The 60,211-nt window shown below is 32.5% G+C and overlaps 2 protein-coding genes across 3 annotated transcripts; both read right to left on the bottom strand.

Moving 5' to 3' along the window:
- Nucleotides 1-1,246: 1,246 nt before the first annotated feature.
- Nucleotides 1,247-23,846, bottom strand: LOC132731304 (activating transcription factor 7-interacting protein 1-like). 2 transcript variants are annotated; one of them, XM_060717460.1, is made up of 11 exons: nt 23,697-23,846; nt 15,148-16,103; nt 13,288-14,861; nt 9,804-10,016; nt 9,601-9,645; nt 7,363-7,464; nt 5,584-5,739; nt 4,738-5,400; nt 4,310-4,424; nt 3,813-3,928; nt 1,247-3,523 (listed from the first exon to the last, which is right to left on the bottom strand). In XM_060717460.1, exons 2-11 carry the CDS (start codon nt 16,043-16,045, stop codon nt 3,356-3,358), a joined length of 4,050 nt encoding a protein of 1,349 aa, XP_060573443.1. In that variant the 5' UTR covers nt 16,046-16,103; nt 23,697-23,846; the 3' UTR covers nt 1,247-3,355. The 2 variants fall into 2 exon arrangements, with proteins under 2 accessions (XP_060573443.1, XP_060573444.1); XM_060717461.1 differs by lacking the exon at nt 7,363-7,464.
- A 7,816-nt stretch (nt 23,847-31,662) lies between these two features.
- LOC132731301 (phosphatidylinositol N-acetylglucosaminyltransferase subunit Q-like) lies at nt 31,663-52,055 on the bottom strand. Its single transcript, XM_060717457.1, has 10 exons — nt 52,026-52,055; nt 47,121-47,710; nt 45,274-45,402; nt 44,028-44,148; nt 42,148-42,274; nt 36,567-36,720; nt 34,228-34,420; nt 33,827-33,941; nt 33,005-33,075; nt 31,663-32,020 (listed from the first exon to the last, which is right to left on the bottom strand). Exons 2-10 carry the CDS (start codon nt 47,699-47,701, stop codon nt 31,874-31,876), a joined length of 1,638 nt encoding a protein of 545 aa, XP_060573440.1. The 5' UTR covers nt 47,702-47,710; nt 52,026-52,055; the 3' UTR covers nt 31,663-31,873.
- Nucleotides 52,056-60,211: the final 8,156 nt, after the last annotated feature.

Here is a 60,211-nt window from a genome sequence, read left to right as displayed (position 1 = left end):
TTTTTAAAACACAATGGGCCATTTTTAAGAAAAAAATGCACAGGTTAAGAGAAGAAGTGGGGAAAAACTTATCCACTCTTAATTCGTTCTTGAAATTTAGCATATTTACTAAAACGAAGGTAAGCTTCACGAAAATAACAAAATAAGGTATTATTTCCTTTCATTTTTATCTGCCCATTTTTTTCTCGCTTAAAATATTCTAACAAAATGCAAAGTTTAAAGAAATCTAAATGTCTATATGAAAACTCCCGAAAACGTCCTTAATTTAATTCTTAAAAGTACAACTATATAACCTTCCAAAATAAAGTACATGGTGAAATGTTTAAGTGAAAATAAATATGTTTTATACATGGGGTTACGTATTACGCTATTAATTTAAATTAATTGCGCAATTTTTTCTACGCCTGTAGCAGGACTATTTCGATGAATACGAAACATGGAAATTCCCGATTTAAAGTAGCGCACTTTCGTTTTGAATGTTGGTAGGAAGAGTCGTTGGTCTAACGCTGCGCTGATGTTGCAAAATGAGGAGCTTATTGAGGCGTTTCAGTGATTAAATATATTTGGAATGCCCCAAGAAGTTTCTTATTTTGGGCATTAAATTCTAAACAGAAAATACAGGGTTAACCGTTTAGAGTGAATAAATATTTGACTTTTGTATATATGCGAGTTTGAACATGCGTGCGAGATTGACGAAACTTACAGTAAATGTTTGGAAGTGGAACAATTAAGAATGAAAATGGATTAGAACCAAAGACTACGGATATCGGTGTTATAAAGTCACAGCTAATTATAATTTAATACAAGTTACTCGAGAAGTCCATCAAGGATTTAAGTTGAAATAAGTTCGGCAACATCCCGTGATTATAGAGAATAGGATGCGGTTAAGTAGCTTACTATTTTGAAGATCATTAATATTGTACCTGTGTTTTTGCCGTTTATATTTGATAACACAAGTTCATTCAACATTATAACCAATGTCGTTTTCCAGCAGATTCTATAAACAGAACTTCTACACGAACATAAGAAGTGAAAGGTAGTAAATTGTCGATTTTGCCGGAATTACAATAAAATTTAGACTTCCATCAAATGATGACGAGTATCGGACTATTTTTTTTTTAGAAGAACCTTCTTTATTAAGTGTGATTCAAGGTATTACACGAGTATTTCAGATATCTAAACGAGGATTGGTATGGTGATCGGTCTAACAATAAGGAAAATGGAAATGAAAAAACAACAGACAGGATAAAATTTAGGAAATTTATTTTAAGTATCAAGTTCACTGTGAAACAAGGATGACCTTGGACACACAATCTAAAATCATGATTTGTTTATAAACAGAAAACAACAAACAAAATCATACATAGCTGTACATACCTAGTAATACCATTTTGTATTAAGTTTGAATCTCATCAGATAATAAACTTTTAATGAGATATGTAACAATCTTAATTTGCAATGCTTACAATAGCTAGTGGTTTATTTGTGTTATTATAAAGTAAGTGTTGCAGGTTTCAGAACTAAAAGGTGTCAATTACCAAACTATCCAAAAACAGAGTGCCGGGTCAAAGGTCATTCTTGACAGTTTCTCAATACAGAATTAAAATTTGTTATTATTTGTAGTACAACATTGTAAAAATGCAGTAATATTTACAACTGACAACATAAAATGCCTGACTATGTAAAAATGAGACCAGCACAATAGTGCGGTATTTATTTAGACACATACAGAGATAAATCACATACACACGAACGGACATTACACATTCTACTCTCTACTCAAACATCAAAAATTAAAACCCAGTGTCCGACATATTTTGGCAGAAATGCGAAAGAGAAAATAACAAGAGCTGTCCGTAAGACAGCGCGCTCGACTTTTTTAGTGCTTGCCTATAATACAAAACATTGACAGTTAAGGGCCATAATTCAAATAAAATCTTTGACAGAATTACCTTCTCCTGGACATGTTTGGGAATCATGATTGTAAACAAGTATTCCAACTTTCAAATTAATATCTCAAACAGTTCAGTCAAAAAGTGGACTGGTACTAAAAACTTAACCAAGATTCTAAGTCGATAAAAGGCCTTAATTTTTAAAACAAATCCTTGACAGAGTTACCTTCTCTTGCGTACAGATGGGGGTAATGATGTGAAATAGCATTAAAAGTTTCAAAGCAATATCTCAAAGGGTTAAGGCAATAAGTGGATTTTACCCATATTCAATGTATTTTCTAAGTCAAAAGGGGGCATAATTCTGTCAAAAACCTTGACAGAGTTATGTCCTCTTGTCTGTTGATGAAGGTCGTGATGGTAAACAAGTATGGTCAGTTTCAAAGCAATACCTCCAATGGTTTTGAAATAAAGTGAGGTGGTACAAAAAACTTAACCAAGCTCAATACACTTTCTAAGTCAAAAAAGGGCCATAATTCTGTCAAAAACCTTGACAGAGTTATGTACTCTTGTCTGTAGATGGAGGTTATGATGGTGAACAAGTATGGTAAGTTTCAAAGCCATACTTGTAATACTTCTGAAATAAAGTGGGGTGGTACGAAAAACTTAACCAAGGGTGTGACGCCGACGCCGACGCCGAGGCGAGTAGGATAGCTCCCCTTTTCATAGAAAAGTCGAGCTAAAAAAATGCCCCTAGTTTTCCACGTTTACAAATTCATTATTTTACATTTTAAAACTTCCTTCTTTTGAAAATTCGTATCAAAACTAAGTTGTCGAGTGTAAAACATCATGTGATATACTTCATAAAACACTTTACACCACTTGAAGTTATTCAAACAAAAAAATATTTCCCTATGTCCTTCAAATGGTTTTCTTCAAATAAAATTGTATTCAATATATTGAATAGTTAAAGAATTTCTTTGCTGTCATAACAAATAAAGCACGTAAGTGGTAAAACAACTGACTTGTGTTCGCTATTTTCCCCCAATAAAATATATAATAATTAAAACGCAAACAAATAATGTACATAATGACTACGGCCTTTAAGTTCATGTAGCTGCCAATAAATATTTCTAAATACAAAACCTTGTCAAGCTTTGCATATCTTTATCTTATTTTGGGGATTGTGTCAATACTTGAAACTTGAGTAACTTATCTGTTCGGTATTATGTAACTTACAAATTTAAAATCTTTATGGAAGAACTGAAGCGACAAGGCCACAGTAATCAACAAAGAAAAATGTTTTAATGTTTTTTCTTTGTCCGTGGCGTGACATTAGTAAACATAATACGAGATTTGTTACATAATTTGTGTTCACTTCCTTGCAGTTAATATTTGTATAGAAATTTTCATTCAGATTTTTTTTCCATTTGTTGTTCAGTGAGCAAGGCGTGGATTATGGACTATTATTTTGTAGGTGTGCTTGGTGTAAGATGTATTGACCCTGGGTCACTAAAGTCACCAACTCTGTTGTGTGCATCCATTGCTCTTACAGCAAAATGATATTTGTTCCCCACTTGGAATTGTGTTAAAGTACAGGCCATTGGCAGTGGAAGGGCTTTTACATCGCCAACCTACAAGAAAATGAAAAACGTACATCAATGACAATTTCTTTGCTTCATAAGATAAATTATTATTTTCTAACACCAAAATACACTGTCACATATGTAATCACTACCTTTAACAAAATAACAAGATTCAGCAGTTAATATATGCACATTTGTAGTTGGAGTCATTTCCCTCAACTTATAGATAGGCAGAATCACCTGATTATAATGGTGACACAGGTAAATTATTATGCTCACCTGCATTCAGACAGTCAACGAAAAGACATAGTTTACATATAAAAGATTCATAATTTACCTTTTTCCATAGAGATGGGACTGGAGGGGCAGAAGTTTCTTGGTAGGCAAACAACTGATAGTTAGATATCTCTGCATGAAGGTCATTCAAGGTCATGTTCCAGGATAACACTATACCTACATAAATATACATACATATTTTTATCAATATATACTAGTACTGTATAACACTTAACAAGCTGAAAATGTCAACCTAAGACGTGTGTCCTGATTAGCCTCAAAGTGTATTAATAAATTCATCAGAACAAAATTTACAGAATATACAACTAAAAAATTTGTCTAAAATCAATTCTAGAGGAAGAAATCCAACCCTGATACAATACAATCCATGGTGATTATCACAACTTTCTCTTCTAAAACTGTTCTGCTCAACCATCAATCTATATTATATATTCTTTAAATTCATTTCTGACTGCATGCAACTTTAAATAAGCATATTCTAGCATTATATCAATAGGAAGTTGTTTTTTAAGATTATTGAAAGTAAAACCAATTTACCTTGACTAACTCTGGAAATTTTGAGACAAGGTTTTGGTGGTAGTTCTTTGAGACCATTACTTTGTTGTTTAGGTGGTAGAGCAGGGAATGGTGCAGGGTGAGTAGCAGTAACTACCTGAAATAATGACTTAAAATTGTGAATACATGCTTCCCTTGAAAATTTTCTTAAACTGACAACTTTAAGTTTGTGTTAATTACATGAAGATTACAGTTCAATGTTTAATGATTTAAGCAAAAACGATAACTTCTTTAAGATCATACCATCACCAAACTAAAAATATCTCTTTAAAAAAATGAATTAAATCAAAATTGCTGACAACTGACTTTTGTTTTACAAGTCCATACATAGTTTGATTTCCTTCAAAATACTGGATAATCAAAAAAAAATCGAAACATTCAATTAGCACAGATTCATTAAAGTTTGTCACCTTTTGTGTTGTCGGAGTTGCTGATACTGCTGCTCGTGCTAGACTGGTACCGGGTGCAACAGAAGTTGGTGAAGTAAGATTAACCAACGTTGGAGACTGCTGTACTGTATTGATCAAGGGAGCTGTTTGTGGAAGGCCAGAAGCGACTGTCATCATCATACCTGGCCTGACAGCTGGTGGAGAACTGAACACAAGCTGATATGTCGGCTGATTTGGTAGTCCAGTACGTACAAACTGTGTTCCCGGTGGTGCTAGAACATGTCGTACACCTTGTTGACTGGTCATAGCACCTAAACCACCTGGTAATGTTACCAGTCTTGTTTTATTACTATCATCATCATCAGTGAGATCAATCACTTTAGCAGTGCTGCTAGGTGAAGGTATGGTCACTGTTTTGGGCACTGCCATACTTTTAGTAACCATAACACTTTTTGGCACACTATTTTGAGTTGTAATTTGGGCAACAGCTGGTTGACCATAACCCTGAAAGGTAGCTGTGGCAGATTTAGGCACATATGTTGAGGTGAAGGGTATAAATTCTAACATAGATGTGTTGACTGTAGTTGTTGCAGCGACGACTGTAGTCATTGATCCAACTGTTTTCTGTACTCTTGTTGTATCTAACAAACTCTTCACTGATGGAGTCTGATATGTTGATACGTGCTGCAAGTGTTACAACATGGAACATATATTAATGTTGCAAGCTTTATAACTAAAATGTGACCAATAGAAGATTCTATGTAAATTTAATATTGCAATATGATAAGGCAAGTTTTAAGTGAGTTAAATAATTAACTAGTTATATATAACTTAATTCTAAGTTAGATTTATAACATAAATGTTTACCACTTTAGGTCCTTGTGGAAGTTGAGAAGTTAGACTTTGTTGTGATTGTTGAATAGGAAGTCTTATAGTGCCATTTCCTGTTGCTGAAACAAGGGGTGGCTGTGTCACTGGACGTTGTGGGGTGGAAACCATCTTGTTTGTTTTAGAGCTTGCAGTCTAAAAGAAGAAAATGAAAAATGCAATAGGAAAAAAAAATTCAACCTACCAAACAAAAATAACTGTGCTATCCTACACTGATAACATAACTTGTTATAAAGTGTGACCAACTGCAGATTTATTGGCCTGCAAGAAGGGATAGTTGTCAAATACTCTAGAGCATAAACTTGACAAAGTGTCTGGATTCTGTACCAGACATAATTTATTTGCTTCATATACCTCTCTAACACAGCAGTAAAGGTCAAACTGCAATAGAAAAATTGCATTCAATCAACTTTTGAAAGAAGACCAGATCTATAACCAATGACTTCCTAAACAATCATTTATGGATCATCTAATCATTTTCATACTGAACTAACCCCAAGAGATAAACACCCTGGAACTGAGATATGAGATAAATTTCACTAAAAATGTTTTATTTCTATCACTAAGAAAGAAGAAAATGTGATAATGTAACATTAGATCTACTATTTTCAGATGTATAATTTAACATCAGGATTATAAACAAGGATGTGAGACATCTTCATGTTGAAACACATATCCCACTGACATTTTATATATCTGATTACCAACCACAATATTCAAAAATTTACTTCCCTGGTATTACCAGTACAGGTGCTCGCTTATCTTATCATATGAAATGTGCAACATTACTGAATTTAAACTTTACCCAATATTTTGACTGCATTTAAGAAACTCATCTTATGAAAATAAACATAAAGGACTTTGTTGGATCTTCCTTATCCTTAATTATTCATCAAGTTTTATAAAATAATTATTTTCAATTCAAAAATAGATCCATCTGAATACCAATAACCCATCCATGCAAAGTTAGATTATTTAAGTAAGGGATTTCACAATATTTAGTGTTTAGATGGTAGTCATTTTACAACAGATAAAATCACTGTAGTGTGCTCTATATCATAAGAAAAGCAACTATACTGATATCATGTGTAAGGTTTGTTAAATGTCTTCATATTACCCATCACCATGCTATGTACTCCATCTGGCACTGACCATTAATTATTTTAATAAGTTAATCAAAATTTATCAACTACCAATAATTTCTGGTCAGACTACACATTCAAGCTGACCTGACTGTATATTTGAGGTGTACCTGTAGCTTATTTTTTATTACCACTTCCACTCAGAGTTTAGTAAAAGTTTTTAAAGATCATATACAACAAAGTTACAATTATAAGACAGTAACATAGTTGAGTTAATGTTATGAATCAGATGAGGTATCAAGTGTTATTAATATATAAGACAAACTTCGTCTAGTTTTCACTTAACTTTATGAAACTTATAATAAGAGGAGAGATATAATTTCCGTACCTATAAAAACCTAGTAGATGGCTATCAGCACTGAGCTTGAAGGGTCACACTATTAGCTTAACCACAACAATAGGAACAATTACAATTGTCAGTGAGTGTTGACAAACTACTAATGATGCATTTCAGTAATTAAATGAAAGCATCGACAAATAAATGAAAAAAAATGATGATGATGATTGATTTTAACATAGATTATATGACCCTTAGGTAGCATTCTAAGCCAAAGCAGAAATAAAGTTGCATATGGGAACTCAGTTATAGTCTAGCAGAAGTGACTGATATTATTACCGAGTAAAACAGGTTGGCTGAGGATGATGTGGGAGGGGTACTGGATTCTCTGTTCAATTTCATGGCTAACATCTGTTTTAATACAACATTAGCTGACATTGTCTACAAATGAACATGAAACATGCAGTGTGAAAACAATCTTAACATTGTGCAAAATGTTAAAATGAAAACAATATTAATTTTGTTATAAAAAAACATGTGTTTTAATGGACTTTATTATTAGATATAAAAATTCAATTCTTATTTTTGTGTCAGAAAGATCAAAGTTTTATAATTTAACATAAATCTTCTTAATGAGTAATGAAAAAGTTGAACAAGCAAATTCATAAAATGCATCTATTGTTAATCTGAACAATGAACATTGTGAATAATGAGGAAGAAAAGCAACAACAATAACTAGATTTGTAAATACAATTGTCATGCAGTAACAGGGAACTTAAAACTTAAGTACTAAAATAACCATACCAGATCTTCCTGAAACCAGTGTATATATAAATACATATATAGATCTCAAGCATGTCTCTCTTTTAAAAACTGACAATAGTAATAGTTTTTCCTTTGTTACTATGGTTATATTCATTTTAGAGCAGTATAAATCACTGGTATAGGAAATAGGAAGATAAAGACTACTTTAATCTCTAAATGTCTATCAAAATGAAAAGAGCCTATATTCTAACACATTTTGAAATATACACAAATTTAGACTTAGTTTCTTCAGACTCAGCTCATAAAGAAAATATAAATAAGAAAAGAAAACACTTGTCATTCAATAATAAAACAAGCAATTATCATAGTATTGCAAGCAATCCATAAGTCCCCTACCGGTTAGAACCCCATCAACATTCTGAAGGGCCATTCACTAATGTTTCAATTTTTCTCTATTTTAAGTAAATTTGTTGGAAAAGTTCTTTAAAAGTGATCACAGGAAACAGTTTTTATGAACAGACAGACAGACGGACTGAAGAACACTCTAAAGTTAATATTTGAAACATTCCTGTTACCAAAATATAACATTTTAAAAGCAAAATTCTTAAACAGGAGATAACTCTTGAATTAAAGATGCAATTTCATAAAAAATTTTCAGCTCTTTTGACTAATCACAAATATTGTTATATTTGCCATGTTTTAAGCCTATTTGTTGCCAAGGCAAACTGATATTTTTTTCAAAAAAGGAAGAACAGATAAGACATGCATAATCTCAAGACTGCCATCTACCCATATGTCAAGTTTCATAAAAATATTTCCAGTACTTTTTGAGTTATCACTGGATTCAGTTTATATGTGTAAAATTTGCCCATATTTTCAGTCTATGTGTTGCCATAGCAACCAGAATTTTCAACATAGGAAGAAAAGAAAAAGATGTGCATAATCTCAAGACTGCCATCTACCCATATGTCAAGTTTCATAAAAATATTTCCAGTACTTTTTTGCTTTATCACTGGATCCAGTTTATGTGTAAAATTTGCCATATTTTCAGCCTATTTGTTGCCATAGCAACCAGAATTTTCAACATAGGAAGAAAAGAAAAAGACGTGCATAATCTCAAGACTGCCATCTACCCATATGTCAAGTTTCATAAAAATATTTCCAGTACTTTTTGCGTTATCACTGGATCCAGTTTATGTGTAAAATTTGCCATATTTTTCAGCCTATTTGTTGCCATAGCAACCAGAATTTTCAACATAGGAAGAAAAGAAAAAGACGTGCATAATCTCCATACCTGCCATCTATCCATATACCAAGTTTCATAAAAATATTTTCAGTACTTTTCAAGTTATCACGGGATCCAATTTTGTGGACGGACGGACTGACGGACTGACAGACGGACAGGCGGACGGACAGACGGACGGAGGGTAAACCTAAAGTCCCCTCCGGTAAACCGGTAGGGGACTTAAAACATTGGTCATTCCAACATAGTATAAAATCAGGAGAATCACAAAAGCAAAAAGATTATAAAAAGTTTAAGAAACTTCGCACAAGATAATGAAAGAATAGCATAGATAATTCATAGATTTTACAACATAGATTTATTCTCCCTTGTAAAACCAAATTAAAAAGAAATTGAATGAAAATGTCTTCAATAAATGCCATCATAAAATGTTATAAGCAAAGCATATAGATAGATACACTAAGATAAAAATTAACTTATGTTTAAAAAACAACAACCAAAAAACAAAGTACAATATTGTAAAAACAACACAAAAAGCTTAAAAACATCTATTAATATGATATTCTTACCCTGCCTTCATCCACTTGTACAGACACATTCCTTGTTGTAATTTGCTGAAAAAACAATACAGAGAAATACAAACTTAATTTCTATCAAAGACTTAAATACATCTATGAAATTTATAATTTTAGTAAATAATTTAGTGAAAGTTGAAAACATTTAATAAAACGTTACACTTAATATCAACATAAGACAAGATTGAGACAATTACCCTAAGAGCAGCTGTGGCAGCTTTTCTTTTCTCGAGTTTTTGTTGCAGCACTGTGACATCATTAACCTTGACCTGTAGGTCCTTCACTTGTCTCTTCCAAAGGTCATTATTCTGCTGGAGATCTTTAACTTTCTGACTAAGTTTGGCAACAAGTGTGTCTCGCTGGGATGTCAGGTACGTTTTTACCTTTTCCCTTACCAACTCTTCCAATTCCTACATTGATAATAACATGTTGATGTCAGTTTCAAATACAGTAACCACCGGCAACAGACAAGTGTACATAAATTTACATAAACAAACAGAAAGCAGCATACAATAACAAAGTAATCGGCTATCAAGACAGACATATTCACCACACATGACTGTCGCATATCAAACTTTGAAATTCTATTTTTTGGCTTGATTTCCAACTGGGGCATTTATAATATAGCTTAAGTTATTTAACATTTTAATCTAATTACAAGCTATAACTCATATTTGAATTACCTACTCCTTTAACTGGATCATACCTACATTCTACCTTAAATTATATCAACTGCAGATTTACTTTAAATGGGAAAATTGGAGACCTTTAGAAATATTTGTAACACACATTTTTGATCACCTCAAAATGCAGTTTGTCTATATTGCAAATAGAAAAGTTTTAAAATAAGACTTGTATGAATACAGGGAAGGTTTAAAGGTCAAAGTTTTCATTTACTACCCAAGCCAGAGAGAAATATCTGAAATACCTTAAACAAAACTTTTAAAGTGATACTTCAATGTAGTAGCATATGGTTGCACAACAATGAACAGTAGTGTCATCTTTTATGAATACACCCATTGATTTTATTAGTCAAGGGAAGCAGTGCTTGATGATAAAATAATTTGATTATTCAGCTCTTGCTTCCCTTTATCAAGCATAATGCTATAATTAATGTTCATTGATGCGAGTGCAACCATATGGATATGAGATCATGTCTTTGTGAAAGATTAAGAACAGAATTATAATCTCATGAAAACCTGTCAATAAGTGAAAGTTATGCTGTATTAAAAAACTTAATATATCTATAATAATAACAATGATCAATGTATTTTTTTTTAAAGTCTAAAAATGTGAACCTTTCATTAACTAGAACACTATACACTTTTTAAAATGAAAGAAACAAGAGCTTCCAGCCAGAAGTACAGCATGCTTGACCATTCTCTGTGCTGTATATTAGTAATACAAAATCCTGAATAGTGTAGAAATTAACAAAGAGAAAGATTTCATTCAAAATACATGACATAGTTTTTTATAGTGAGATTTAAAGGACAGTACTTACTTAGTCTGCCAACATGTGTAAGTAGTTTACTAAAGTATTAGCCCCACAGACACTATACTATAACAGTGTTTTATGACATTCAAGGGAGAGAACCTCAATAACCTTATAAAAAAAGCATCCTCAGTAACTGTATTACCTCCCTTTATCAAGTAAACCATAAGATGAACACGTGGTACTAGTTTGGTTTGCAGATTACAATCTTTCATCCTGTTATTATTCTAAGCTACGGTATGTCCCAAAATAGTTACAAAGCATGATGCTTATCCATAACTACATCCCTAACTTCACATTCCATATCATTATTTCTTTTTATTTTTATTTAATTTATCTTTTTTTTCATTGATAGAAATATCAGCAAACATAACAGGACAATCATTCGCAATACTTAATTCAATTAATGATATGCGAAGAGGCCGAAGTGGCTATAAATAACTCAAAAATTGAAACAGAACTTTCCTGTGTAAACTGTTATTTTTTATCTTGAATATTTTCTAATTTTTAGAGAAACCCATTACTATTAAACACAATATATTAAAAATATTTTAAAAGATATTTTCTTAGTTTTTTTACCTGTATGTTACATGAAAACAGTCAAGGAAAGACAAATTTGACACCAGGACCATGATTTATATGGCTATGTAAAATCCCAATAAAAAAACGCAACATATCATACATGTACATTTATATCTTATCTGTGACTGGGCCTTTAAATTTAAGAAGAGAATATTTTTCTCTAAAGAAGTTTATGATGCAAAAGTAATGGCAGGGGCAGCGCTCATAGCCTCATCATTTTCGATTTCAGACAGATGATTTACATAACTTTTGTTGATCTTAATCTAAACCCCTTGTAGTTTCCTAATAAAGTCTTTTCCTTACAAATTCTTTGACTGTGTAAGTATTGATAAAAACAATAGAAATGTATCATTTGGATATTCTTATAAATTATTGCTTGGAAAAAAAATGTTCATTTGTTTGTTTGTTTCATTTTACGCCTTTTCCCAACAGTATTTCAGTCATATAGGCGGGTAGTTTCCTAACCATCGTTCCTGGAGAGTTACACCAGTACTAGACAACCTTCCTCCGTGCTAAAATACCAAAGCATCTCCAGGGGATCGAACCCACGCCAGAGAAGTAACTGGATTAGAAGTCGTGGACTCTAACCCCTCAACCACGGAGGCGGTTAAAAAAAAAAGAAAAAAAAATGTTCATAAAGTACTTAGTGATTTAGTATAAACATTAATATAGTGAATTTTTTTTTCTAGAACATTTTTTGTATCTGCTATGTAAATATCATGAAACTCAAACTTGCCAACAACATTCATATGTAATTATTTAAATGGTTTGCTGTTATGTCTGATACCAAATACTAATCAAGTAATAATTTATTGTACTAGAAACCTGCCATAACACACCAATTTACTTTAATAACTCAATTTACATTGTTATTTGTAAATGGCCAAAACTGACTGCAGACTTTATGAAGTTTCACAATTATAAGCTCTACTAGAAAATGCATCATCGCATGAAGTTGGTCAAAACATTAACTTTGGGAGTAGAGATGTTGTTTAAAAATATTGTGCATAACATTTAGGCTTGAAAGTAAAACAAAAGCAAGGATAATGTAGAAATATACAGAAAAGGAAGATTTCATTAAAAATACATGACATAGTCGAGTCTTGAATAGTGAGTGACCATAAATTGTAATCACAAAGGCATGTGTGAATACCTTCAAATTATAGAGAATAATCTTGGGTTATTTAATCAAAATTCAAGCTAGGGTTAACTTGAGGACATGTTTATAGTTTCAAGTGATTCCTTCAGTACTTTTGAAGAATGATACAGCATGCAAAAGTTCACTACAGGCCATTAATCGATTAAAATCCGAGCCAGAGTTATAAGCCTTCAACAGTCACCTCTAATTATGATCCTCGAGACTGGGTTTTTTTTTTTTAAATGAAGACCTCCTTTAGTTTCACAGACTGCAGTTGCATGCAAAACTTCAACCAGAAATATTTATGATCGCAAAGATGCATGAAAAACAACAACAGTTTTACCCCTTGCAAGTTTTAGTGGTTTCGAAGCAGGTGTTATATGAAACAACTGAAGATGGCAGACAATATAGCAATCAGTACCAAATAAAGGCTTCATAAGAAATATGTGAAAAGCATCGAAATGCTTACCTTTTCTGTAACTGTGATCAATCTTTCATTTTTTTCTGGTTTACTTTCCTCTACCTGTTTTACAACTGCTGACTTGTCTTCTAGCTCTTTAGTATCTTTCATTGATTTATCCCCTTCTTCATCTGAATCATCAGACAGTTCTATGCTAGCAGGTTCCACTCTTGATCCAAGTTTACCAATCAATCCAGTCAAATCAAGTTTTGATCGTTTTGATTCATTTTCAGTATGGTCTTTATCTTCTGCAGAACGTTTTCTATCAGAAGAGTTTCTATTAGTAATAACTGAAACCTTTTCTGAACTATTATCTTCTATCATAGCAATTTCCTTTTTGGGATCTGAAGGACTGTTTTCAATTGTTAGTACATTGGTATTTCCATCATCTGCACAACAGGGTTTGTTAGCAATATCACAGTTTTGCTTTGACGGAACTTCAACTTTTGTTTCTTTTTCAAATATCACATCATCATCATCCTCCTCATCATCATTCCCTTTTTCAGCTGCAGCCACATGATCATTATCAGTGACATCTTTTCCTTCTTTTAATGTTTTTTCTTTATCACCATCTTCACTTTGTTTAACAACTGATTTAAACTGTAACTTTTGATACTCATTTCTCATGGCAGGCATTGATGCACCTTCAAATATAACATCATCATCTTCTTCCTCTAGTTCTTTTACTTTCTCTTCTCCAATCAACTGACCTGTAAAGAAGTTTTCTTGTAGTTTTGAATTAGAATTGTTTCTGTTTAAATTTTCTAAATCTTTTCTTTCATTTTCACTATACCGTACATTTTCACAATTAGATTTCTGTTCCTTACTTTTGAATTCATCTAAAATTGTTTCATCTTTATCATCAGAATCATCACACAGTTTTTCATTATCCCCATTTCCTTTTATATATGATTTAATGACAGTGTGTTGATCTATGTCAATGCTATTTGTATTATTTTCAGATTTTTCAATGTCATTAACTTCAGCCATTTCAATATCACTGCCAACTTTAGTGTCTGCATTACTACTCTGATTATCAATTACATTCTTATCAATTGCTTCAGGTTTGGAATCCCCAATCAAAATAGTGTCACTAGTTGTTAGAGGGGAATTTGTTCCAGACAAATCGTGATTTAGAAAATTCACAATATCATTTATTTTACCAGAATTTCCATTACTATTACTGTCCTCCTCAAACTGTATTTTTTCAATAGACGCATGCTTGAATCTTTGAAATTCTTTTTCAGGTTCAGATTCTACGACAGCATCGTCTTCATTATCACTTGTTATATCAATTTCAATAGCACTATTACTATCTTCAAGTTCTGTACTTGTATTTGAATTTGTCTTTTGATTGGGACAATTTTCTATATTTTTGTCTTGATTAGTAATTTTAGCTTTCTCATTATTGCACTTTTTGCTAGAAGGAAGATCTGAATCAATTTCTAAAAGATCATCTTCATTTTCACTTCCAATTTCCATAGATATTCCATCTTCACAATCTTCAAGATCACATTCATCTGTATCTTTCATAGATGCAGATTCTAATAGATCAGTTTCCTCTTCTATTGATAAGTCATCTTCTGTTAAGTGCATAATATTACATTGGTCAAAATGAGAAACTTTATATACATTTTGTTTATTACCTATGCATAATATTACATTGGTCAAAATGAAAAACTTTATATACATTTTGTTTTATTACCTAAAAACTTAAAGCATTAGTAAAGTCAATTTAAAATTTATAAATCACACAAGAAAAATCATATTTAAGGTTATGATAGTCAACTGCATTTACAAAATATAAGGGGGAAAACATATAAAACATTTATTTATGACACTATGCACATAGAATAATGAAATACTTACCATGTAACTTTCTAGGAGATGCTAGCTCATCAGTATCTCCACTTACGGATGATTCAGCTGGACTCATACTCTCCCTTGACAACTCTGAGGACTTTACCTTGGCTACTAACCCTTTCAAAGAATTTCTTACTTTATCATCTAAAAGAAATGGAGATCTTTCACCTTCAGCTGAACTTGTATGTTGCTTCACAGGAGTTTTATTTAGAGCATTTCTGTCAATAGTTTCCATTTTATCAAGACATTTGTTGTTCATTTCATTTTCTATTAATACAGTTTCATGAGAATCATTTTCACTACAGTCTTTGTTTTTGTTAATTTTAATGTCTGTTGCAGAATTTCTATCTGAATTTCTTGAACTGTCTCTATCTGTATGAACTATCATCTCTTCCACCTGGCTACTTTTACATTTATTTGGAACTTCACCTTCTTTGTTGTTAATATGAGATAATGACACATTTATAGGAGAAACCTTCCCTGATTGTTTTTCAACTTCACCCTTACTGTCTAAAGAACAGTTGCTATTTTTATTTTCATTAGAAGATCTTTGCCCTAAACAGGTCTCGTGTAATTCTTTTGAATTTGATTGTTCATCTGGGGTACAATTTTTAATGTTATGGTCTCTTAATGCCTTAGCAAAGCCAATGCAAGGTGATGTTTCAGATATACTTTTATTGTTTCTCAAATCTAAATCTTTACTATCATCTGGCATATCAAGGGAATTTTCGACTTTTTGGCTACCATTTTTCAATATGCTGCCATTTAAAAGACTATTACCATTTGTGTTTTTATCAAGAACACTTTGGCCATTTAAGTATTTGAGATCAGTAAGGATAGTTTCTTTATTGCAGTTGCTGTGGTTACTCTCATTAGAGCCAAACCCTTCATCAACATCTTCCATTTTGTTTTGATTGATGTGACAGTTATAAATATTTGCTCTCCCAAATTAGTTGTTGACTCTGAAACAAAATTATAACTATAACATCAGCTTTATGGAAGCATTTTAAATGAAGAGATATATGCATATGAGTCCTGCAAATTAATTTCAGAACTTATATTACAATAAGGTCATGGTCATTCTGTCTCTGCTATTTCAGAACCTTTTTGACCTAGTGACCTATTTTTGTACACATATTTATTCCATATCAAACCCCTCTTAAACACTAGACACCACTCTGACCAATTTCAACAACATTGTGTCAAATCAGTAATTAAGGGTGTTTTAAAGGATTTTATTTTTCAATTTGACCATGAACAATTTAAACTACTAATCGATCAAAGTGCATATCAGTGACTAAAATGTTTGGCCAATTTAAACTATACAGAGTCATTTTAAATTGTTTTTGTCAAGATTTCCGTTGTATTTTGACTTAGACGTTAGTGAGTCTAGTTGTTTTTTTTAAATAATCTAGATGTTTTAAAATTTAACCATAACTAACAAGCAATTATCATAGTATTGCAAGCAATCCATAAGTCCCCTATCGGTTAGAACCCCAGCAACATTCTGAAGGGCCATTGGCCATTCATTAAAGTTTCAGTTTTTCTCTATTTTAAGTAAATTTGTTGGAAAAAATCTTTAAAAGTGATCACAGGAAACAGTTTTTATGAGCAGACAGACAGACAGACTGAAAGTGTCTAAAGTTAATTTTTTAAACATCCCTGTTACCAAAATATATCTTTTTTAAAAGCAAATTCTTAAAGAGGAGATAACTCTTGAAATAAAGATGCAAGACGTCATACATGATGCGAGTGTAACAAAGAACAATTAGTAATGAAGCTGTTCATAATGAATGTTTATTTTGAATTTGAAGTAAAAGAAAGTTAAAAGAATCATTAAGAAAAATTTTAAGTTTAAGGAGGAGATAATTTTGGAAATATGGATGCTAGATTTATAAACCTTGTCATATTATTATGATGTGGGAGTTTAAAGTAATGAAGAAGTTGGAGTAAAATATACCAATTTCATGTAAAAAAATCTTAGTTCAAGGGGGACATAATTCTAATAATAGTCTTGCTAGAGTATTGAACCTTCTCGCAAAAGATTTGAGTGATAATAAGAAACATATATATATAAAGTTTGAAGAAGGTCCATTAAGAAATAAAGAAGTTATTAAAAAAAACAAAAAACTTTTTTTTCATGAAAATTCTAAGTTCAAGGGAGGCAGTTCTGATAATTTTTGTGCTAGAGTTGTAAACCTTGTCACATATGATGTGGTTGATGACCAGAAACTTATATTTGAAGTTTGAAATAAATACCTTAAGAAATAAAGAACTTACAGCGAAAAAGCCTAAAAACTAGAACCAGAAATCTTGACGAGGTTGCCAACATTTGTCAAGTAAGACAGCTCTCAATATACTCCCTATAGTCAAGATTAAAATGATGTGTATAATTTCCATACTACCATCTATCCATATTTTAAGTTTCATAAAAATTTTCAGCTCTTTTTGACTAATCACAAATATTGTTATATTTGCCATGTTTTAAATTGTTGCCATGGCAACCTATTTTTCAAAATAGGAAGAAAAAAAAGACATGCATAATCTCCAGACTGCCATCTACCTTTCAAAAAATATTTCCAGTACTTTTTGCATTATCACTGGATCCAGTTTATGTGTAAAATTTGCCATATTTTCAGTCTATTTGTTGCCATAGCAACCAGAATTTACAACATAGGAAGAAAAGAAAAAGATGTGCATAATCTCCATACTGCAATCTATCAAGTTTCATAAAAATATTTTTTGTACTTTTTGCATTATATTGGGATCCAGTTTTCTGGATGGACAGACTGACAGACGAACGGACAGACAGGCAGACGGAGGGTTAACCTAAAGTCCCCTCCGGTAAACCGGTAGTTTACTAATAAAGTGTAGCAATATCTAAGATGATGATCTGAATACAGGATGAAGTCTTATAAAATTTCAGATCAGACTGAAAAATTACATTGAATAAATTCATCTTCTGAATATCATTCTGTACTTGCCTAAGATGAGATCTAATTTCAATTTATTCTGAGCAATGGCTACCAGTAACGTTGTTACGTTTCCAATTTAATGCAAGATGCCATTATATTTTCATTTTCAGTCTGAAGCTATTATAGCAACTTTTCGACATGCGCAACTTTAAGGTTTGAGAAGTTGTCTCCCTTTTCACACGCGCTGATGGCCGCTCATCTTAGTTCCGTTTTGAGTGTACTACCGCCAAATATTAAATATTTATGCCCAGAATTTACTATGAAAAGCAGCAATAATTATAGGACGGTGAAGTGTATGTTCGTAGTGTTTGTGGGAAGAAAATATTTGTGGGAACAAAAGAACTTAATTATTAAAGTTGGATTATCAACCATATAAAAGTTGCATTAACTTCAATATGCCACAAATACAAAGAAAGAGCATGCTATTTAACTAATGAAAAGAATACATTTGAAATCTATGCAATATTCGAACTTAAATTACGTGTGTACGGCGCGTAAAAATTTAAAGACCCCGATACAACCTCCGAATAAATTTGTTTAAAGCTGTATAAGTATTATCAAAATATTTAAAGCGAAATATATATATCCGACGGACTATTCGTAAAAATGTACTAAATACCATCACAAATTATCCAACTCGCTCGATGCACCGTGAAAACTGGTCATACTAATAATCGTATACGCACAACAAAAACAGCTTTGGATGTCAAAATATTTCGACCACGGATTTTACATTAATGTAAATCCGTGTTTCGACTAAGTGAAAATTTGCACCCGTCTAGTATAATATGCATAATTTTAGACATTTTTACCAATTCTATTTTTTAGTAGTACATGCTATGTTTAAGGAGAAAAGAACCGTTATTATTTTAGGAAAAGAACTGTCATTCAAGATACTCATTCCTGAAGTGTCCGAAAAATGTTTCTCGGAAAAGATTCGATGTCTTGTTTTTTGTTGTTGTAAAATACCACACCAGAACACCAGTATTATACTATATAGCATCGGTTAATGCATAATTAATACTGCGTCAAAATAGCATTTAAATCAATTAATAACCAAACAAAACATCGATAAAATAATCAGTTACAGTTACTAACATTTTTAAAAATGTTCTATTTTACCGATGTCCCACAAGTTCAATTTTTATTTTTGATATTTTAATGAGATCTAAATGTTTTAAATGATTTTAAAATGCACAAGTTCGAAACTGCACAAGGTCGTTCGTAATTGGAGTTTTTATGAAACCGAGTAGGATGGTGTTTGTGAATGTCTTCAATTGTTTGCTTAGAAAACTAACAGAGATTCCATGTGTAAGATGTGTTAAATCAAATTTCCGCGACTTATAGTATGGTATTTGATTGTGACCCTGATTTTCAGATTTACAAAAAAAAACAAAAAAACGAGCGAACACTTCACCCCGATTTTGTTAAAATTCTTGATAATCGTTTTCTGTGTTATTTGTTTTATATTTTTATTATTTACCACACTTTTTATTTACCCGAGCGAAGTTTTCATATCATCTATAGACTGTCTAAATTTTGTGATTTCTTTTAATCGTTTTTCGTTTATGATATTGTATGTGCTTATATATTTTGCTACAATCAAGGGCATTACCCGTGTTTTTTTCTGTTTTGCATATTCAAAGTTATTAATTTGTAAATGTTGGTGCATGTAAATTTTAGCTGAACGGCAAATAATGGCCTCTTAACCGTCTAGATACTGATTTATAAACTTGTATTTTGCGTGGAAATCACATTTTGTTCAAAACAGGCACTCAGCTACTCTCAAAATAGCGTCAAACACGCTAGGCGATATCCACGCTAATATCGATTTAGAACACGTAAGCGCTCTACTCGACAAAGAATGTGTAGTTATCCGAGCGATAAATAGTCGAGTTTACGCATCTAGGTCACTGAATTTAGCTGAATTTAGCTGAGTTCACACTTACTGAGATATCTGATGACTTAATGAACTGTTTTAGATGCGTCAACAATGTGCAGCTGCTTTCAAAGAGGCCGAGCTAGATTCAAAGTAAAATATGTTAAATCCACTGATATATTGTAGAGTAGAGTAGAGTTAGAGGGACAAATACAAAATATCAAATCAAGTAAGATATGCTATATCTTCCTGACAGGCTCGTTACCAACTTACCAGAGTGTATTTATGAAAGCTATGGATCGGGTTAATTCATGCTTTATGACTTAACTTGTCATTCTTTCCACACAATTTTAACAAAACACAATTTTAACAAAGATCTACGAGATTCGTTTAATTTAAATTAACAAAATTAGAGTAAATTTTACATAAGAAACAGCAAGAGATTCATTTTAATTTATCAAAAGTAGAGTGACCTTATTAGACCTGTATATCTCAGTCAGTTATGTTAAGTTTTTGATTGCTTCAAACTGGAGATTTTTCAACTCAATGTTTGCAACGCGTAAATTTTCATTAATATTTGGAGATTTGAGACCAAAAACGTTCAGTGGCTTGAAGCCCTAATAAGAATATAAAAAGTAATCGTGTTGCTGACGAACATTTCGTTTATAAAATCACGTTTAATTAAAAATGTAGCAAAGATTGGCGTTATTTTTTCCCAAAATAACGCATGCGCACTATCAAGTATACCACATTGCGTTGTTGGGGGCGATCTCAAAGTTATTTGTGTCTACAATAAATCGATATTGAGAAAATGCATATAAAAATGAATTCTCCTTTCGAGTGAAAAAAGGAGGAAATAATTAAGAGCATTTAGTTATTATAAAATTATTCAAAAATCGCTCATTTTACTTATTTGTTTCAGGTTTTCATGACTTTTATACCTAATTTAAACTCCAACATAAATGCATGGACTATGATGGCAAACAAAATTTTCATCAATGTAGATCTACAGACTACTTGTTTATAATCAAATGTTTTTATTGTTGTTGTTCTCTTTGACAGGCTTTAATAAATAAAACTTCTTAGAAAAAAAAGTTCATTATTAAGTTTTGGATTTTTCACCGATTGTTCGGATACTGTGTGCCATAGTGTGCGGACAAATAAAATTTATGCGAGCCTCGTTTTGGTTATACCTCTTATCTACATGTTTCATGTGCTATAAATAGCTTTATACATTACATTCAAATATTGGCTTGCTAAACTCAGTGTCTCAGTGTTTCTGAATTGCAAAAATATAAGAAATAAACTTTTTAGAGATTGAATTTAATTATTTTGCTTTCTTAATTTTACAATAAAATTCTTCAGTAAAACTTACTCTCAAACAATTTTTGTTCATACTAGTTGGCTGTTCAGTGTTCTTTTAACTTATGATGTTATAGATATATTATAATTAAAAGTTTAAAGTGAACAATCCTCATTTGGAACATACTTTTTCCAATTGGATTTTTTTCTTTTCAATATTATTTACTTTTTAGCTATGTCTTTAACTCTTTTTTTTTAAATAAATAGATAAAATTTTCAACATTACCATGTCAAAATGGCTTAAACCCCTCTTTTGAATAACAAATATTTTAGAGAAAAAATAGTGTTAAGACCAAAACGCTTTACATTAGTTACAGCAGTATCAGTTTTAAGTTATTTTTTGTATAAATTTATTAATAACAATCAGTAACATTGAGAATTTGTCTGTAGTAACGTGTTTTACCATTACAAATAAAATGTTTTAAATAGAAAACATGCATGTTTAATAATCTTTATCCATAGCAAAGTCAATATGGTTTAATACTAAGATATTCTGAGAATGAAACAGAGAAAGTGAGATACATGTATGCCTCAAACATTAGGATCAGTTACTTACATATCATTCAATAACAAGCATACTATATTAATTATAATATTAGAGCAAGTCAAAATAATCAGAGTAAGTCCTATATATATATATTTTTTGGAGAAAATGACAAAACTGCTTCTGTTTCATTTTGAACAAGTAGAAATAATCAATATTTGAATTGAAAATGGGAAACCGAAGCATCCTTTTTTTTTCATACAATAAAGTCAATATATCAGAATATCATATTAATATTAAATGTTCAAAACAGCAAGGTGTGTTGCACACTAGAATTCAGTGGCCTGTCGTATAGTATTACTCTTTAGTCTTAACTAAAAGTGGAGTGCCTCGCAGATGTACAACACAGATGTACAGTCTTCATAAACCTGCCATCACTCACCTGTCCAATAAAGAAAGCAAAAAGAAATACAACTCTATAGTACTTGTTTAACATCTTGACAAGACAATAACTTCTTAACTGACAAGGAAATATCAACCTCAAGACATATGCTACAGGAGTGCAATATTACTGTATTAGTAAATGAAAAGTTGACTTTACTAATAACATGCGAAAATGGGATGTTTATATTAGCCTTTGTCACAACAATAAAGCCAGCCCAGCCTGCACAGTCATACAGTCTGACCACAATTGTGAACATATCCTAGAACAGTTGTAGCTCAATTTTGTATTTTGATATTGAAATCCCTGAAACTTTATTGTTAAGTTCAAAGTAATGCAAAACTATAACAGAAATTATGCAAGTTAAGGGTTAAAATTGACTGTTATAATAATAATGAATAACTATTAATGAATAATGACACTTTCCAGAGGAGATTAATCTTCTTCCAGTATAGTGAAGGGCCGCTGCTGCGACATTTTCTCACTTTGAATATGCGCTAGACACAAAAACTTCTTGAATTTCAAGTCATATCTAAATCTTTACAATATACATACATGTACATAATTTGCAGTTTGGGCGAGTTTGACATTCCGCCTGTGAAGCCAAGGAGATAAACTTTGTTGTAAGGCAATTTGAAAAATCATCAATTTTTCTGTAAACCAGCTCATTAAAAGTTTCCAGCTTCTATAGTTTCATATCAGTCATCATCTCATGGGGTGTTATAAGATGCGCACATGTAAACAAACTTTTTTTGTATAATATCAAGAATTAAAAATAATTGCTTTAATATAAAAAATATAATACAAGACCATAAACGAAAAGTAGTTGTGTTTTGTTTTTGCTATAAATTAAAAAAAAAATATAATAAAATATTTCTGAGCATAGGATCTTGAGGGGCCCCACATGGGGGTTCAAAAATTTAAAAAATGCAAAAAAATGAGTAAAATGAAGTAGTTAAACGACCATACATAGGATTTTCTCAGAAAAGACAGTGAAGATCTCTTTTGTGTGTAAGTTTCATAAAAACGGATAATTAATACATAACCCGTGCAGAACCTCGTCGGCTAAAATTAGCATAAGTGATCACATGACCATCATTCGGAGATGGAAGGGATCGTCTCAAAATAGAAATAAAAAATAATTTTGATTATTTCTGCTTCGATTATTGATTATTCCATGCCTCGGTCGGACACTTCCATCATTTAACTTTATCTACATAATGAACGTCAACGCTAACCATTTAAACTTAACGGTTTTACACTAACAACGGAAACTTCCGTAGACACTTGCCAGGGATCAGCAACACTATCAATCGGTCCTGAAAATAAACTATTTTAAGTAAAAATGAGAATAAATCTATAAGAAATGTGTTAACCTATGTTTGCAATTGAAACAAGTAAAAAAAAACTTACATAATTGTAAGCCAATGAGTTGCAAATATGATGAATATCACAAGTTTGTCCTCACGAAGTGAAATATCACAACAAACATGGCGTCAATATTGACGCATGCGCAGACGTTCGCTATAGACAATCAGTTCGGGGTGTATCCTGACGTCATTTAACTTCAACACGCGTCATTATTTTGAGTATAAGAAAATGACAAACGAAGTCATTACTCCGCTGCCCAGATATTTTCATTGGAGTTATATCTACCCGGCAACATACTTACGGAATGATTAGATCAGAGGAATTAAGGCACTTTGAAATTGCATTATTTGTCAATGAATGTTCAAATTCAAATTCTTGTCATGTAGAACTGTTGTAGAAGTGTACATCAGAGAAAAGGTAGAACATAAAACAATAAGATGTTGCTTTTCGATAAGATCATCATGTCTATAAACGTCGTCTGCTAGTCTAGCCTTGGAGCCGGGGTCATTCGCTTTGAACCTTAATGTCAATTATCGCCACGTTTTACTGTAGACACATTATTGAGGAAGGCATTCTATGATTCTGTAAAAAGACCATTTCTTTTTATTGTTAATTCAGTAAAAAAAAAAAAATCATGAAATTATGATACGAAAAGTGAGCATACTGGCCCAAACTGAAATCTTGTTTGTTGTGTAGCTCGACCGGACACAAAATACTGTGATTTCCGACAGTTGCTTTTAAATTTCGGCAATATCTTTGACAATGAATAAGTTGATATGTAGTGAAATTGTATTTTTTCATAAGTTGACTCAATCTGTGTAGTTGTTTAAAAACGATAATACTCCCAATACAAGGAGTCGTGTACATGTTTGTTTTACGCATAATTGAATTCTCTCCCTTGTTGTCTTGTTACGAATATGTATTTTCTGATTTCGTTGTCATCTTCGGTAATGTACAGAATAGAAAAAGAAAGTCAAGGGTCATATATGACATATAAATTCAGATAAGATCAAGTAAAAAAAAGTTAAAGAAATACTGCTTGCTTCATATTAGATAATACAGTAAACTACTTTTTATATACATGCGGATTTATATGTATACATGTATACAATAATATGTATACATGATCATTTTGGTGTTATACTTATTTAACTTTTTGTAACCATAACAACTGTTAGAATTACACTTGGCGGGGATTCATTTTATTTACACTGGAACATGGTGGGGCTAAGAGTGAGGTTTGGTGCACCATTTTACCGGTTTAAACTCACCAGCAGTATTTATGCTGCTGACCGTCCCTCTGTGTTCCTCAGATATATGTCTTTTTTGTTTCATACTGTTTTGGTGACACTTGTGTCCCTGGTTGTTTTCTCGTTTACGGTAAGTATCTCCGCCTTTGCCCCTACTTTTTATTTCCTTTATTTACCCCCCCCCCCACCCCTTCCCCGGGTCTCCTGCCCCCCTCCCCTGTGCCCTTTGACTTTATGGGCCTATTTTTCAATCATTTATTTGTTTTCTTTATTTCCTTATCAGTTACTAATTATTTTTTCTTATGTATGATTTTAGTGATTAACCTGCCCATGCGCTGCCTTTTGCCCTTGCCTGTTTTTGTTTGGGGTCCTCCTGGGCTCCTTGCCACTGATCGTGTGGGGGTTGTGTTCATTGAACGCCGCATTTCTTTGTAGATCTTGTTTATCATATTTTATATGTATACAATGTGCAAAATAGACATGTTTTAACAATGTACATAAATAACTGTCGAATTTTATGTAATAAAGATTTAAAGATATGAAAATAATGAATTGTACAATCCGTTTCATGAAACTTTTGATTTAAAACAAGAAACTTGTTGCAAGAGTAACTAGACTTCAGTGTTGTTATATTTTTCTGGTCCTTCGGGATCATTGATGACAGCACTATTCAGTGTTGAGAATTGATAACCGCTCAAGCCGGTGCTAGGGGGCGATAGGGATGTTTGCACTTATTCATTATCCATCATGTACAGACTCAATCAAACCGAGTCTGCAATTCTTATGTAATTTTGTTGTGATTAATGTGTTCCGAGGGATCACTTTGTTTCCAGATTTTTATACTTCACAACAGCAGGTGTCAAGTGCCGTGTGGCAGCTGTAAAAAGTTGCCCCGTACTTCACTTCAGTGTAGTTATATTTTTCTGGTCCTTCGGGATCATTGATGACTATTAAGTGTTGAGAATTGAGTACCGTTCAAGCCGGTGCTAGGGGGCGTGAGGGATGTTGCACTTATTCATTGTCCCTCATGTACAGACTCAATCAAACCGAGTCTGCAATTCTTATGTAATTTTGTTGTGATTAATGCTTCCGAGGGATCACTTTGTTTCCAGATTTTTATTTTCATGTACTTTACTGACAGGTTGTATTCAGTTTTCAAACTCGTTCAAATCCGTTTTTATTGAAATTTAACATTTAGTACTTTGGTTGGAAATTACGAAAATACAAATGCATGAATTATTTGTTTTATAGGCGTGAGGTCGTTGCAACTCACATGTGTATACATATTGTCTGTTATTTATTTATCACCAGATTTCCGCAAATCAGTTATCAGACTATTATCAACACGATTCAATGTCGATTCATCTCAAATTATAATCGAACTTTCACATATGAATCAGGGACACTTGCCCCAAGGATACTTGTCCCCCGTCTAAAACTGCATCATTGCACATTTGCCCCCCCCCCCCCCCCAGTGGAAACGTCTAAGTGGACACTTGACCCCCGCCCAGTTCAGTAAAGTCGCTAAATGTATGTTAAATGCAGTCTTAAGCTTATGTTTCAATAAAAATGCAACAATTAATGTTTTATTATTGAAATAAATACATTATAAATTAAAAGTAAGAGTGCATTTGATATACATTTAGCAAATGTCCAGAATGGGGGAAATGTCCGCCTTTTCATTTTCTTTGGGGTTGGGCAAATGTACAATGATTTATTTTTAGAGTGGGGAACAAATATCCTGGGTATACCGTCACATATTGCTTTCATATTAATTTTCTTTTATGTTACAAAGATCGTCACCAGCTTTGCACTTTTGAAAATGTTTGCCCTTCTTTCATAAAATTTCAATTAATTCACGGCATTCTGGAAAAGTTCAACGGATATTTTCTACGTAAGTTGCTTATAAACAATTAAGGACTTATTTTTAATTGTATCATTAGCTTGATTTTCCTGTGTGACGATTCGCATGCTTTCAATAGTTAACACATCATCAAGTTTAAAGTGACATCTTCTTAATTTGCCACACATTCTTTTCAAAATTCATCCATGAATGTCAGAAATGATGAAGAAGATAATTTGTCCATCCATTAATAAACGTTATGCAAAAAAAATCACGAACATATGGTTGCATTGACCTTTACACGGGAGGCCTAATTCTTGCCCGCGTTCTAATGTGCTACAAGGTAAATGCCAAGTTATTTTAAAATCAACCCATGAATGACAAAATTATTGACCAGGCACGAACATCAATCCAGGTTTTGAAAGATTCTTGTAAGTAACACGTGACCTTGACGTTTGAGCTACAAAACTAGGTCTAGCGCTCAATCAGAGACTTTTATAATAGATAGATGTCACAGAAATTTTCCAAAATTACTTTAAAATCTATCAGACGTATCGACCACGGAAGCATTGTCACGCAACAACCCGACACCACGGAGACCAGTTGCTGGTCGACGGTTTTTTAAATATTTTTATTTTAATTTATGAAGGACCTTGCCTTAGAAAACTTGGCATTTACAGATTTACCCTTTGGTACGGCAATTTGAATAGTAGGACCTTGATTGGTAAAGAAAATTACATACATGACATTTTTGACGTTCATTGTGTGTTTTGCTATGAAAGGTCTTTGACTTCCTTTGGTTGCCCATGTTTTGATATGTATCTTACGATTGGGTCATAAAAGTGAACCCACATTTCATCGCCAGTGATATTTGCGAAAAATCGATTGTTGTATTTAGGGAACTGTTTCAACAAATGTTTGGAGATTCTTACCCAAGCAAGTTTTTGCTCTTTTGTAAGGAAATGGGGTGCTAGTATCCATCCCCATTTTTAAATCACGTCCTACAGGGATACCAACGCATTTAGCTATATACCTAGTTGTAAATCTTGCAATCAAATCCTTAACTTTTTCAAACATTTTTGGCGAAGTTGCGGTTTTCAGACGACGTATACACGAGGCGCATCTTTTACTGAGTCCATATCAGTTTTAAATTTCTTACAACACAGTGTTACAGATGAAAAAGAAAGTTCATTGTTCCCATAAAACGACACATTTCATTAAATATGTCTCTCGCCTTATACCAAGAATTCAGCGAGTCTTGATATAGGACCGTATTTGGTCAGTGAAATAACCATTTTAGCTAGTAGATAGCGTTAATTGTCAGTGCTAGACTGAACCGATCTACACATGTATTTATCAATTGAGAGCTTACACAACCATCTATGCGATATGCAGTTTGTGCAAAGCATGGTTAAAAGCGAGATACTGGCTTTGTTGCATTCATATTTGAACACCCCTCGTACCATTTTGCAAATCGATCATAAAAAAGATCATATCGTTCTGTTTTGCATTGTATAAACTCTTAAATATTTTTTCTCGGTTTAAAGGAGCTCTACTGAGGTCAAAATGTATAAAATCATAAATAAATCAAGTGTAGCACTTAAAATGGAAAACCCTGCAAGGGGTAATAAATTTGCTCAGAATTAAATTGATATTCTATTTTTAGCCCGATTTGAATGAAAAGCGCTGCAACGCTTTTTCGTTTTGGGATATTTTGCACAATAAAACTGATGATTGTGGGCATGATCTGAATATTTGCAAAAAAGATTATTAGTCTAGACATACTTCATACGCTACAAAAATATTGAAAAAATTTCCAGTCAAGTCATGCAAAAAAACAAATTAAAAAAAAAGAAAAGAAACTCCGTGCCCTTTGATACTAAACAAGCTGTTGTACTTTGTGTATAAACTGCATCTACTTTCAGTCAAAATTTGTTTTAGTGACTTGGTCGAAGCCTGTTAGAAACTCGATTTTTTCATGCGAGGACGCTATCTAGCTAGCTAACGTGTGCCAGTCGGTGGTTCTGCATAGGTGTCCGCTCGTGGATGAAACAATGCATCACGAGCACCGGAGATCTTCCTTTATCAGTAAAGCTAAAACGTCACCGTATGACTTTCAGCCATGAAACAAACTCGATCCTTATATATGACTTCTGTGACAACAAAAATATATGAAAATTGCAGTCCCGGTTTGATTCTGTTCATACAGAATTAATGTATGACATATTTCTCGACTTGAGGATTATTCAATCTTTCAGAGAAAATGTGCTGGAATCAATGATCCTGAAGAACCAGAAGTCGACCGTAATCACTCGGCCACGGACGCTGTTGTGTGTCATATTGATATACGTATAAGAAATATAGATTCCTGTTGGAAATTTTAACTTCTCCGCTAAACCTTTGAACTCTTTCAGTCCAAGCACCGGTCCAAACACCAATAATGAACATCAACTGGGGATACATCAAAAAATCTTCAACCAGAAATAACTTAATACGTATAAGTTATCATAAATTAACACCGGAACTAATTAGTTCCAAGCACATATGAGCCGCGTCATGACAAAACCAACATTGTGCGTTTGCGACCAGCATGGATCCAGATCAGCCTGCGCATCCGCGCAGTCTGATCAGGTTCCATGCTGTTCGCTTACCAACTCTATTACAAGTAGAGAAACTGAAAGCGAACAGCATGGATCCTGATCAGACTGCGCGGATGCGCAGGCTGGTCTGGATCCATGCTGGTCGCAAATGCATTACGTTGGTTTTGCCTTGGCGCGGCTCATATGTTTACAGTGGACAATGTCAGATAGACGATTATAGCGAGTAACAAGGTAGAAATTGTCGGTATATGGTACATTTGCCGACTTGGCTTTCATACATCATCTTACCATTGTATCATAGTTTGGGGACCTTTCTGTTGAAAAAGTGTCAGAGTTAAATCGTATACATATACATGCACAGTGCGGTAACTGGAGTGCAGGTATCAGTTACCCGCACTCCAGATCATGCCCGTTGATTGGCTCATTTTTGCTGGGGTTTACATATTGTGACGACAGAGAAAGGAAAAGCGGCAGAAATATCATATTCAGATGCTCGATCATTGGTTACTTTTTCCCGGGGTTTAAAATTGTGACAACAGGGAACGTGTTTTTATGTTTGACTATGATACAAAAGAGAAAGAACACCAAAACACTCGGCAATCTGATTTATACTCGGGGGCTACGCCCCCTCGTACAAATCAGATAGCCTCGTGTTTCGTGCTCTTTCTATTACTTACCCGTGGTGACAGATCATTGCTGATTCTAAAATTCACCGAGACTGTACATTTGGTTGGTATATTGCAAATAAGGGTTAGAATTGACAGCTTTGGAAAAATCCGCAAGAAAAATATTGCTGTTCTATTGCTCAAAATGAAGGGATTTCGGTTTGCTCACATTCAAAGAGTTAGTAAAAATAAATTTGAAGCATGTACCTTACTACGTGTCTAACCGTACGTTCACAACGAGGACTAGTTTAACTTTCGTATCTAAACCATTTGAAACAATTCAAGTCTGCATGGTGTACATCTAGTAACGCCGAAATGTGCAAATAACGCAGGAATTGTGCAAAAGTAAAACAGAATTGTGCAATTTTGTGGCTAAAACGAGAACCTCGATAAGTAAATGGACCAATATTTTTTACTGTACACCAAATTGGAAGAAATTAGTTAGCGCATACGGTTGTTGACATTATACTTTAAACCTCATCAAAAATATTTTCATGAAAATGTTTATTTTTCAAGATCATCTGAAAATGACGACCGGACTAGCGTATTTTTAGTTTCTTTGATATCTTGAAATACAAAAACGTACATATTACTTTATGAATTTTTATATGCTGTGTACCTGAAAAATTTCCAAACTATTCGTGTCATATTACACTTAATTTAGCAGATAAAACGTAATTGATACCATTTTATGTGACGGCGAATTCGTGAATGAAGCACTGAAACAACGGCGGTTATCTCATTAAATGTAGCTAAATTTTATTCTACCAGCTTCCTTCTATTGTTATTCGACACTTGAAGATTGACAAATGCCTTAGGTATACAGAACATGAAAAAGTAATGTTTTAAATGTGTTAAATGTACATATTTAGTTGACAAAAACACAAAAGTAATCAGCAAAGCGGTAATCAGTATTGTCTTTCTCACGAAGGATCTAAAGAAGTAAACATATTCCTGAAAAAAATTGTGATGCTGGTTTAAGTATAATGTCGTAGCAGCCGTATGCGCTAATTAATTCATTTCTTTAAATTTGATTTAGAATGAAATTTGTTGGTACAAATTCGGCGTTACTTTTACGTTATTTACACATTCCTGCGTTACTTGATATGCATGGTGGTGTAAGTTATTATTTAAATATGTGAATTTGTTTGAAATTAACCGTTTTAAACTAAATAATAATTAATCGAAATTGGTAAATTCCCGGGATCCCTATATGTTTGATAAAAGCGAATACTGTATGTTGAATTTGGCTATTTAAGGGGCAACAATTCTGTAATACATAATCAAATCATCCTCGGGCAACACACAACATCCTTGAATTGAAATCGCTCACTTCAATAATTGGCCCAATTGTACATACGTGGTATTATGCACCTCAGATTATGAGTGAAAATGACTTTGGTTACATTACTAATTATGATACAAGTTTGATGTGAATTTTTATTGTTTTTAATTTTAAGGAAAGGATATGGGTCTAAAAACATCAACATTCAGTTATTAGATACGCATAGAAGTAAAATCTCCAGTTTCCATGAGACAAGTGTGACGCAACAGTTGTTATGCTTCACTTGAGACAGATGTAAACAACCCTGTTACCAGTTAACTAGTAGAACTGCTGGTTGTGGCTAGAATTTACTAGATAAATATCCGTTTTAAATTTGAAATTTTATTTCAAAAACATTAAAACCACCATATGTGTCAAGGCAGCTTTAACAAAAAGATTAACAAATGTTGATACCACTGTAAAAGGATGACATCAGTTCCATTTTGGGTTGAATATATTAAACATTGACTAGAGACTTGTATAATCTCAAGATTGACAACACTTCTGATCATGTCTGATGTCTCTACGTTGTCTCAGTCATGTTGATTTCTTTTTTTCTATCCATGGATAAATGAGATGTCCAAGAAACAGATTTTTCACAATGGTTCCCCAGGAATATCTAGATGTAATGATATTAGTCTTACTTTTCAAGAAAACAACTTCAGATAAACTGGGTCTTGTTGTCTGAAATAAAATCTTCAAACATTAAAAGGTTATATATAAAGCATCTCATAAATAATTAAAATCTATAGCAACAAAGAGCCACTTAAAGAGACAAAATGAACTACAGGGTTTCTTAGAACGACTTTGAGTGTTTCCTCATTATTATCTTGAGCATTTCTGGAAGGAACTTTTGTGTTTCTCATAGACCATGAATGTTTCATAAATTACACTTCTGTTTTCCTTTTGATAAACTTGAATGTTTCTCCAAATTGAAACACACTGTTACTGTTTTTCAAAATAAAATTGAATTTGTCTAACAATGAACTGGTGTGTTTCTCACAATGAATTTGAGAGTTTTTGAGAGGGATTTCATCACAGTGATCTTGAGTGTTTATCTCTATCAGCATATTATGAGAGTTTAATCAAGGTGCATTTTTCAAAATAATTCTGAGTGTTTCTCAGAATGACCTTGAGCATTTCTCAAGATAAACTTTACTGTTTCTCACAGTAAACACAAGTTTTTCTAAGTGATTTTCACAACACACTATGGATTCTCACAATAGTTATAAGTTCCTCATAATAAACTTGAGTGTTACTCACAACGATTCTAAGTGTTTTGAATCTCACAATAAACTCGAGTGTTTCTCAGAAATAATTAAAGTATTTCTCATTATGAACTTTAAGGCTAGTTTTCTTTGATCTTGAGTTATTCTCACATGGATTTTGAACGTTTCATGCAAAAAACATGTTTCCCACAATTAACTAGGGTATTTCTCACAATGAGATACAATGTTTCACTCAGTGAACATGCTACAGAAAAATGGTACATCAGTACAGGTTTTATAACATCAACAATAATAGAAATCTTATAATCATAACATATCATAACACTTTAAAAAAGCTGAAGAAGCAAACATCAATGAGAAACTTTATCCACATTAATTTTAAGTACTGGTATAATGATAGTATCTTTATAGTTTCACAATTGTTGTTCATTTTCCCTACCTTCATATTGAGAACAAGTGTTGAAGATGATTGCTTCTCATGAAAGGATTTAAACTGGAACATAGCACCATCTGAAATTTTAAACAAATTTAGCATTCATCATTTAGTGTTCAACATAATCTTACATTTTCTTATTTAGATTTGTTTGCTTGGTTTTACGGTGCACAAACACAAAGTAGGTCAACAGAAAAGATGATTTTGGTGAACCTTGGGTGTTAAAATTTAAAGTAACACTAGTAGGGGTCACAACCACCTTATTTGCTGGAGCTAAGAGATGCATAAACTTCAGGAATTTGAACCTATTTACTTGCCTCTTACCATCACACAGGAATGCAATTCTGATGCCTCAACCCTTAAAGGCAACCACTAAGCCACTAGAGCGTCTAATTTAGACAAACTATATTTGATTAAGGAAACAATAGAAAACCATATAATTATTACATTAAAAACATATTAGTACATTTAATGACCTAATAAAAACTCATCCATAAAACTTATTCAATTATCTTCCCTTTCCTTTAATATTCTATTACAATTACCAACACATTTATTTACATAGATTACCCTTCTTTATTAGCATTACAAACAAGCCGAGTGTCATTATATAATACCTTTATATCTTAACAATTCTAAGAAATTTAGAACTCCGTCAAAGAAGATACATGAAGAGATATTTTACTTTTTGGGAGAAATGCCAATATGATTGGGAGGAAACTATATATCATATAAGCATGAGAAAAAATGATCAATCAGAAAATCTTTTTATCATAATATATAACTGGTTTATTTTGAATAAATACTTTAGTTCTTTTAATGACTTACTTGAAAGTATAGGTGATTTTGTAAACCAGAGAAGTAAATACCACCATTGTAAACAGTTAATCAGTTGTCTCAGTCTGGATAAAACACCTTGTACTGTCAACACAACTACCCGCAACTGTAAAACAAAATAATTAATAAAACATTACTTCCTGCAACTGCAACACAAAACTAATCAGTATCACAAACTAACCATAACTGTAACACAAAATAACTCCTCATTATACAAAAAACAGAACTAAACAAATTACATAATAACTAACCTGATGAAGGGTATATCTTACCCGAAACCGGTAGTGATATTAAATATATAAACCGACCTGGTGTTTTTGATGTGTTGTTCCCCCCTCCCAATCTTTTAATCTATAGTTTAAATTACATATTAATAGCTCAACAGTACTTACCAGAGTGAAGACAACATAGTAAAGTCCTGTAGTAGGTAGGAGAAATAGAAGCACTGTAAACAATAATGTCCCAACAAACAACTGATCAGCATCATATACTGCTGAGTCCACTCTCTGTGTTACAACATTCCATTTCTTCCCCCGAAACAGTCGCCATAGTGATGCAATAGCATACATTTGTAACCTGTATAATCTGAAACATAATAATTGAGCCGCGTCACTACAAACCAACATAATGCGTTTGCGACCAGCATGGATCCAGACCAGCGTGCCCATCTGCGCAGTCTGATCAGGATCCATGCTGTTTGCTTACCAACCCTATTACAAGTAGCAAAACTGATAGCTAACAGCATGGATCCTGATCAGACTGCGTGGATGCGCAGGCTGGTCTGGATCCATGCTGGTTGCAAACGCATTACGTTGGTTTTGTCATGGCACGGCTCATATACCAATTAGAATTAAGTTGTTTTATATTTATAAATAACATTATTTACAACTGAAGACAAATGATTAATCTACAATAATGTAAAAGTATATAAAAGTATATACCCCTTATTCTTTACTTAAAAAGTTGTGTTTGACTGAGAAAATGATTATACATTCTTGTCATACACAATAACAACTGTCATGAAAAATTACTTATAATAAACCCCAATAAAACTTGAAACAAGGAACATCGCAATGCGATGCAACCAGGTTTTCAGCAAAATATTTCACAGAAGCTTTGTCATGAAGGGGCATTTGTTTTTAATTGAACTTTTAGGAGGAATTATGGCTTTTTTAATATTCCTCAAACAAAAAAGATTGAGAAATTTTATGTTGTCTATTCGCCTTTTTTTCCCAAATGTTTTAGAAAGGTAAACAGTACTTTATTTTTGCTTAATTTTTACATTTTTGCGTCTCTTGTCATTTTCTTTTGTCAACAATATTGGCGTGTGGTGTTTTGTGCGATATCAAGAAAAGTATGTTCACAATTTTAAAAAAATACTTGAATGATGTCTTGGAAGAAACATGGGAATTTAGTGAGCGCCAGGGCACTTGATGACAAAGCTTCTGTGAAAGTTTGGTCAAAATCCATTGAGAAATGTAGGAGAAGTTGCGCACTGTAGAAATTGTTCACTATATATTCTGTATAAGGAAAAAATATACAAAGGGCCATAATTGGGTCAAATATTATCCAATCACAAAACCCCGACAATATGTGCCAGGCACTTGAAAACAAAGCTTCTAAGAAAGTTTGGTCAAAATCCGTTGAGAAATGTAGGAGGAGTTGAGCACAGAAGAAATTGTTCTCTATATATTCTGTATAAGGAAAAAATATACAAAGGGCCATAATTCGGTCAAATATTATCCAATCACAAAACCCCGACAATATGTGCCAGGCACTTGATAACAAAGCTTCTAAGAAAGTTTGGTCAAAATCTGTTGAGAAATGTAGGAGGAGTTGCGCACAGAAGAAATTGTTCACTATATATTCTATATAAGGAAAATAAACAAAGGGCCATAATTAGGTCAAATATATACCAATCGCAAAACCCTGGCAATATGTGTCAGGGCACTTGATGACAAAGCTTCTGAGAAAGTTTGGTCAAAATCCGTTGAGAAATGTAGGAGGAGTTGCGCACAGAAGAAATTGTTCACTATATATTTTATATAAGGAAAAAAAACAAAGGGCCATAATTAGGTCAAATATTATCTAATCGCAAAACCCCGACAATATGCGCCAGGGCACTTGATGACAAAGCTTCTGTGAAAGTTTGGTCAAAATCCATTGAGAAATGTAGGAGGAGTTGCGCACAGAAGAAATTGTTCACTATATATTCTATATAAGGAAAAAAAAACAAAGGGCCATAATTAGGTCAAATATATACCAATCGCAAAACCCTGGCAATATGGGTCAGGGCACTTGATGACAAAGCTTCTGAGAAAGTTTGGTCAAAATCCGTTGAGAAATGTAGGAGGAGTTGCGCACAGAAGAAATTGTTCACTATATATTTTATATAAGGAAAAAAAACAAAGGGCCATAATTAGGTAAAATATTATCTAATCGCAAAACCCCGACAATATGCGCCAGGGCACTTGATGACAAAGCTTCTGTGAAAGTTTGGTCAAAATCCGTTGAGAAATGTAGGAGGAGTTGCGCACAGAAGAAATTGTTTACGCCCGCCCGTCCGCCCATCCCGCCCGCCCGCCGACATACCTCAATCTAATAACCAGTTTTTTCCTTCGGAAAACCTGGTTAAAAATTATTTTAACAGCCTATACTCGTTTTGACTATAACCGTTTCCATACATTTTCTTGTGTTATATAAAATGAGAAATTTGTTTCTTTAATCATACCTAGCAGCATAAACATAGAAGCAGTAAATATGTATGGTCATTGTAGATAGAATGTCCTGAAATAAGGCAAGTTGTACAGATAGTCCCCACACACCAGCTATAGAGCTATAGTAAACCAACTGTCCTAGTACTGGCTTCAATATATACAGGTATCCTGAAATTGTGAACAATTAAAATGACTGAACATTTAAAAGTTTCTAAACAAAGAGAACTGATTTCTTGAAATGATTCTAATTTAAGTGTTATAGCTTTTGGTAAACAGTGACTCATGGTATCTATAAGAAATGTCCCACACAGTCATCAATGTTATAGATAACAGCAAGGCTGGCAAAATCTGATTTTAACTTACTTGTCTGTTTTATCTGATTTATATCTTTACTTGTCTGTAAGGTATTTATAATTCTGGTAAAATTTCACTTGTCCGTACTGGCTTAGGCTATGGCACAACTTGGACAATACAGATATTTGATTTTGCCGCCCCTGTAACATATATCATGATGATGCTAATGTTGAAAAGTCTATTAAAACTCAATGCAATGTCATAATATATCGCAAATGTAGAACTTTATACCACAATAAAATACATGACTTCCTTTAGGTACTGCTTCAATTTTAGTGTTTTTAGAGAAATAAACAAGTTTTTTTTTCTTCTTCTTTATCTGAATGTCACCAGACAAGAATGTCATCTACAGGTCATGACCATCCCTGCTAAGTATGAAGACAACACTCAAGGGTAATGAGTTAACATCAATGTGACTTACAAGTTGATAGAGTGACGGACAGAATGAGGGACAAGCAGCATACCATATAGCCTGTGTAGAGATTTGTGTGTATAGTATTAAGCCATATAGGTATACTGTATTCCTAGAAATGTTCCCGCTTACAATATTTTGCAGTTTTTCACAACGTCGGCATGTTCGCGGAGACAAACTTTCGCAGATTTGTAGTAACCGCGAATTGTGCGAATATTAAATCGCTACGGCCTTAATTACAGTTTTTGAGGGCTACGTTTTTCATGCATGTCCTTGCCTGTTAGGTTCTTTTAAATCTTTTATTTTTTTGACAAGTCGTGCCTAAAGGAATGTATATCAAAATCCCCTTGATCATAATCCCCTTGGTTGAAAAATGACATAGTGATCGAAATCCCCTCAACAGAAATGACCGGGTGTTCATAATCCCCTTGATGGATAGTCAAAATCCCCTTGGCAAAAATGATGGGGTGGTCAAAATCCCCTCAACTTGTGAAAAACAACCCCCTTTACTCAATATTCTTTTTCCTTTGATCTTTTGTCACTCCAGCTAAACTATTGTGTTACATAAAGAAATGTTGCAAACAGCAGTTACATTGAGTAGAGGAAAGAGTATGGAGTATACTTTAGCAATATAATACAGGTTATTTTTAAATACTCCAATGTTGTCATTTTCATGTTAATATAAAATATAAAACCAGACATAATATTTCACTCTTATTTATTTTCTGACAGCACATTTTACATATGTTAGCACATTCACAGAATTTACATAGCACCAACATTATTTTATTCTGATAATCTGTCCCAGAGCACCCAAGAAGTCTTCAAGGGATTTAATGCCACTTGCGTACTGTGAGCACAAAACTTTCAGTCTCTGCTGGTGAGCTTTAGTGGCCTTCTTCACTCGTTTCTGTAGAAGTTCACCACGATTACATCTCAGAATTTCAGCTGCCACCATTTTTGCATCCTTTTCAACACATTGCACAACTGTCCAAAGTGAAGGATTTGAATGTCCAACAAGGTGCTTAAACCCATTGTTCCAAGATTCACACTGGTTATTTGTTCTATCCTGGTCAGTCATTGTGGCACTGTGCACATTCCAAATTGGTGGAGGAAATCTTGGAGAGGAGCGTCGGAACCTCATATTTCCATTAGCAGTGATGACTGCGCGAAAGGATCCATTTACATAGTTAGAGTCAAAATACTCAACCAGACACTGTAGATGATCTGGGGCCTGTTCACGTAGTAACGTCAAGCCTTCTTGCACATCGCTGCATGGAAGAAACGCCAGACCGTCAAGCTTTCTGCAGAAGGATTTCACATCATCATCATTGTTGTAGTCAGACTGAAGACCCTCTGCTTGCACTCTTCTCCAAGTAGCTTGGGTTAGATGGTAAAAACATCCCTAGATGGTGTAAAAAAAAAAGGTTTTAATATGCTGTTTAAATAGTCTTTTACATATTATAATACAATTAAACAAGAATATGAATGATATATATATACATACAAAGCCTGATCATGTGTTGTATTGAATGATTCATTTTCAGCAACTTTTATCCTGATTCAACGTCAGACATGTTAAAGGCTTGTATAATTATTAACAGAAATTTGGTTTCATTTATTTTTTTTATTTAATGAAATAAATGGTTTCATTTATTTTTTTTTATTTTTTTTCATTTAGCAATGAAATAAATGGTTTCATTTAATTTTTTTTATTTTATTTCATTTAACATTGAAATAAATTATTTCAAATGATCTTATTTTTTATTACCTGGATATGAATGTTGCTGGCCAATACAGTTCTCACAGCATTGTGTATAGCTATCTCATAGTCTGCCATAATTTGCTCTGGGTTAGGTCGGATACCTCGCTGCAGACAGGCATCTAGTAGGGCAGTCAGCATTTCTTCATACACCAGCTGTTGCTTTGACGGAAGGAGTGCGTAGACAACTGAGACACAGGATTCACCTAAAGGTACACGGATGACAAAAAGTTGTTGGAACTGAGAGGGTGCTGTAGAGTGGGTGCCATCCATAAACCATCTGGATGCACTATCTAGGAGGCGAAGACCGTCATTAGTGGCGAAGATGAGGATACGGTTGTCTGGAGACTCGTTGTCGTAGATGACATTACTTGCAAACTCAATAGGGAAAGGAACAGGAACATCTCTGATTGTTGATGGGTTCTTAGGTGCTGTTCCTCTCTTGGCGCGTCTCACAGTTTGCTTCAAACTCTTTACGGAACTGGCAGCAATAACCTGAAGTAAAAATAAAGCAACAGTTTTCATGCACTCAATTCAATTATTTCATTTTCCTATTTCACAGTTGTTTGTCTGGCCTTTGTGTCTGTACATTCTGGGCATTTAACATATTCATCAGTATTGTCATTATATCATTAATATCATCATTAAAAGTAATCTTACTAATATAAATTTCCAAAGTGGTTTATTTCATGAGAAGACCCATGTGCATTTTACAGAGCATGTTGAAATTTAAAAAAGAACAATTTTGAAATTTACAGGATTTCTATGAGTCTTATTTATTAACTCACCTCTGTAGGCTGCAGCGATAATTTATCTGTTACTATCTGTCCGGGTTTACCACGGTTAGACTTCAGCAGATGCTTTTATCTCACTGCGGACTTTAAGTGCCTGCATTGCAAATTTGTCAGGAGCATGACTGTGCGCGGTTTCAGATTTGACAGAAGACACCTAGAAATAGAACATAAAGTTAGCATGCTGAAATTAATATTTACCTATTATAATTCAGATTTATGCATACTTTTATTATGATGTGCTTTATGTCTCCATTAATATTTTCATGTAATCTCTTTTGCTTTACTTAAAAAGAGTGCTATACAAAGGTTAAAAAAAATAATAAGACGAAAAAAAATTAATTCAGGCATAACTTGCACAATTGATACATATTAGTTTATCTCATGTTCAATGTACCAAATGATTATTATTGATTATATACTTACATGTAAATCAGTAGTCAGTGCACCTTTACAGTTCAGACCAATTCTCTGAGAGCATTCCCACCGCATTGAGGACTTATTTTCATTTTTCTTTGTGTAGGCATAACCTTCATACAGAAGCTTACGAGAACCTTTGTTACTTGTAATGAATTCCATTTTGGGTATTCATGTCTATTGCAGAGAGCCATCATATTATATACCCAACAAAATAACAGTTTGCAGTTAAGTAAAACAAAGATGAAGTAATTTTAGATAGCAAACTGCAATTAATAGCCTCATTTTAAGTTATTATCTGGAAAGATCTAAAGCTAGTGTGCAACAAATTTGCCTTTAAAGGTGTTTATCATTGCAAAGATTAATTGATTGTTTGTTACATATAACTATAATTGCAATGATTAAATTATAATCAACTATCATTTATTTGTTTGTATTTTACAATTTTCTCAGCAATAATAACATCAATAAAGGGTGCCATTATTAACTGGCTGTGACAAACATACACCTTTTAATTGTTTGTATGCTTTTCTCTTTTTTTTCAGCAATTCTTGAAGCAGTTGGTTCTTAAATTCATTGAACTAAAAAGAAAAATAAGAAAAGAAATTTCCCAACCATTTCACATTATTTGAGGGGATTTTGACTACCCACTGAGGGGATTATGACCACCCCTTTATTTTTGCCAAGGGGATTATGATAACCCTGTCATTTCTGTTGAGGGGATTTCGATCACTATGTCGTTTATCAACCAAGGGGATTATGATCAAGGGGATTTTGAGCGTCTCCCGCCTAAAGCGCTACGTTACTCAATACTTATTCATCTATTTACTAGTCGAACACGGACGGTAATGTTCCGTGAACACTTTTTACTTATTTCCATACCTTTTTTCACTATGTGATTAAGTAAGATTTAGTCAGAGCCACTTTTATTCTCATTTGAATCATAACTGACTTTATCTTCAAAATGTTGATACGTAATTTCATTTTTTTTACACACTATCAGACTTTCATTATAACAACATAACAGTTGTTTATCAATGTAGCACTTGATCGCTATTGTACTTTTAACAAAGGATTACACCTACTCCAAGCAAATAATATCCAAGTCATTCAATGTAAGCAAACTGTAAAATTTAATGCTTTTGTATAGTCACAGCGACTAGCTAATAATCATTAAGCATGATAATGACTAATAATTGACAATTTTTTTCAGGGTCCAATCAGGTATCTATAACATACATACATAATTCTTTACACATTTCTACAGCATCTGTGTTTACATGTTTTTTTTGTTAAGTATATAATAATAAATATTCTGTATGTTTATGTTTTTATTTGGTTGAAGCTAGAAATGTTCGCGTATTTGTTATAACTGACATATTCGCGGCTTCAATTGTATAAAGATTCACAGAATCATGCCTACCACGAAAAGTGCTAACATCTTTTCTAGGAATACAGTATCCAACTAGTAGAAATATGCTAACAAAAACTATTTTCAGTCTAAAAAGGGAAATAGCTGGGTTAAATGGATACTGAAGTTATGTTACTTGTAGGTCATGCCTTATGTAATGATTTGTGTGTATGGTATGAAGCAATTGGTAAGATAAAACATAAGGTTTATAAAGGGAAATAACTCGCGGATAATGGATTCTACAGTTATACTACTTGCCAAGGTCATATTCTTTGTACTGGTGTGTAAATAATGAAGCCATTGGAGCATATAAAACATAAGAAAAATCCAATTTGCAAGAATGGCATAACTCTTGAGGCCAGCTGCTTGATAGAAAGATGGTTCAATTTCTAAACATGCCCGTGGCTATAAAAATGGTGCTGTGTGAGTAAGATAAGACCATGCTTACCCGACCAGAGATATATATGATACTGGAAAAACTTTCCGAGAATATTGGTTAGTTGGCTGTTGAGTTTAAGACCTGCTGGAGCTCCCATTAACCAGTCTAAGAGCACATTTAGTTCTCCAGCAACTTTCTGAAATTACATCAATTTTAATAACACAAGGAAGAACTTTGATGTTTACACATTTATGCAAAGCCTGAAAGGTATAATGAATTTTACAGAAAAAAGAACATTTTTGTTATATGCTAAGTATGGTGCCAAAAAAAAGTCTTTGGTGAAAATATGAACAAGAGGGCCAAGATGGCCCTAGATCGCTCGCCTTACCCATCAAACTCATCCGAGGAATGACCTAGACGTGCATCCTGACCAAGTTTCATGACAATTGTGTCAAAAATGTGACCACTAGAGTGTTAACGAGGTTTATCCATATTTGGGTGGTGTAACCTAGTTTTTGACCCCAGGTGACCCATATTAAAGCTTGACCTAGAAATCATCAAAACAAACTTTCAGACCAATTTCCAGGATATTTGGATCAAAACAGTAGCCACTACAGAACAATATTTTTCTATTTTTAGCTCATGTGACCTAGTTTTTCATCGAAGATGACCCGTGTTTGAACTTATCTGAGCAATTACCTAGACAAGCACCTGACAAAGTTTGATGACGATTGAGTAAAAATTGTGACCACAAGAGTGTTTACGAGGTTTTTCCATATTTGGGCGGTGTGACCTAGTTTTTGACCCAAGGTGATGCATATTCAAACTTGACATAGAAATCATCAAAACAAATTTTTAGACCAATTTCCAGGATATTTGGATCAAAACACTAGCCACTAGGGTATTAACAAGATTTTTCTATTTTAGCCCCTGTAAACCTTTTTTTCATCCGAGAGGGCCATGTTCAATCATAAGCAATTCCCTAGAAAAAGCATTCCTTGTGATGATAGGGGCAAATTTTTTGCGCTAGAGGTTATCAACGAATGTGGAGGGAAACGACGGATGACACCCGAAAGCCCATTCAACGTTTTAAAAAAACTCCCCGAGCAAGCCAGGTGAGCAAAAAAGCTTTTAGAAAATTAAAAAATGGGAATATGTTTTAAAAGCAAGAGGATTTGGTAGAAATCTTGGCAAAAAGTGTTTTCCCAAAAAAGCAAAAAAATTCCCTGGGTGAGGGGGAATAATTCTCCCTATTCAAAAAAAGGGCAAGCTAAAAAAAGGGCAGATGAAAGTCTTTTTTTCATCAATTATTTAAAGCAAAAATAATTATATTGATGAACTATTATTAAGGGCCATTTCCAAGGCGATAATTGGCTATTAAATTTAGTACATTATAACATACTGTATCTATTTACTTAAACCAAACTCAGGCAGCAATGTTCACTAATGTTTTAGACTTTCATATACATATACATGTATTAGGTATAATTTAAAAAGTAACTTTTATTAAGGAAAATGATGGTTTGAAATTCTTCAAGGACAATGGCAACATATTGCTTATATAAAGAAGTGGATGTACAATAACATTGTTGTTTTGCTACTTTATAGCCTGGGAATCAATATAATAAAGCTAAAACTTATTGTAGGGAAAAACAAATTGTTTACTTCAAATTTTAATTGGTGTTGCTATAACATTGATTTTACCAATAGTAGGTTTTTCAATAGTGTCTCATTAATAGGTCATAACATTTAAATTGCAGTTTAAAGTCTCAAATAACTTGTTTAAAACAATCATCCTATGATGAATTTACCATCTCTAAAGCAATCCGAATTTAATGGCCCATTATGCCTTAGATATGTTCTCATTTTTATTTTTCTAAAATGTTTTATTTTGATATATAGTTAAAATTAAAAAAAAAATAAGTCTTAAATTCAGAAATATAACTCACATCTCCATATGATAGGCAAATGTTGGCTAGATACTGTGCTGTGTTGTCATACATGAGGAAATACATGAGTGACACTCCTAGTGTAGTATCTATCAGCTGCTGTAAACATGTGTTTACACATCTGTATTCAAATAAAACATCAATTGTTTGGTTAAAACAACAGATAAAATGAAAATTGAATGAATTTGGATGTATTCTTTCACAGCTGTTTTTTTTTGTCAATACATTGTTATATCTGCCTCAAAACATGATTGTCTACAACAAAACAGGTAATTCTTGATTTATCTTACATTATATTATAAAAGCATTTCAATCAAGCAACTCTTTGTGAAAAATTTTCATATGATGATGGGTTCTAATCAAGTGTTATAAATGATATATTTGTGGACAGTGACAAACCAAATTCTTGTACATGTGAGTAAAATTTCATTCACTTGAATGTCATACGAAAGTTACCTATCAATGCAGTCCTTCATTGAAAGACTTCGCATTTTCTTTCTTTTTACAGTTTTACGTTTTTTGGAAAATACGGAATTGATCAATGTAAAAACTAGCTTTACTTCAAAATATTTGGACTACTATCTATCACAGCTGCCTAACCGGTACTAGTACTGCAGTGATTTTGCAAGTACTGGTACTGATACTGAATTACTCTTACAAAATGTTGCCACTTAAAAAGTGGTACTGCTACTGCATTACCAGGCAGTACTTTTGTTTTGATAAAAATATGCCATCAGTTTTTCTTTTTGATTTACTATTAAAGAAAGAGCTAGATTAACACTAATTGATTGCTTCTATTGTAAATAATCCTATTTCAAGTGACATTGTTAGCACCATAAAAAGTTGTAGCAGTACCGAGGTAAAATCTAGTACTGGTAATGGTACAGCATAACTTGGCAAGTACTGGTACTGGAACTTAAGTACTACATCCTTAGTATTGATACAGTTCTGCTATCTATGCACTCTTATAGTCACAAGAGTAACCAGTTTTAGGAACAAAATATTACAATTATGATAGTGTTTGAATTTCAGACTCCACACACATTACTCTAGTTTTCTGGTTATTAGCTTCAATCTTAAATATTCATTTTAATTTATTGAATATAGTAAGCATAATGAAAAAACACAAATAAAGAAATAGTCACGTTTGGATTATAAATATCAAATTATCATAAAGTTTGTCCTTAATCAAGTTATTCATAAACAACAAGTTACAATTCTTTCCATAACATGCATGTTGTCTTACCTCAATCTAAAACCTGGCTCTGACTTATTACAAGACCTGATATTGTCCAACACTGCTGACCGTCCTGACAGTTGTGATATTGTAGATGAAATACCCATCACTTTCTGGAGATGCCTGCTTAATCTACACCTTCAATTATCACCATATTATTAATTACCTTAGTCTTATAATAATCATGATTCCTTGTCATAATCATCCCACTGATCTGTAACAAGAGGGACATCGTGGATCTATAGATAGATCGCTCACCTAGGATCCATTGGTAGACATCATCATTATTTCAACAATAAAGAAATAAGTCAAAGGGTCAAGTTCAAGGACTTTCACTGTTAAGTTTTCAGCTCTTATCAATTTGAACCAATTATAATAATATAGCAGGACATCAGAGAACTTTTGCCCATGTGAACTAATAACAACAAGCAATTATCATAGTATTGCAAGCAATCCATAAGTCCCCTACCGGTTAGAACCCCAGCAGCATTCTGATGGGCCATTGGCCATTCAATTTTACCAGTGGATGAATGACATGAATGAACTTAAATCTTTTGAGTTCTAAGTTTGTCTATATCACAGTAATGTGTTAAGTTTCCCTGCCTAGTAAGGAAATTCTGTTTATACAACCTTGTCATATTATTATGATGTGGGATTTTAAAGTAAATCCTATAAGGAATGAAGAAGTTGGAGTGAAAATACCAATTTCTCGAAAAAAAATCTAAGTTCAAAGGGGAGATAATTCTGGAAATAGTCTTGCTAGAGTATTTAACCTTCTCAAAAATGTTGAGTGATAATAAGAAACATATATATGAAGTTTGAAGTAGATACATTAGGAAATAAAGAAGTTATTTAAAAAAGACAACATTTTTTTTTCATAAAAATTAAAGGAAGGTAATACTGATAATTTTTGTGCTAGAGTTGTAAACCTTGTCACATATGATGTGGTTGATGGCCAGAAACTTATATTTAAAGTTTGAAGTAAACACCTTAAGAAATAAAGAACTTATAGTGAAAAAGCTAAAAAATTTAAATCAGAAATCTTGAAATTAAGGCTATTTGTTGCCATAGCAACCAGAATTTTCAACATAGGAAGAAAAGAAAAAAATGTGCATAATCTCCAGACTGCCATCTACCCATATTTCAAGTTTCATAAAAATATTTTCAGTACTTTTTGAGTTATCACTTGATCCAGTTTATGTGTTAAATTTGCCATATTTTCAGAATATTTGTTGCCATAGCAACCAGAATTTTCAACAAAGGAAGAAAAAAAAAGACGTGCATAATGTCCATACTACCATCTATGCATATATCAAGTTTCATAAAAATATTTTCAGTAATTTTTGCGTTATCGCGGGATCCAGTTTTGTAGACGGACGGACTGAGAGACAGACTGACAGACGGACGGACGGAGGGTAAACCTAAAGTCCCCTCCGGTTAAACCGGTAGGGGACTAACAAAAGAATTAACATGACTTCCCTTATTATGAAGACAGACAAGTCTAAACACTTTATCCTACACTTAAAGCATATGTCACATGTATGTTATTATATACAATGTATAATGATAGTTTGATTTATTAATGGCAAAACTGTTTAAAGTCTTGCCAAAGATTTTAATTCACACAGATATTCAAACATAACATCCCTGTATAAATCCTATGGCTTTATGAAGGAATATGAAAAAAGCAGAAATTTTATAAAGCCAAATTAAGCAAATCTAAGATGAAACAAACATGTAGAAACAAATATGAACAATATATATAAACTGTATCATTCTGTTTTAAACTGTTCATATGTTCACATTCCAACACATTTATGAAAGAGTAGCATACATGTATAAAATTCAATATTTACCTTTGCATAGGTAGAAGACATATTATGAATGGCAGGTATATAAGGTAAACAAAGGATGTAAGGAAAGTGAACATCCACTGACGGAAGCTGTTTGTCTTGGACATGAAGGTATACACTGTAATACTGTCTGAAATCTCATACCCACAGAGACAAGAATTTGTACTGTGAAGTATTCTTACTAAAGAAGTTATACTGTCATTTTGTTCAGAACTTTCAACGGCTTTTTGCTTCAAATTTACAGACTCTAGTAAATCTGAAGGTCTATATATAAAGACAGTACACTGGCAGGCAGTTCTGTTGCTGATGGCTTCACATTGGACATTTGCACTTTTATCCTTCCAAATGTTTATCCATTGCTCTAGCATTGTGTCAGTTCTATTTTTGGAAACATCCTCTCCTTCTCCATACCAATAACCAATCAGCTGATGTTCTGGCAGCTGATTGGCTGCTGAGGCATCACATGATGAGGCTGTGATATAAACTGATTGAGTTTCTTTTTTCACATGACCAATAAGGTATGATTCTGGCTGACTCAGAACATCACATGGTACAAACACTTTCAATATTTGGTATTTGGTCATCTTTAATACCTGAAAATTAAGATTTCATCAACATCAGAACCTATCAATGGTTGTTATCAACTACCATCAGAGTTACATGCAATTGTGATAAATATGAAATTTATTCTGTAACATAATAAATTGAAATAACAGTTATATTTCCATTCAAAAACTTATAATGTGCATTTATGTAACAAAAGAAAAAACACAAGCCACTGTTGGGCGGGGGCAACGCTTGACTTTTTTACTTTTTTGAAAAGGAAACAAATAAACGGTTTAAACAAATCTTTATAAAGAGAATTAAAGAAGAAAAAAAAGTTTTTTCCTTTTTTTTTTAGTTTAAATGGGTCTGTCTAGTTAAGTAAAGAAAATATAATCAAAATTTAATAATTCGACTGACAAGGTCCTATCTAAATTATTCCACATGTCTGTTTGGTCACAAGTGTTGTTTTGTCCCATATGTATCAAATCTGTACATAAATAACACAATAATGACAACTTTAACCTTAAGGGTCAAGGTCATTTAAATCTCAAGGTCATTATTGAAGGTTCCACAGTTAAGGTCATGTCAAAAAGGTTGTTTTGTCTAAGTATGAAAATAATCCATTGATTCATTACCAAGTTACAGCCGATCAGTAAAAATTTAATAATCTGACCTTCAATGTCAAGGTCATATATGAGTCAAGGTCAATTTGAGTCTAATATAAGATGAAGATCCTGACCTAAATGATATTGTGTCCATATATGAAGTTAATTCATTTATAAATAACAAAGTTAGAGCCAGGTACAAAAAAAATATAAAAAAAATAAATAAATAAACACATACACAGAAACAAGAGAATTTCATTAATTTTAATGTTCACAAGGTCAATTTAAGGTCAAGGTCACATCTTAAGAAAGAATAAATCAAATCAGTACATACATGATGTAAATAGCAATATTATGACAATTTGAGTTTGATTTCCATGAATGATGATGGTGTTATGCTATTTCTGATAGCTCTATCTGATATCTTGTCATAATACAAATAGCGGAATATCATCCGTAAAATCATTTAGTAGATCTACATGTACATCTAAAAAAATATATTATTGTTCTTTGACAAAATTTAAGACATGAAAGTTACTGACTTCATCATTGAATTTTTCTATTATAACAAGGGCCATAAGTGATGACATGTGTCGCATCATGATAGCCAATCGCATGCCGCAGATACTGTGTAGCAGGAGACCCAAAAATCATTAACAGGGCAAAACCCTTCTTTATTCAAGGGCAATAACTCAGCTGAAAATCATTACTTGTGTATTATGCACAAGTACTTGACCTACAAATCAATCCTGTAAAGTTTCATTGACATTGCACTGGTGGTACAAAAGTAGTTTGGACAACTTTAAACAATAAAAAATAATTAAATGGCCATAACTCCAAAGAAATTCATTGAACAATAAAAACAAGAGTGATCAGTGATCACATGTGTCGCCTCATGATGGCCAATTTCATGTTGGGAAAAGTTTTGTGACAGACGCACAGATAGACGGACAGTGTACAACTACACTTGGTACTGATCATTCCTGTAAAATTTGGATAAAATTGCACCAGGAGTTTATTAGGAGTAGTCCCGACAAGCTTTCGTGTATCTGGCAACACACAGAAAAAAACACTTTTTGATTAAAGGGCCATAACTAGGCCAAAAATCATTCAACCAGAAAAAACATGCAATATGTGCAAGTACTTGAGCTACAGATCAATCCTGTAAAGTTTCACTGAAATTGCATTAGTGGTATAAGAGGAGTAGTCCGGACAAACTTTAAAAATAAAAATCATTGAACGGCAATAACTCGGACAAAAATCATTGAACCGTAAAATGCTGACGATATGCACAACAAGACTTGGTACTGATCATTCCTGTAAAGTTTGGATGAAATTGCACGAGTAGTTTATGAGGAGTAGTCCAGACAAGCTTTTGTGTATCTGGCAACACAAAGAAAAAACACCTTTTTATCAAAGGGCCATAACTCGGCCAAAAATCATTCAACCGGAAAACCCGTGCAATATGCGCAAGGACTTGAGCTACAGATCAATCCTGTAAAGTTTCATTGAAATTGCATTAGTGGTATAAGAGAAGTAGTCCGGACAAACTTTAAAAATAAAAATTATTAAAGGGCCATAACTCTGACAAAAATCATTGGACCCAAAATGCTGACAATATGCACAACTATACTTGGCACTGATAATTCTTGTAAAGTTTAGATGAAATTGCACCAGTAGTTTATTAGGAGTAGTCCAGACAAGCTTTTGTGTATCTGGCAACACACAGAAAAAAACAACTTTTTATCAAAGGGCCATAACTCGGCCAAAAATCATTCAATCGGAAAACCCGTGCAATGTGCGCAAGGGCTTGAGCTACAGATCAATCCTGTAAAGTTTCATTAAAATTGCATTAGTGGTATAAGAAAAGTAGTCCGGACAAACTTTAAAAATAAAAATTTTTAAAGGGCAATAACTCTGACAAAAATCATTGAACCGGAAAATGCTGACAACTAAAGTTTGGTTGAAATTGCAGTTATTTTAAGGAACTTGCAGGGGCGGATACAGAACATGGTTTCCTGGGGGGGGGGGCTGACATATATGGGGTGGAAGATTTTGATAAAAATAACACAACAGTCGAAAATTGTGCATGTTTTAAGATTGGGCCAGCATCTTATTCATGTGACAAAAATTGTAATTTATGTGTTTTAACAGCTCAACTTATGAGTGGCAATGTACTTTTGCTTTTATATATGTGTATACTAATGTTTTTTAAAAATAACTAGATGATATGGAATTAAGTAAAATTTATGTAAACTAATTGGGGTGGGCCTGGGAGGGGTGTCCCCTCCCATAGACTGAGAAAATTTTGAAATATGAGGTTGAAAATGGTGTTATTTCCTTAACTTTCTAGTGCTGTTATGGTACCTTTTGGATTTTGTAGAGGTTAGTGTTTGCAATGTCTTTCATATAGAATTCCTGTGGTATTAAGTATCCTGGGACAACCAATATTCAATCAGTTAAGTTGTTTTTAGCCAATAATAAATGGAAGGGGAAATTATACTTTAAATTTATTTTAGATATTAATGCATCTATTAACACTTATTCATTTTCAGGTTGGTAAATTTTCAACAAGTCTTGATCTTTCATAGAAATTCAATAAAAACAATATGACCCACTCGGGTTACTCCCAGGAATATTTTAACCTAAATTCAAACAGCAGGGTGATCACCATGGAAAATTTGTTAAAGATAAATCAGGGCCACTAAAAATTATAGAAAATTTCACAATAGTCTATTCAACGATATTCAACAGTTTTTTTCAAGATTTTAAAAACTTTACACTAAATGTTATAATATATGTACAGCACACTGCATGGTATGACTACTGTTAATGTGTATAAAAAGCAATTAAAGGTGTCACTTCTAAGTACGCTTTTTGGGGTGCAAAATGATAAATGCATCCAATCTTGACAGCCATTTAACCTTCCCCACTTTATGATATTAGCAAATATGGAAACTTGTCTAGGTCTGCCAGCTGGTATCGCTTACAAAACAATTATTCTACAATCATCACATGAAAAAATTTGATAACAATATAAGATTTTATTAATAAGGACCCCCATTTAAAGTCTGATGAATATTTAGTGGTATATCATATAAATAAATGTTATAAATACACCTAGGACTGAGGTAAATGGTAAAACTCTTTAGCCAATACTTTATAAAAAAAAATAACTTGCTTAGAAAAACTTTTACCACTATTTTAAACAAGTGACTATTTTGATATAGTGAAAGTTGGACAATTTATATTGTGTCACTTGAAACAAACAGTTTCTTATTGTTTTTCTGAAAACATCTGACAATTAATCAAGTGTGGTATTTCTGCAAGTTTTAAAGTTAATACAACATGTGACTTTATGCAATTTAGTCAGGCATGACATCAGTGCCACATAATTAAGAATGTGTTTGAATTTAGGTTGTGATTGAAAATTGGTTGTTTCGGGATAGTAAGCATAAAATATAACTGTCATAAAAAGTTATATAAAGCAAATCACCAATCATTTCATCTTGATAAAAAATATTAGTACATTAGCGAGAAGAAAATATTTTGGAAACTAGCATTGGCACTCAATATTTTTTTACTACTTGGACTGGAGTGTGATAAAACTAAAAGCTTCGAGATCGAGTTTGGCTCGTCAGTATTTTTTGACTAGAGCTATCGTGATACAGGAATAAAGCAGATTTTAAGTCAGAAGTACATTTTTATTTTTCCGTAATTCACAAGCTCGAAAAATTCAAATGAGTATCAAACTGACCGTAAAAACTGGTAAAATTTCTTCCTGAAGAACAGAAGACTGATGAAGTATAGTGATCTCCCGTACAAAGGGAAACAACTGCTGTCCATCTAGGCGTATTTGTTTGACATTAACGTATTGTAATTGTAATGTAATGAGATATTGCCACACTTCAGACTTTTGTCTATTTGTTTATTATAATTTTGTGACACATATGCACCTTTTTGTGACAATCCGATATACATTTGATAATGTAAATAATGCAATTTTTATCAATAAAGGCAATATCGGTAATAAAGTTTCTTATTTAGAATGGATGCTAGTTATACGTTCTCTCCGGAATGTTCCTGATTAAAAATCAAGTTCTACCTATTGGTTACCGGCTTCTAACATGCAACGTAAACACTAGTAGTTATCGGAACAGGTAAATATAAAACGATAAAATAGTCATAGTACTGAATTATTGATCGAGAAGTTTTAATGTTGTATTTCTAAAAGTTGATAGTTATTTTGTTGAAGATATAAAATTACCGTTAAATTTCTTTCAGTTATTTTTGTCACAGATATATTTTATTCGCACTCTTTTACATTCGTACATGGGTATAGATGGATACCGAAAATAAGCTATTTTCGCGAAAATAAGATCGCGGCTACGAAAATAAGATTTATTTTTTAAATAGTGCATTTATCTGTTGAAATAATTATGTAAAATATATATTTATGGATTCATTGAATGATTTTACAGCAAATTAAAATTTCAGAACCAAAAAAATATTTAAAAAAGTGAAGTTTGAGCCGAAAATACTATCGTACGAAAATAGCTCAAATTAAATAAAGCGAAAATAAGATCGGGTCTACGAAAATAAGATTTATTTTATGATATAATGTATTAAAAACGTATTTTTTGTTTCTTAACAATTGATTTGTATGAATGAAATAATGAATTTCAGAACTAAAAGTATATTTAAAAAAAAGTGAAGTTTGAGCCGAAAATACTATCGTATGAAAATAGCTTAAATTGCCGTGTGAATCGAAAATACGATCGGGTCTGCGAAAATAATATTTATTTTTGATATAATGAATCAAAAACTATTTTTGCTGTTATTAAATGATTTGTTTGAATGAAATAATAAAGAATAAAAAATTTTGTAATGAAATATTAGATGTTTGTGCGGCAAATATGGTACATGTAAATATTCCAAATTTACTATAGTAAGAACGCATGAACATATTTAACCAAGATGGCATCTACGAAAATATATGTAAAATTTATACATAACTTATATTAAAATAGTGTTAACTTTACTTTAATGATTTTGCAAATAAGTTTTAAGAATGAAATGTTCTCTTATAAGACAAAAAATGTTTGTGGTGAAAAAGTATCAAAATAAAAAAAAGAACTATTGCAAAAACAACCTGAAACAACGACTACGAAAATAAGATCTAGATCTACATGTATATAAGAATATGTACCGTACGAAAATAAAATCATAACAGTACTCTACGAAAATAAAATCTGTAAGGAAATAAAAGATGTATGAAAGTAATGTTCATACGAAAAAAGGTATATACCAAAATAAGATCTTGCTGTAAATAGTTAATACCTGTATGAAATTATTTATTATTTATGAAAGAACTACATGTACGAAAATAAGATCTGTAAACAATTCAAAGTCAAAACCTGTATGCATTGATATTCGTACAAAAATAATTGAGAATGTGATCTGTATGGAAATACTATATGTACGAAAATAAGATCCTATTGAAAATAACACTATACGAAAATAAGATCTGTCTGTATTCGACTAAGATTTTTACAAATGAAAGATCTGTGAAAATGAAAGTTGCATGAAAATAATATCCTTACGAGAATAAGATACATATGAAAATAATATATGTAAAAAAAATCCTGTATGAAAATACTATATATACGAAAATAAGATCCTATAGAAAATGTGATCTATACGAAAAAAAAAAGATCTGTAAGAAAATAATACGCACGAATATAAGATCTATATGAAAATAAGATCTGTATGAAATAATGTCTGTTTTTTACTAAGACTTTTACTTTTAAATTCTGTGAAAATAAAATCCTTGTGAAAATAAGATTTATACGAAAATAATTAAGATCTGTACGAAAATAATGTCTGTATAGGAATAAGACTTATACGAAAATAATATTTGTATGATAATAATATCTTTATCAGAATGATATGAAAAACGACTCTATATGAAAATAGTGTCTTTACAAAATAAGATCTTTAACGAAAAGAAGATCTGTGTAAAAATATGTCTTAATTTTTGATAACAAAATCTGTTAAAAATCTGTAAAAAATAAGATATCTATATGAAAATTTGATATGATTGGTGACAATGATAAATCGCCAATAAACACCTTTAATGAAGGGCTTTAATAAGTGTGTGTCAATTACGATAAGTGCGAAGAACCAGTAATCCAATCCTCGTATTAGCGCATTGATTGCTCCCGACAGTCATGTGCACGTGTCATACGTTGTGTCATTTTTTCCTTCTCTCAAATAGAAATATCTTGTTTATGCATTATGTAATTAAAGCACTTAAAGCAATAAAGTTATATACTTTTCTTTTACTTAATATAGATATTATTTTCATATAAGAATCTACAAGTATCTTCAATTATCTTTTATATTGCTAAAATTCATTTCCATAGTGATATCTTATTTTCATATAGATATCTTATTGTTTACAGATTTTGATCTCTTTTTCGTATCATTCTGAAACAGACATTATGTTCATACTAATACATTTGTATTATTTTCGTTTAGATCTTATTTTCGTAAGGAAATTTTTTTCATGCAAATTTCATATTCACAGATCTTATAAAAATATTTGTAAAAAGCTTAGACTCATACAGATTTTATTTTTGCAGAGATCTTATTTTCGTATACGAGTAAATCTTAAATTCGTGCAGATATATCAATTCATGCAGTTATTGTTTTTACAGATCTTATTTTCGTACATACATAGTATTTTCATACAGGTATTATTTTTTAACAAAGCTCATTTCCGTATATATATCTTATTTTTGCATAGATCATATTTTCAATTAGATCTTATTTCGTACAAATTTCAATTTATATATACGGATTTTAATTGTTTACAGATCTTATTTTCGTATAGATCATCAATTGGATCTTATTTTCGTACATGTAGTATTTTCATACATATACTACTTTTCATACAGGTATTTTTTACTAACAGGTCTTATTTTCGTATGTACATAATTTTCAAACTAACGGATCATATTTTCGTAGAGTACTGTACAGTATAGATTTTATTTTCGTACATATTATATATATTGCAGTAGATCTTAAACTTGTAGTCGTTGTTTTTGGTTATTTTCGCACTAGCTAATTCTTGCTTTTATTTTGATACTTTTTCACCACTACCTTTTCTTGTCCTATAAGAGAAGATTTAATTCAATTCTTACAATCTTATTTGCAAGTAATACAATATAATTTTATAAGTTATTATCTATCTTATTTTCGTAATCGCCATCTTGGGTTATTTTCGCATGCCTTCTTTCTATACTTTCTATATTTTGGACATTACCATGTATGCCTCACAAACGTCTAATATTTCATTACAAAATACTTCATTCTTTATTATTTCATTCATGCAAATTATTTAATAACAATAAAAATACGTTTTTCAATACATTTTATCAAAAATAAATCTTATTTTCGTAGACCCGATCTTATTTTCGCTTTAAGCTAGCTTTCGTACGATAGTATTTTCGGCTCAAACTTCACTTTTTAAAATATTTTTTTGGTTCTGAAATTTTAATTTGCTGTAAATTCATTCAATGAATGCATAAATATATATTTTACATAATTATTTCAACAGATAAATGCACTATTTAAAAAATAAATCTTATTTTCGTAGCCGCGATCTTATTTTCGCGAAAATAGCTTATTTTCGGTATCCATCTATACCGTTCGTACATGGCTCCTTCGTGCATATTCGTACTTCGATATTTTTTATGGAAGTGGCTAGCCGTACGGGCCCGTACGGCTAGCCAAAAGTTCTAGCCTAATGTGAGTCACGTACGACTAGCCTGGACAAACTGTATTGGCTAGCCGTACGGCACTTTTCAAAAATATATGGAAGTCGAAAATGCATATGTTATTTTGTGACTTTAAACGACGATTTTAATCAAATCTCCGCATTTGTCCTAGTTTGTTCACTTCAATAAAGATGCTCCGCAATTTTGCAAAAAAAAAAATGAATACGAGTAAGCGTTGTATAATCTAGCTTAATAAAATTAAGTGTCAAAGTTGCATGTTATAACGTCCTTGATGTTTATGCTTATGAATTGTATGAAAGATGAATTGTTAAATCTGTTAAGCACATGGATCGAATAAATAATGATCGGAGGGGAATAAATAAATACATGTAAATAAAAAAAAAGAATATTAGAAAAAACGGTGAAAAAGAAAAATAATTTAATAATGCAAACTTTCCTTAATGATGGACGATGGACAAACTTCTATACCGACGGTAATTGACGCAATTATCAGAGCCCAACAACAATTATTTTCGGTGTTTTTTTTTTAATTTAAAAATTAAACTTAATGAAACAAAAAAGGATTAATTTTGTAAACTATTTCAATTGATGTTATTTAACTGCAGCCAAACGCTATTTTTTTCTCGACGTACGTCTTGAGATGACAAAGTACATTCTTTACTGTAGCCAACGCGTTGATTAATCTCTAAAAAGTAAACATTCTTCTTTTAAAATTTTCGCTTTAAGTCATATTTAACATATGCACTTTCACCTTCAATGTGCCGTACGGCTAGCCAGTACAGTGTGTCCTGGCTAGTTGTACGTGACTCACTTCCATTTTTTTATTGATATCAGAACTTAACATGTATTTAAACTTTATATTACTGTCATAGCTCAGACCTGTTCATTATTTAGTGTAGAAAATATGGAAGCAGCCAGATGGCTCATTCACCAGAGCCATACATGTATGGCACACTGTCACAATTGTCCTTCAATATGAAAGACAATGCATTTTCTTTTTTACAGTTTTATGTTTATCGGAAAAGCAGATTCGACCAATGTAAAAATAGCTTCCAATCAGCTGTTTACGTTTAAATATTTGGACTATCAAACACAATTGCTTTTTTAACTTGCTTTTATTGTGTGCCTATAAATTTTCACTTAAGTAAATGGTCAGATGTTGGTTGTGTGCGTATATCAGTAATTGGTCAGATGTTGGTTGTGTGCATATATCAGTAATTGGTCAGACGTTGGTTGTGTGTGAAATCAATAATTGGTCAGATGTTGGTTGTGTGCATATATAAGTAATTGGTTGGATGTTGGTTGTGTGCGTTTATCAGTAATTGGTCAGATGATGGTTGTGTGCGTATATCAGTAATTGGTTATGTGTTGTTTGTGTGTGTATATCAGTAATTGGTCAGATGTTGGTTGTGTGCTTATATCAGTAATTGGTTGGATGTTGGTTGTGTGCTTATATCAGTAATTGGTTGGATGTTGGTTTTGTGTGATATCAGTTATTGGTCAGATGTTGGTTGTGTGCATATATCAGTAATTGGTCAGATGTTGGTTGTGTGCATATATCAGTAATTTGTCAGATGTTAGTTGTGTGTGATATCAATAATTGGTCAGATGTTGGTTGTGTGCATATATCAGTAATTGGTGGGATGTTGGTTGTGTGTGTATATCAGTAATTGGTTGGATGTTGGTTGTGTGCGTATATCAGTAATTGGTTGGATGTTGAATTTGTGTGATATTAGTAATAAGTCATATGTTGGTTGTGTGCATATATGATATATCAGTTATTGGTCATATGTTGGTTGTGTGCATATATCAGTAATTGGTCATATGTTGGTTGTGTGCATATATCAGTAATTGGTGGGATGTTGGTTGTGTGCGTATATAAGTAATTGGTTGGATGTAAGTTGTGTGCCTATATCAGTAATTGGTTGGATGTTGGTTTTGTGTGATATCAGTTATTAGTCGTATGTTGGTTGTGTGCATATGTCAGTTATTGGTCAGATGTTTGTTGTGTGCGTATATCAGTAATTGGTCAGATGTTGGTTGTGTGCATATATCAGTAATTGGTCAGATGTTGGTTGTGTGCATATATCAGTAATTGGTCAGATGTTGGTTGTGTGCGTATATCAGTAATTGGTCAGATGTTTGTTGTGTGCGTATATCAGTTATTGGTCAGATGTTTGTTGTGTGCGTATATCAGTAATTGGTCAGATGTTGGTTGTGCGCCTATATCAGTTATTGGTCAGATGTTTGTTGTGTGCGTATATCAGTAATTGGTCAGATGTTCAATTATTGTTGGTTTTGTGTATATATCAATAATTGGTCAGATGTTGGTTGTGTGTGATATCAATAATTGGTCAGATGTTGGTTGTGTGCATTTATCAGTAATTGGTGGGATGTTGGTTATGTGCATAGATACGTAATTGGTGGGATGTTGGTTGTGTGTGTATATCAGTAAATGGTCAGATGTTGGTTGTGTGCGTATATCAGTAATTGGTCAGATGTTGGTTGTGTGCATATATCAGTAAATGTTTATGTGTTGTTTGTGTGCGTATATCAGTAATTGGTTGGATGTTGGTTGTGTGCTTATATCAGTAATTGGTTGGATGTTGGTTCAGTGTGATATCAGTAATTGGTCAGATGTTGGTTGTGTGCATATATCAGTTATTGGTCAGATGTTGGTTTTGTGCGTATATCAGTAATTGGTCAGATGTTGGTTGTGTGCATATATCAGTAATTGGTCAGATTTTGGTTGTGTGTGTGTATATCAGTAATTGGTGGGATGTTGGTTGTGTGCGTATATAAGTAATTGGTCAGATGTTGGTTTTGTGCGTATATCAGTAATTGGTTGGATGTTGGTTGTGTGCATATATCAGTAATTGGTCAGATGTTGGTTATGTGCATATATGTAATGAATGTAATAAAGCTATTATTAAACCATCATATTTGGCGTCAGCGCCAAAGGGCGGTGCCCCTTATTGAATGAAATCAGATTTTGTGAAAGGACGACAGCAACTTCTCGAGCCTTTTAGTTGGTCATAATAAAAGCCGATCATTCCGATCGGTATGAGGGTGCTTGATTATCAATTTAAAATGAAATGTCGCGATATGTACAATGAATAGCGAACTGGAGAATTTCGCAATGCAAACATTTTCAAATGAAATAACCTTTTCCGTCAATAAATCGCGCTCTTCGGGGTATTTTTATTTATCATTTTGTAGTACACAGTGGGTTATTATGGTATGTTATTGTTGTACATGTGTCCGAAAACTGTAAATAGAATGATGAGTTGATGACCTGCCAAGGAATTATTTAAAGTTACAAATTAGATTTTATGAATTATTCAATTGATTGATAATTTAAAAAAATGATAAAGAAAAATACAAATGTACATGTATATGGTTTAAGAATAAACAATATTATATATTGAAAGATTAACCATAATTTACTGACTTTTTTCAGTTAAGTTTTGACTTATAATCGTCGGTCAATATGACAATTAAATTCTTAAAATAGTAGTAAACTTAAAAACTCAGTATTAAAATAACACATAAAACACAAGAAAGAAAAGAAAACAATATTCATAAAATCTGTATTTTTTTTTATTAAAATAGATATAACAATTATTGTATAATATTAATAAACAATTATGCTCAACATCATCAACATGGTAATATAACCAGTGTCATATTGTTACTAAGTGTGAACAGATACCTTAAGAGGGGGTCTTCGCTAATAGCGATAACATAATAAGGGACAATTTCACAAGTGTGGTGTTGATCATGCGTTACACATATGGATTATAAATGATTGTATACATGTATATGCGTTGCTATTAATAACCACAGTCATAAAGAAATAACAAGTAATATTCTACTATCTAGCATGCCAATCAAAGTTAATAATGAACAATGTCTTTCGTCTGTTCATTCATAAGTGATATACAATTCTGGTAAAAACCAATAAACCATTGAAAAGTTTATAAGAATATCTTGTCATCATATATCTACTTGTTCATCTTCACCTGCTGCATTTCTTGCTTGGATGCCCTTTGATGCTTTGCATCAATGCTTTTCTTGTATACATTTGTTATAAACATTACAATGACACCACTACATCATTTTTGTCATATTTGTTTTTCCT

Source organism: Ruditapes philippinarum, unplaced genomic scaffold, assembly GCF_026571515.1.
Source record: "Ruditapes philippinarum isolate M1 unplaced genomic scaffold, ASM2657151v2 ctg1904_1_1_1_1, whole genome shotgun sequence".
NCBI classification, from domain to species: Eukaryota; Metazoa; Mollusca; class Bivalvia; order Venerida; family Veneridae; genus Ruditapes; species Ruditapes philippinarum.
This window is presented reverse-complemented; position numbering and strand designations above follow the sequence as displayed.

Coding starts and splice junctions, on each gene's coding strand:
- LOC132731304 (XM_060717460.1), bottom strand. CDS start 16,045: ATGGAAGATGTTGATGAAGGGTTTGGCTCTAATGAGAGTAACCACAGC. Junction 4,425..4,737: donor CAACTCCGACAACACAAAAG/GTGACAAACTTT, acceptor TCATTATTTCAG/GTAGTTACTGCTACTCACCC. Junction 3,929..4,309: donor AATTTCCAGAGTTAGTCAAG/GTAAATTGGTTT, acceptor ATATTTATGTAG/GTATAGTGTTATCCTGGAAC.
- LOC132731301 (XM_060717457.1), bottom strand. CDS start 47,701: ATGACCAAATACCAAATATTGAAAGTGTTTGTACCATGTGATGTTCTG. Junction 45,403..47,120: donor TGTCTTCTACCTATGCAAAG/GTAAATATTGAA, acceptor TGATAATTGAAG/GTGTAGATTAAGCAGGCATC. Junction 32,021..33,004: donor CACTTGTTCTCAATATGAAG/GTAGGGAAAATG, acceptor ATTTTATTTCAG/ACAACAAGACCCAGTTTATC.